Here is a 60948-nt window from a genome sequence, read left to right on the forward strand (position 1 = left end):
GTCAACCATTCGATTCCTCTTTCTCCCAAACATCTCCAAATCTCAATAGGGATGCCATCAGGTCCTACTGCTTTCTTCAACTTCATCTTACTTAATGCCATTTTGACTTCACCCTTTTGAATTCTCCGCAGGCATTCATGATTTATCATATCGTGATGGATACTTATATCTCCAACATCTTGTTGGCGATCTCCATTAAATAAGTCACCAAAATAGGACCTCCATCGTTCCTTGATATCCTTATCTCCAACTAGGACTTTCTGGTCCACATCCTTCACACATTTAACTTTTCCGAGATCTCGCGTCTTCCTATCTCTCATCCGAGCAATTCTATATATGTCTCTTTCCCCTTCTTTCGTATCCAATCTTGTATACAGATCCCGATTCACCTTTACTCTAGCATCTCGTATGACCTTCTTTACTTCCCTTTTAACCTCTTTGTATTTTTCGTAGTTCTCGTCACTCCTACATTTCCCCAATAGTTTATAGGATTCTCTCTTACTCTTTACTGCTTGTCGTACTTCTTCTGTCCACCAAGATGTGTCCTTACCCGGTGGCATGCTACCTTTAGATTCCCCTAGAACTTCCTTCGCTACTTCCCTTATACTATGCTCCATCTTATTCCATATCGAATCTATATCTGAATCCATATTGCAAGTCCAAATATCTTTTTTGGTCATCTCATCCACAAATTCTTGTTGATTCTCCCCTTGCAATTTCCACCACTTAATCTTAGTCTCTACTTGAGGTGTTTGTTTTCTTATACATTTCCTACTTCGAAAATCTAGCACCACTACTCTATGTTGGGTTGTCGTACTCTCACCAGGGATCACCTTACAATCAATATAACTCTTTCTCCAAGCACTCCTTACTAAGAAGAAGTCAATTTGGCTCGCATTACCGCCACTCCGATAAGTCACTAAGTGGGATGTTCTCTTCATAAACCATGTGTTCATGATACTCAAGTCATAGGCTGATGCGAATTCCAAAATATCATTTCCTGCTTCATTCTTATCTCCAAAACCATACCCTCCATGAACACTCTCAAACCCATCTCGCCTAGAACCCACGTGTCCATTGAGATCACCCCCTAGTACCATTTTTTCATCCCTAGGAACCTGTTGCACCACTTCCTCTAAGTCATCCCAAAAAGCTTGTCTTATAGACACATCTAATCCTATTTGTGGCGCATATGCACTAATGACATTTACAACCTCATCCCCTATCACTAGCTTAACACTCATAATTCTATCGCTCTTCCTAGACACCGCTACTACCTCATCAATATACTCCCTATCAATAAGAATACCTACTCCATTTCTACCCTTATCCTTTCCTGAGTACCAAAGCTTATAACCCCAAGGAGCTATCTCTCTAGCCTTAGCTCCAACCCACTTGGTTTCTTGTAGGCATAATATATTTATTCTCCTCCTCTTCATAACATCTACAATTTCAGCTAATCTTCCTGTCAAAGAACCTATGTTCCATGTCCCAAAGCGTAACCTACTACCCTTACCCCTACCCCTACCATTACCGTGGACTAGCTTATTTACCCGCAACCCTTGCATATTTGACACCACCCCCGGGTCCTGGGGTGGCGCGCCGCTTCGGGGCGACGACCTAGCAACCCTTGCACATTTATCACTACACCCGGGTCTAGGAAGTGCAGCGCGTCGCTGAGTAGGGAACGCCCCAACGGTATTTATATTATGATTCATGTCATAAGATGTGACTAAGTTTTACGCTGGCCGCCACAAACCTACCGCTATATACTCTTGACTGTCAATATTAAAAAAAATTACATCAATTTTATACGTTAAAGATAAAATTGCCTTAGGATTTACACTTGCCTATTTTCAGCATCTTATCCCTTTACTTTTTATATACAGTATATAGCGAAGACAAAATAAAATTCCATCATGTAAGACACGTATATATACATAAACATAATACAGCTACGTTGTTTGTCTGAAACCTTTGAAAGCGCCATAAAATCTTATTTTTTTCAAGTCAATCCATCCATTGCGATGCTTACTCCCAAACCCAATTCGGAAGTAACCATGTTACCTGACCATTTACCAAAGTTCTTACCTTTTGAATCCCATTTAAAAAAGACCCACTTGACCAAGACTTGTCTCCTCTCCTCCCCCTTTTCTTCATCTCCCCTCTTTCAATTCCAGATCTGAAAATCAGAAAACCCCCAATCTGAAATACTTCTAAAAAAATCCCATCTTGATTGAATTGATGGGTCTCCAAGAAAATGGGAATCTGGAAGTGGGGGCAGGGAAGAACAAGTATAAGAGAATGGATTCTGATTTCATTGAGGATTTTGATGGTGAAATTGGAAAAGAGAGGAGAAGGAGTACTAGAACTTATGTTCTTGCTTGTGCTGTTTTTGCTTCTTTGAATTCTGTTCTTCTTGGATATGGTAAGAGTTCTGAACTTTTTTTAGTTTTGTGAATATGGGTTGTTTTGATTTTGGGGGTTTTGGTGTTTTAATTAGTAGTAATTGCTTGATTTTGTTGATTGAATGCTAATTAGAGGTTTTGATTCGTGATTATTGATGAATGATGATTGAAAACATGTTTTGGATTGTTGAATTAGGTAGTAATTGAGATGTTTTCAATGGAGAATATGGATTAGTCCTATTTAAATGATGTTTTAGCTAATCTTTAAAGCATGTTATATGGAAATGGACACGAGGATAGTGATAAAAGATAAAGGAAACGGAATCCTGGGGGAAATGTGAAAGTAATGAAATTACAAGGGTTTATTTATAAATTTTTAAAATTATAAGGATGTATGTTTAATTTTTTTATATGGTTTTATAGATGGGAGTCCAAATTTGTTCTTCCCCAATAAGGATAGAGCTAAATTAACGTGAAATAGGCTTCTGTCAATGTTGTCAATACCAGAGTATGAAATTACTCCATTTGCAAAACTTTAGTGTTTACATTGCACTGTTTTATACGTGGAGTCTTAATATGATCTCTCAATAACGGCTAATTTTATACTCAATATGTTATCCCTCAATAAGGGCTAATTTTCATACAAGTTACATGATAGATGGAAAAAGAGATTTTTTTTTTTCATTTTGAAAGCTCGTAGAAGATGATCGGCCTAACACATTTTTAATCCCCTTTACTTTGTCCAGAAAAAGCCAACTGCCCCCTATATTTTTAAAATGTCCTATTTATTGAATTTGTTTAAATCGACCTATTAACCTCCAAAAATACTTGTGGTGGAGTAAGAAGAGATATGAAAAAGTTGAAATGTGTTTACTTTAAGTAAGTTTACAAGGACATATATAGGAGGTTAATAGGTATTTTTGAGAGAGTTAACACGTGACTTTAAGTACAAGGGTAAATAGAACTCTTTCAAAGTACAAGGGGGCATTTGACTTTTTGGGACAAATATAGGGGGCTAAAAATATATTAAGCCAAAATGATCTAAAAAATATTAGAAATTTACTAAACATAATGTAATTAACATTGATCTATTTTTTAACAAGTTACATCTTAGGAAACGAGTTTCCAATTTTCTTAAATTTTGAAACCTGATCGGAACCCTTCCGTAAAAATTTCTAAGAGTTTCGGTTTTCAAAACAGATACAGAAGTGTGAAACGCTTTAAAATCAAAGTTTGGGTGCAATATATATTAGTCAAGTGTATATCTAAGGCTTAATACATCATCTGGCCCTCGATTGACCCTCTGAACTTTCAAAGTATCTCGATAGCCTCCTCAACCTGCTTAAAATGTAGTCAATAAATAACTCGATTGCAAAGAAATAAGTTGCATACGGAAGGTGTATCGCACGCGTCTTGGAATATTATTACATAATTTATAGAATAGATTAAAACATATTAAAAATGAATTTCTTACTTGCTCAAATATAAAACCTGTCATCTCCAATATTAGAACCTCATCCCCCGACCTTGGTACGTTTGAATTTTCCAAGACGTGTACAACACACATTTCACATGCAGCTTGAGAGGACTATCACAACATTTTAAGCAAGTTAACTATTGAGACACTTTAAAAGTTCAGGCCCATCCCGTCATGTGTTTTTAATTCCACACATTAATGAGGTTGTCAGGACTGGAACTCTCGACCTGGTCCAATCATATATCTTACATTAATCTCTGACAATTTCTAACTTTCCTCCATTTATCCACAGATGTAGGTGTAATGAGTGGAGCAATCATATTCATCCAAGAAGACTTAAAAATCACAGAAGTCCAGCAAGAAGTTTTAGTCGGAAGTTTAAGCATCGTTTCACTCTTTGGTAGTCTAGCAGGAGGAAGAACATCAGACATTATAGGCAGAAAATGGACAATGGGTTTCGCAGCCGTAGTTTTCCAAATCGGCGCAGCCGTTATGACCCTTGCTTCCACATTCCAAATACTAATGCTCGGTAGATTCTTAGCCGGAATCGGGATCGGATTCGGCGTCATGGTTGCCCCTTTATACATTGCTGAAATATCCCCAGCTGTTGCTCGTGGCGCTCTCACTTCATTCCCGGAAATCTTCATAAACCTCGGTATTTTACTCGGCTATGTCTCGAACTACGCGTTTTCGGGGCTTTCGGTGCATACAGGGTGGAGAGTAATGCTTGCTGTTGGAATATTGCCTTCAGTGTTCATTGCATTTGCTCTTTGTATAATCCCCGAGTCCCCGCGATGGTTGGTCATGAAAAACCGCGTCGAGGAAGCACGATCGGTGCTGTTGAAGACGAATGACAGTGAGCGGGAGGTCGAGGAGAGGCTCGAAGAGATACAAAAGGCTGCGGGAATTGGTGATAAGGGTGGTGAAGAGAAACCTGTGTGGCTCGAAATGTTAACGCCTACTCGTGTACTTCGGCGGATACTAACCGTTGGTATCGGGATTCAGTGCTTCCAGCAGATTACGGGGATAGATGCGACGGTTTATTACAGCCCGGAGATCTTTCAAGGGGCGGGGATTCAGGACAAAACTAAGCTTCTAGCTGCAACGGTGGCGGTTGGCGTTTCGAAGACCGTGTTCATATTGGTTGCTATATTTTTGATTGACAAACTTGGGAGAAAGCCTTTGCTTTATCTAAGCACAATCGGAATGACTATTTGTTTATTCTGCTTAGGTGCTACACTTTCTTTCGTCGGGACAGGCGACATTGGGATCGCGTTGTCGATACTCTTCGTTTGTGCAAATGTAGCCTTCTTTTCCGTGGGGATCGGGCCGGTCTGCTGGGTTTTAACAGCTGAAATCTTCCCTCTAAGACTACGTGCTCAAGCCGCGGCTATTGGAGCAGTGGGAAACAGGGTTTGCAGCGGGCTAGTTGCGATGTCTTTCCTATCAGTGGCCCGTGCGGTTTCTATGGGCGGAACGTTCTTTATTTTCTCAGCAATTTCAGCACTTTCTGTTGTGTTTGTTTATAAATGTGTCCCGGAAACAAAAGGGAAGTCATTAGAACAGATTGAAATGCTGTTTCAGGATGAACATGAATGGCAAGGAAATGAAGTGGAGTTGAGTGATGTTGAGCATCTTGTGCAGAAAGAGTAACTCATCGTCCCGGATTTTTGCAATTCGTGTAAGTGGATCGTGTTCGTGTAAGTAGCCACAAGTGGATATTCGTGTAAGTGGGTCGTGTCAATCGCTAAGCTAGTGTCAAATGAATCAATCCTAATCCAACCTCAAATTTTTTTTTATGTCATAATCGTGTCAACCAAATTCGAGTACACTTGTTCATAGGTTATGGGTAATTTTACTAGTTCTATTAGGAATGATATAAAAATATGGGATGTTCGAGTTCACGGGTCACTAAATTTTTTGTTACATGTGTTAAGATGACATGTAAAAACACAAGAGAATATAATAATAATTTAAAATATTCGTATCATTTTCGGGTTAGAAAATCAAATTTTAATCCAACAGAAAGATTTATTTAACGTCTCTGTGTAGCGTCAAGACTTCCCCAAATTATCGACTAGTCAATTAATGCGGAAGGGTTTTCTTCGTTATGAGTGTTCTGCCAAGTCTTACTTCAAAGAATATGACCGAATCTAAGCTAATATACTCATTATTCAATTCTGAATATTATCTCGCAATATCTCTTTGTGAATCTAAACTAATATACTCATTAAGGACCCGATATCTGGGTTCTAGAGAATTATCGTCTGATATTTCTCAAGACAAGATGCATGCCTTATAAACAAATGCTTGGTTTAAGTATCTTTTCTAGTCCACCAGGGACTAGAAGATATGCATCTTGTCTTGGGAAAGAGAGATGAGAGTATGAACAGACTTAATCAAATACTCATTATCTATTCTGAATATCATCCCATAAGATTGTCATGTGTATCAGAATGTGACCTTCGTAAGAGTGCACTATTGGCTCATCGGCCCCATAATATTCATAGAATTCCTTCTCTGTGAAGGCATCTTCTCTTTCTTTTCCAAGATAAGATGCCCACTCCTAGTTCCAGATAGATTAGAGTGGATCATTTAAGCAAAGTATTATAAACACACGTTTTGCTTAAGTGATTCATTCTAGTCCATAGGAGACCAGGAGGCAGACATCTTTTTTTTTTTTTTAAGAAAAAGAGGCACGATGTCTCTATAGGATGGAATGCTATAAACACTATTCTTCGACGTATAGTGTGCACTTCTTTGAGGGTCAAAATTTAATACACTAAGGTATTATGTAATCCATAGTCCATCCTAATCCATGAGGGACACTAGGAGCGAACTTTTGTCTTGTAAAAACAAAGTGAGATGTGTACGTCGGAAATGAGCCATATGAAAACTATTCGTTTAGGGTATAGTGCGTGTTCCTAGAGGGTCGAGATTTGATACATAACGAATGATCGCTACTTTACATCACATGCATAACCTCTTGATATTTGTTGACCTTATCTGTGCTATGCTAGTAATTTCGTCCACAATTACTAGTCAGCCTTACTCCAAACTTGCTAAAGCTTAGGTAAAATAATGCGGCAAAAATACATGATGTTGCGCAAAGTTTAAATAAGGAATAAACCTCTTTATTAGAAAGAATGCTTTACAAAGATTAAAAATACAAGTAAAATCTCTACAACACTCGACCTAATGGATGATCGAGATAATTTTGATCCAATGGCCTACACTAATTCCCTGGTACAAATAGATAATCAGCTCTGTAGAGGTGGTTTTGGGCGCTTTTAGAAGGTTCTGGGAAGATCTAGGCCCGTCTGCCAGGCTCTGGGCCCGCTGCACGCGGAACTGAGGTTCCATGAGTAGAGTTTCTCGAAGCTTCTAACATTCTCTCACAGGCTCTGACAGCTTCTAGGTGCGCTACTCGTGCGCTCGGCTGATTCGAGGTTCTTTGTCTCACAAAGAGAGGTTCGCTGAACCTCCTATCCAATCTGGCTCTTGCGCGGGCTCATTGGCATTGGCATTGGCAGACAGACTCACACGAGCCCGAGGGTTTCTTCCACACCAATTCCTCCACCCTTTAGTATTTTCCTCACACTTTCCAAACACTATAGTTTCAACATGACTCCGAGGATTCACATACTAAAAAAAGAACTTAATTGGAATCCTCTAAGTACAATTGTAAAAGGCGAGTGTTCAATGGAACAAAGCAATGTCTTTTACTCCAGGGCTTCAGGTTGGTATAAAACCCAATATAAGGGAACACTCTCTTTGCTCATTTGGCTCCCACCAGGCATGGATCCAATGCCCAACTGCACCGTGCATGAATGCGCCCTAAATTGGCTCATTGTCCACCGGCTTGTTCCACAACGTTTCGGTGAACAGTAAAATGATGTAATTGTCTCTGGACCGTTCTTCTTAGCCCGATGGATATATGACTTGGGCCTTATTCTCGATGAATTTAGGCGGACCATGACATTTAGCAGAAGAAGTTGCGCACTCTTTGCATTTGGAAAAGGCATGTTTGAAATGTAAAAGATTAAAGTGATAGAGAAAAAAAAGCAAGTAGGTGTTGAGTCCATTTCTAAATATAAATTATGGCCCTTCCTATGCTTTCTATAATTATAATAAAATAATGCAAATTTTTGCTCTAACTATTGAAATGAAAAGGCAAAGTTTTTGCAGGATAAGCTCATAAGCTGATATATTTCAATGATTTCTTCAACCTGTCATTGAAAGGAAAATCTCCATTTTAGCCTATGTACTCGGCGAAATTTAGTAATTGAGTCCTTATACTTTTATTTTTGTGCAAAATGAAGCCTCGTATTAAGTTAACGGTTCCATGATGCGTGTTGTGCACTCTTCGGTAAAAACGCAATGAAGAAACACCCATCGTGTGTTATTTGAGTGCTTAACGGGTGTAAATAAATCATTGGACCCAAAAGGTTAAGTTAATAGATAAAATATAAAAATAGTTTTTATTATTATTTCTGATACATGCTAAGACTATACTATTTAGTCTCATCTTACTGTATTGTTGAAATTCTGTTAACAAATGGAGTTGTTAGAATTTGAACATTTTCAAGCCGATAAGATTTAAGAATAGCTTTTACTAATATCTCTGATACACATTTTTGGATTTGAAGCGTTTACAACACATGCTCATCTTACCATGTATTAGAAGTTTCATTAACAAATGAAGTTACTAGGATTTGAAACTTTCGATCACTTGATCTAGAGGTCGGTTCCATTAAGGTTAATTCAGCCGGTTAACCATTTTATCGGTTTTTTTTTAAAACACTAATCATATATTAGTCCACTAAATTCGGTTAACCACTAATCGGTTAACCAATTATTTCGGTCGGTTAACCTTTTATTTCGGTTTCTAACCATTAGTAAAAAAAATCTAATTTTTATTGTGAGTGGAACGACGGGTCAAGAGCGAGTTGAAGAGATTAAGGACGGAGAGGGAGATGTGCGTGCATTATGTACGTGTGAATTATGGATTGGACAATGCATTTTCCCCTTACAACAACTTTTTAACGCATCAAATTACTATGTCTTTTGGACCATAATTCTTATCCTCCATGATTTACCAACTAAACCCTATCCATGTATATTAATTTCACTAATTATCTACTTTGTGACAAATTTGATAGTACGGAGACATTTGGGACGAAATATTCCATTGTTGAGTCCTAGTCACCGGAAATAATTACTGTTTCTTATTAAAAAAAATTCTATTGATCCCTGTACTTATTTTAAGTGGGATAATATATAAATATATTTTTACATGTTTAATTGAATTCGTTCGGTTTCGGTTAACCGCGTTTTTTAGAATATGAAAACCGTGACCGTAACCATTATAACTACTATTTTTAAAATTAAAAACCGTACACTAATCCATCAGTTTCGGTTAACCTTATTTTTTATTGGTTTCGATTTGATTTTTGAGTTTTGCAGATTTTTGTGTGTGCCCTAACTTGATCTAAGAGACTATATTAACATATCAAGAAACCATTACAACCAAAAATTTAAACGATAGATAATTTTCAAACCATATTTATTATTATCATATTTATTATCTCTCACAAAAGCCAAAAGTCATCTATTCACCCAACAAATTTTGATAATACAGGGGCCAAAAATGGGGAAGTTTTTAATTGTTTTTATATTAAAAAAAATTAAAGTATTGTACACAGTGACTGATCTAAAATTCACTAATATGGAACGTTTGTGGTGGTCTCTCGTGAGTTATGTGTGTTAAATTGTTTTTTTTTTCTTTGTGTATTTTTACATAAAAAATTTAAGCCCCATACATAGTTTCCATATATTTTTTAGCGTTTTTCGACAACCAGTGGGTGCTCAAACCCCTTCTACTCCCCCGATATCACTGTACACAATTTTCATAAAATTTTCGACGTTTTCCGACGACATGTGAATACTCAAACTCCTTTAGCTCCCCTGAATCCATCCCTGATTGGAAATTAATGATATACAAAAAAAAATGTTATACAATTATTATCTTGCATCGATAAGGTTAAACAAACCGGGATCATAATAAAATTTCCACCAGAAAAAATTATTTTTCCATGATTGAATCAACTCTCTAATCTATTTTCTTACTTTACAAAAAGCTCTAAAGCTCATTGGTGAAAAATCAAATTATCAAAGTTCAAAAAGATTTCAATAATCAATCTATAATGATAACTTTAAATCAATAACTAAAAAAAATATAAATTATCAAACAAACAAAAACTATTCCAAAACCATATGAACAACTGAATTAACTAAGTTATTCAAAATGCAAGTATCATATTTGATGTTACACTTAAAATACACTATTTTTCTAGCTTCTGCATTTTTAGTCTCATTTTCTTTTCTTTGTGTGTTTGGATTCATTTCTTTCCTCCTTCTCCTTGTGTTTTTCCCAGTGCTTTTCCTTTTCTTTCTGATTTTTACAGTCACTTATACACATATCAGCCATACTTGCTATCAAATTCCTTATGATGATGAACATTTTGATTCTTGAAATGAAAGAGGTGAAGAAGGTAGACATGGCAGGAATTTCAGCTGGTAATTTTCATCTCTTCGTGTTTATGTTTTCAATGTTGTTTGTAATTAGGTGGGTTGTTAATAGGGCAAAGATTCTCTGTTTCCGACGGAGATCTGACACGACGGGGATAGGGAATCCCTAAAAAAGTTTCACATGGGAGGGGGTGGGGAGAGGTTTTTTCTTGATTTGTATAGAGCGAGGGGGACCAGGATTTCCTGAAATATTGGGGGATATGTGAGCAAAAGAATCATCTTTTGTCCCGTCCCGTTTGCAATCATAGTAATTATGGTGTCAAAATGAGTTGTAGTGTCATAATCATATTATTAGGGCAAAGATTCTCCGTATGCCACAGAGATCTGACACAACAAGGACAGGGAATCCCTAGAGAAGTTTCCCACCGAGGGGAATGGGGAGAGATTTATCCTTGATTCGTATAGTGAGGGGGCGAGGATTTCCTAAAATATTTTGAAATATGAATAAGAGAATCATTTTATATCCCGTCCTGTTTGCAGCCCTAGCAATTATATAGTGTCAAAATGGGTTGCAGTGTCATGATCATGTTATTAGGACACTAAATGAGCTGCTCATGAGCGGCTTGGTGTTTGGCTATAAAAGCTCGATTGTGTTCGGCTCGATTTATAAAGTCGAGCTTGAGTACAACAAAACTCGACTCGAAAGCTCGGTTATAGGTTCATGAACAAACTCAGTTATAATATTCACAAACATGCTCTAGAGCAGACGTGGTTCGATTAGTTTTTTAATAATAGTATTTCTAAAGATGGAGAAATGTAAATCAATGTAGTTTTATATAAATTGTAGTTTTGTACTAAAGAAATTTCGAATCAATATAATTAATAAGTTGTTCGTAAGTGAAATTCATGAAGAGAATTAACGAGATGTTAGCAACCAAAACTTGTGAACAAGCTCGCGAGCATCTCACAAACCAGTGGCGGTGGCGGAGCCAGGAATCCGAATTTGAGGGGGCTAATTTTAGTCTTAGGTAGTCCAGCCCTAAGGTTGGGTAACATTTTTTTAGCCTCCAACACCCTAAAACTTTAAAAAATTAAAAATGTTCAACATAAAAAAAAATAGAAATATTTAATTTTTTAGAAGTTCAATGCTAATTTCTCAAAACTAATAACATTTTTATTTTTTTTTAATTTTAGTTATAAGTTATTTGAGTGTTAAAAGTAAGAAATTCTTTTTTTTTTATGAAAAAGAGATACCATAAAAATGATTTCAAATGTGTTATTAAAATAAAGAATCCATAAATTAAAAAAAAATAAAGAGTCTATTAAGAGTAATTAATACTCTACAAAATAAAATGACATTAGTGCCAGAGGTTGGGGGGCTTCGGCCCTCCAAACTCTAGGCTGGCTCCGCCCCTATCACAAACGGGATGTTGAGCTCGACTCGAGCTCATCAATTTTCTGAGGAATTGAGTATGAGTAAGTCAAAGCTCGACTTAACTCGACTCAATTAGATCCATACATGTTATGTGATCTAAATGTTTGACGTGATTATTATGAAACGAAACAAAAATTACAATCATATTGACGGGTTATTTTGTAAATCGTGTTATTGTATAAGAAAGTTTGTAGTTTGCAATTATTTGTTTAGAAAGTGGTACAAATCTGTCCTAAAATGTATCTAGAGAAGATGATCTGTCCGCATGTTTCAATTTGTTGGACTAATGTTAAGGTAAATTATATTTATTGCCCCTAAACTATAACACTATTTTAATATTATGATATTCAAACTTCATTTTTTATAGGGTTAAGGTGCAAAAATACCTTTAACATTTTGAGTCAGGAGTAATTTTACTCCTAACGTATAAAATGATGCAATTTTACCTCTAATGTTAGAAGCCAAGAACAATTTTACCCCTAACGTTGATAAATTGGTTCAATTTGAGAAATGATTCATCAAATTGTCTTCTCGGTCATGAATCTTATCATCTACACTTCACATATGCGCTATTTTATCAGTAACAAATCACAAACATATGTTGGGATGTGAAAAAATAAGAAAAAATATTAAAAATATATTGTCTCTTGTACGAATTAGACAAAAAAAATTAAAAAATTCACCGAATTTATAAATATTAATCTCCAATTTTATTAATAAATTACAAAAAACATTATATCATTTTTTTAGAACAAATTGATATGTAATTGGTGCAAAATAAAGAAAAAAATGACTGTATTTTATAATAGTGTCTGAAATTGATCCAATTTATCAACGTTAGGGGTAAAATTGTTCTTGGCTACAAACATTAGGGGTAAAATTGCACCATTTTAGACATTATGGGTAAAATTGCTCCTGACCCAAAACGTTAGGGATATTTTTTCATAAAAAAAATACAGTCCATGTTTCTTTACAAGTTTTTTTAGATGGAATTTAATATTATAATATAATCTCAAAAAAAAAAAAATATGTCAAGAAATAAAATCGGAGTGAAATTAAATCCTTAACTGAACCTAGCCAATGTTTCTTGTAGGATGTTCATGCAAAACGTTTAATATTGAGGGGTATTTGTTTCAGATTTTCGAAGCAACGTTTAGCGTTTCACTCCAAATGCATGAAATATGATGTTTGGTTAGATTTATACAACAACAACTATTAATTTTTTTTATTGGAAACAATATCGTTTTAGAGATTTTCACGAAAAGTTCTTTTTTAGAGATTTTCGGAACAACTATTTTTATTTGATAAAAATTATTTTTCTTATTTCCACAAAACACATTTCTTCTTTAATGTTATTTCTATCTGTATAATATTATTGCCGAAAAACAAGGTTTTACTTCGTTCAATAAATTTTATTTTTACTTATTATTTCATTATTTAGATTTTTTTTTTATTAATTTGTGCATTACAGTTTTTATTTTATAATTTATCTGTTAATTAATTCAATGTCCATATTAGACGTTTTATATGCTAAGAACATAATATATTCATAATTTTACCAAATACTAGTAATTATCGGCTAATAACAACCCGCTAACAACAACTGCAAATAGCTAACAAGGACTGTAATAAAGCATTTTAGAACTTTTCACGAATAATCTGTTTGGTCAATTATTAGCTAATAATTATTATTTTTACTGTTGTTAGCTGTTTGTTATTGCAGTTAGCTCCAACTCGAATTCTGATTCAACTCAATAGCAAACATTGACAATGGATGATTTATTTTTACAGGTACTAAAGTGGGTTTTTTCCTGCATGGAAAAGTTGAAAACTTTGTACCAGATTTGGAGACAATCTTTAGTGAAGAAGGGAACTATTTTAATGAAAAAGTTGCTTTGTGAAAAAATAAAATTAGCTTATGAGTGAATTTGTCAAATAGATAATAGGTATTTTTCCCTTTGATTTTATTATCCATAATTATTTTACTATTTTTTATTTTTATTTTTCTAGTTGGATTTAATAATGTTCATGTGTTCCCTTCAAACAAGATCTGGGATTGGAGTTTTATGTATGATATAAGCAATTAAATTTTACGATTAATTTATTGTGTACGGAATATGCAGGGACGGAGCCAGAGGGGTGGGGAGGGTCGGCCGACCCTCCGACCCGACCGGAAAGCCCCACATTTAAATTTTTGAAATAATATTTAATTTTTTTATTCGATATAACCCATTCGACATCTAGGTCCTAGCACCGCTATTGGGGATATGTTGCGGGAAAAAGTGATGAGAAAAAACTGATAAGTACGTGATAAAAGTTCTAAAATCCGGTCTTACATAGATATCATTTAAGATTTTTAATTTGTTCGTATTTTGTATTACCAATGCACATGATGAGAGAGATGTTAAATAATCAATGCAAATAATTTTAAATTAGTCATAATCATTAAGAAGAAAAGGATGATATTGTATAAAAAGTAGAGTTTTAGGAGAAAAATAAAGGGTTAGTCTCCAAATAGGGGTTTTTGTGTAAAAAATTACACATATAAATATAGTTAGAAATTTATTCCTCAGTGACAAACATAAGGAGATTTATTAGCTCGTTATTTAGTCCGAATTGGTGAAATGATGGAATCTATAAAAATTATTCAACATGCTCTCGAAGGAATGCCGGGCGAGCCCTATGAGAATTTAGAAACCTGACGTTTTGATAGAGAAAAGGGTTGTTTTTCACCATAGTTAAAAATAATCATTAAAAAATAGTCTATATATATATAATTTATTATATTAAATAAATTAATATTTTTTATGCAAATTTTTATTATTATAAGTATTCATTAAAAAATTTATTTTAAAAATTAGAAATTAGCTTTTTTATTTAATAAATTTGTTGGACAAAATGAATAAAATTATGAAATTAATTAATTTAAATACCAACAAACACGTCTTTTTATAAATAGTCGTGTTCGTTCGTGAATAGTCGTGTCACTTTGTGAACAGTCATGTTCTTTTGTTAAAAGTTGTGTCTGTCCGTGAATAGTCATATTCGTTCGTGAACAGACATGTCGTTTCGAGTTCTATTTATACTCTCTCAAATTTTCTGTTCTGTTTTTCTACTTCGATGGTAACGAATTTATATACAGTAAGAATTCGCTTGCGTAATCTGTTGTATCTTGGGAGACGATTGTCAATAATGATTAAATCTGTCTTAAAGATGTTGCTCCCTTATAACGTGATAAGGTTAGTTCCAAGGGGGGGGGGGGGAGATAGGAACTATTTAAAATTTTGTCCGTTAAGGCTGACTTCTTTTCTTAGGAAAAGGTTTACACAGCGGCGCTAAGTAGTTTTGAGATACAAGCTTAGTCAACTTGTGACTAAGTCTGTTTCTTTCCTTGAGTCAGGAGATAGCACTTAGAGTCTATTCCTGAACTCAGCTTCTTAGTGCACTCAACTCAGCGTGAGTTCGTTACTTAGTTAGTTTTATAGCAAGCAATATATAAAGGAGTTTAAGGGTTAGAAATATGTTACTCAGCAGACATATCCTGGTTCGGCCTCTCCGCCTACGTCCAGTCCCCGGAACGCGTTCCGAGCTTTTTGAATTCTCTACTGAGCTCTTTAAAGGTAGAGCACGAAACCTTTTACAGTAGAAGCTGAGTATACAAGAGTACCTTCCTCTATTCCTCTACTCACTCCTATAACTACCGTTGAGTACTATAACCGAGTACTCAGCTTCTCCTTTCTATTCTTCTATAAATGATAAAGTGTTTGTCCTAAACAACAATTGCTAAGACACTTTAGATGATTGAAATCACTCTAGACTTTTACACAATGATTGGAAATTGGTGTAAGATTTTGCTTTGCTTTTCTCACAGAACTTCAAGTATGAATTTGGTTAGCGTTTCGACTAATTGAAGATCTGCATCGAATGAAGCAATTGAGAGACCTATTTATAGTGACACTTGAGGCACCAGTAATTTCGAATTTCGAAATAACCGTTGGAGGCTAACGGCTTCCTGTCGTTGTCACTCAAGACGTGCTTAGTGTCGTTGGCCAATGAGATTCTTGTATCTTCTGTCTATGGCAGTGCTCAGCAGCTTTTCGTCAGATAAACAGAATATTTCGACATTTACGACAAAGTCTTCCAGATAGCTTCCTGCGCCTTCTGAACTTTACCCAAAGTAGAAATACTTTATCTATAAGTTGGTTCTGTTCTGCCGCTGAACTGACTGCATTGTCGCTCAACTCAGCAGCTTCCTCTTGAAGCTTTTGATAGAAGGCTTCTCGATCCTTCTTCATGCTGAGTCGTCATTTCACTTGATACGACTGCGTTTTATCTTCTTGGGCCGTGAGGTCTTGATCTGTCGACTTGGGCTTGACTTCCACTTATGGGCCTTTAGACTTTTTATCTTAATGTCTTATAAATCAATAAACTCAACATTGAACAAACACATTAGTGTGAATAAATCAAAGCATTTAAATTTAATGTGTTAGAATATTTTTTTATCAATTACTTAAATAATTTTGTCAAATCAAAATCATGTGGAAAGATGTTTCAACAAACTCCCCCATTTTGATGTTGGCAAAAACATTCAGTGAAGAACTCAGTGTTGAGCTCCCCCATGATAGTTGACCTTATATTACTCAAGATACTCCCCCGTAAGGGTTGAGCTACTGACTTAGTTTTACTTTAAACATTTCAAGGTTTAATCAAGTAAGTCTAAGGTCAGTTTTCAGAAATAGGTCAGCTCATGGAACATATTCTTTTTAACTCAGTTTATGCGGAAGATTTAGATATCAGAGAGCGCTGAGTATATCTTTGTTCAATTGTTTTTAAGAAGACATATAAAAGAGGTCAACTTATAGATCAACACAGCATACAATCATAGAGCAGTGTACACAATTAACACAGTTGATTTAATGAAGATGCGTTTGAGTTTATCACAAAACATAAGTAAGCATCACATAAGATTGGTCAATTTTGAAAAGGTAGATGCATGCATAGTTTTGTATTCAGGGCCAGCACAACAAAATACATAAAGGAAAGACTACAAGTTTAACTAAACTAAATCTAGCAATCCTAGTCAAGCTATTTTTTCTTGTAGTTAATTTGGAAATCATGCTCTTTAGCTTTTCCTTTTCCCTTGAATTTCTGCTGGCTTCCTGATGCTTCCCCTGATTGTTGAGTTCTTTGAGCTTGTTCTTTCTCACCCATTTTGCCACCATCGGGAGGAGGAGAAATGAAGGTGTCGTCAATGGCAGCACGAGTTAAGCGGCCAGAGAATGCCTTAAGCCTGCGCGTGCTTTCATTGATGCCATCAAAAACAGGAACACCCTCATCCAAGACAGAACGTGGAATCCTGATAGCCGAGGCACTGAGCATACTCAGGATGTATGCTTGAGACTTTCCAACCCAGGTTATACTGTCAGTTAGAATGGCAAAGGCTTGATGAAACATCTTTAGCAAGGCCGAGTCAAAATACTGACGTTGAGCATTTGAGTGGCGCACATGGTTGAAAGTGACTCGAGAGTACTTCAGAATTTCATTCCTCTTGAGTTGGTTAGTTTCCATCTCTTCCTTACTCAAGTTGAGTAGACGAACAACCTCACTAATTTGCTCAATGGAGCATTGGGAGGAGGAAGAGAGTTGCTCATTTGTTCTGGCTTGCTCAGTGTGAAGCTGGTTGAAAAGTTGATGAACTTCAGCAGAAGTTGCATACATTGTGTTCGCAGTTGACAGATGATGAAGTTGACCCTGTAGAGAGTTCATGTGAGTGACCATTGTCAGCTGGAGTTCAGCCAGCTTTGTTATTGATTCCTGTCTGGGCTGTTGAGACTTAAGTGAAGTTGTGACACTCAGAAGATCCTTAAGACCTTTGATTTCTGTGAGAAGCTGAGTGACAGACGAAAGCTGAGTTGGCTTAACAGGAACTGACCCAGCGGCATCGGTATTTGTTTGATGGAGGTCCTGGAGTAGAGCTTGAGCTGAGTCAATGATTCTTCGACCAGACTCAGAGGCATTCAAATAAGAGTAGGATCCATCATTATTTGGCTCAGTTGCCGGAATACGAGTAGAACCAGATTGTGGAGGTGTTTGGTTCTGCTCAATATTAGAAGTGCCAGCATGATCAGCGGCTGGTCTTGAGTTTAGATTTCTAGTAGGAGCTAACTGGTTGATATCCTGCACTTGTGTTTGTGGAAGAGGATGATCGGCAGAAATATCTACTTGCTCAGAGTCAGACTGAAGCTGACTAGTTTGAGGAGGTTGAGGAATTTCAGCACTGACCTGAGTAGGTATTTCCTTAGCTGGCTCAACATGTTGAGGAGCAGGAACTTCGAGCACTTGCTCGGGATCATCTTGGCTTAGAGAAGCAGTTGAGTCGGCATGTTCCTTAGGATTAGAAACAGAGGCTTGCTTTTCCTGTTGCTCTGGCGGAGACTCAGTGGGATTTGAGAAGAACTTAAATTGCATATCTGATAGGTCAGTGATCGGATCCCGCAGAGGTGAGTCGCCCATAAGGTCAATGACAGAGGATCTATGTGCCTTCTTCTTAAGTCTCCTTAATTTCTTAGTCTTTTGAGGAGAGGGGTCAGCAGGAATGGACTCAATAGAGTCAGTGGGTGAAGTTTCCCTTTGATCAGTGTGATCCTCTGCTGTTGGCTCAGCTTCTTCTTCAGCCTGCTCAGTTTCTTCTTCAGCCTGCTCAGTTTCTTCTTCAGCCTGCTCAGTGCAGGTTGTTTTATGTTGGTCAACATCTGATGACTCATGTTGCTCAACATTTGCTGTCTCCTCAGCATCAAATTGACCACCAAATTCTTCTTGATCTTGGTCAGTGGGATTTTTCTCAAGAACAATGCCCTGACTTCGCACATAATGAGAGTCTTCAGAAATGACGACTCCTAGTGGGGCTACGTTGATAGGACTTAACTCAAAAGAGATTTTTTTCTTCTTCCTAAGTGGTTGCTCATCAGTAGTGTCCTCTTTTTCTCCTTCTTCCTCAGGCTCAGCTTGCCTTTTGAGGTTTTCTGCTGACTTAGGCTTAGCTTGACCTTGTGCAACTTGAGGCTTTGTTCCTTGATAGGGGTCAAAAACCCCTATCTTTGGGTACGGTTTTAGAACGGTTTTTAGTGTTATTTCGTGAATAAGCGAGCAATTCTCGCATTTATATGCTTTTGTATGAGTTAGTTAGAAATTGGAAATGTTTTATTTACTTTTCGTTGTTTAGGCTCGTTTTCTGATCAATTTAGGCAAATATGGCCAAAATGGCATGTATGTTATAATTCCATTATCTTTTATAGCTAATTGATCCGCCAAAAGTCGCACCAAACGGAGCGTTTGCTCAAAATGAGCGATTGGCGGGTCAATTTAGCCTTGGGACTAATGCTATTTGGAGTTTTCGTGCATGCGTAGGGATAAGTTCGAGCGAAAAATACATCTTGGGACATCCAGCGACCGTGCAGAGGCGTGCCGGGCAAAATCGCTCGTCGAACTGGCCTATTTAGGCCAGCTCGCGGCGAGCTGGCCTTCGTAGGCCAGCTCGCTGAGCAGGCCTCTAGGGGCCTGCTCGGGCGAGCTGGCCATGCTAGCTCGCGGCAAGCAAGCCTGCAAGGGCCAGCTCGCCGAGCTGCTCGCCGAGCTGACCTGCGGGAATCAGTCAAAAAACTGATTCCCGGCCCCACGACTTCCCACCTGCAAAAGGAAACAAGTTAGGTCAGAAAGAGGGCCCGAACCGCATCTATAAATAAGAATTTTCAATTGTAAATTAAATATCTTTTATCTTTGTAAAAACCTAAGCTCCCACCTTGAGAAATCCTCTCCACCTCCTCCGTCTCCTTCAACCTCCATTGAAGACAGCTCTGAAGCTCCGTTCACCGAGGATTGCTCAAGTTCCATCCTTAAGTCCTAGGAAGACGCCTGCATTGGTAGACAGGTTCCCTGAAAGGGATTTTTCTTCTTTTACATTCTGTCTAGCCTCTGATCCATGTTATGAATCCTAGGCTCATTGTATCTTCGTGACAATACTTTTCATCTTTGATATATATTATAGTTTTGTTTATCCAATTGCTTTATTGCTTTAATCTTTGTCTTACGCTTTGTCTAATTGGTTTAACTCATTCGATAATCCCAAAATTAAGTTGGCATATATTGCGAGCTGAATCTGACCTAGTCAGTGCCTATAAGATTGACGACCCTATAGAAGATTAAGCCCAAATTGCTGAGCCTTAGAGCTAGTTTCGGCCTTACAAGGGAATCACGAACTAGGGACCTCAGGAGGATAGGTAGGGTTAATCGCCTCAGACACAAGTGACTTAGATTAGGTTTCAATTCCGTTGTTTAAACAATCTATTTTCATTATCATCGTATCCCCTCATGTTCCTTCGGGTAATTACATTGGTAAAAGATCACCTAGGAGTAGTTTAACTTAATTAGGGGTAGAGTAACTTAATTAGGCATAGAACAACTTAGCTAGAATTGGAATAACTTAGCTAGGAGTAGTATAATTCAACTAGGAGTAGATTAACCTAAACAAAACCAAACTCAAAACCCCCAAAGCCTAGATAACACCTGAGACCAAGTAGCTCGATACTTGCAGAAATAAATCTTGTGGACGATACCTGGACTTTTCCAGAATTTTATTACTTGATAACGATGGGTACACTTATCCCTTAGTGAGCATTCTGTAACGGGAGGCCCATCATTCCTCTGGACACAAACCGAACCTTCTTCGGTGGAGAAGCAGTGTCTTTTGAAGAGGTCTGAACAGCTTTTCTCTTCCTGTCCTGTTTGTCAGCTTGACCTTGCTTTCCCTTCGTCCCTTTTCTGGTCTGCATCCCCTCGGTTTCCGGAACAGCGGCCCCTTTTCCTTTCTTGGGCACAATTGGTTGATCGTAGAATAGACCAAACAATGCAGCTACAGTGATTTCTGTTCCCCAAGTGTGGATTTCCTCAACCAAGCTCACCCGGTGATCTTTGAGGATTCTGGTGATAATGGAGCCTAGCCTAAGGGTTCCAGTACTTCTTTGAAATCCACCGATTATAAAGACAGGCATGTTGATCGGCTTATAGGTCAGCATGTGCCAGATGAAGCACTGCTCAAAGTTTGTCGCTGAGTTGGTGGAGTTGACCTTAGGGAAGAGGAAATTGGTCAGTATGTAGTGGGCCATCTTTTGATGTTGACCCATGGAGGTACTCGAAATTTCCCCTACATGACCAGGAGGTTTACAGAACTCAGTGGAGTACTCAATCTTATCTTGGTCACCTGATTTTCTGAGTTGAGCTCCTTCATTTTTCAGTTTGAGCAGTGAGGCAAGGTAAGCAGGGTTGATGAAGATATCCTTCCCTCGAACCTTGGTGACCATGTAGTCCCGGTTATCATCAGCGGCTCTTAGGTTAGCGTAGAATTCCTTCACTAACTTAGGATAGGTAGCTTCTCGAACTGAGAACAGCTCGGTCTAGCCGTTCTTTGTGATCCACTCACAGAAGGGTTGCTCAGCTTCAACAAATCCCTTTGAAAACCATCAAGAGTGGTCAACTTTATATCCCCTCACACTCTCGTAAACCAGAGAGTAGGTGCGTTCCACGGGTTTCTTTGCCTTATCCTGCTTTTGCTTCCCTTTCGAGGAGGTGGCTTGGTCAGCCTTGGTTTTCTTCCTCGGTGTAGTGACCTTTGAGTGGTCATACTGACTAGTTTCTTGAGACTTGGTGGGAGTCTCACTATGTTCCTACTGAGCAGGAGATTGAGGGTTTTCATCGGAGCAGTTATCGTCGTTGTAACAGCCTCCGGAGAGATTCTGAGAATCCGACATGATTTTCAGAGAAGTTTGAGAAGTTTTGGGAATTTTGGAGAGAAGAGGATTTGAATACCAGAAATTTCTAAGCGTAAAGAGGTAAGAGTGGGAAATCGTCCACTATTTATAGAGATGTCGATTTGATCTGAAGCGTTGAGGTGGCCGTTTGACCTCGAGATACTCAATCGACAAAGATTCTGGCATTTATGACACATTCGGCGCATGTATATTCTAATTATTGCACTTACATCATCCTAGGTGGCTATTTAATTCGCGTGTTTTGCATTAAATTTTGCAACGGATCTTTACTCAGTGTTAAGGATTCCAAACGTTTAATGTTCTGAGTAGTTGGTTCAACGCAAGGGAATTATTTGTGTGCATAGTAACTCAGCTTGAGATAATCACTCAGCGTGTACATCTACTCAGTATGTAATAGACATAGATTTAGCATAAATCACTCAGCATGGTAGTCAACTCAGCATGCATATATCACATATTATACTTAGAATTTATTGAAGAGGATTAAACATACCAATGGCTTCTCTAAGTATGTTGAATTGCTCACGAGCCAGTGGCTTTGTGAAGATATCAGCAAGCTGCTCATCCGTTGGGACATATGTCAGCTTGATCTCTCTCTTGAGTACATGATCTCTGATGAAGTGATGTCTTATGCTGACGTGCTTCATCCTGCTGTGCTGGATTGGGTTCTTTGATAGGTCAATGACACTCTTGTTGTCATATTTGACTTCAATTGTTTTAGTCTGAATGCCATAATCTTCTAGTTGTTGCTTAATCCATAGGACTTGAGCAACACAGCTTCCAGCAGTAATGTACTCAGCTTCAGTGGTTGACAGGGCTACTGACGCCTGCTTCTTACTGAACCAGGACACAAGACAGCTTCCAAGGAAGTGACATCCTCCTGAGGTGCTTTTTTGTTCAAGTTTGTCTCGTCCATAGTCAGCGTCAGTGTATCCAATAAGTGTGAAATCATGAGTATTGGGATACCATAAACCTGCATTCACTAAGCCTTGCAAGTATCTAAGGATTCTTTTTACAGCTATGTAATGAGATTCCTTAGGGTTAGATTGATATCTAGCATAATAACATACTAAGAACTGAATGTCCAGCCTGCTAGCAGTTAAGTAGAGTAGAGAGCCAATTATACCTCGGTACAATCTGCTGTCTACTGACTTACCATTTTCATCAGCGCAGAGGACAGTGTCAGTGCCCATAGGGGTAGATATTGACTTGCAGTTCTCAAGTTCATACTTCTTCAATATCTCCTTAGCATACTTAGTTTGACTGATGAATATGCCATTTTTCCCTTGTTTGATTTGAAGTCCAAGGAAGAAGTTGAGTTCTCCCATCATTGACATTTCAAACTCAGTCTGCATCTGCTTACTAAATTCCTTGCACATGGACTCATTAGTGGCACCAAAAATAATGTCATCAACATATATCTGAGCCAGTAGGGTATCTTTACCCTTCCTCTTAATGAATAAGGTTGTATCAGATTGACCTCTGACATAATTTCTAGTCAGCAGGAAACTGGTCAGCCTCTCATACCAAGCACGTGGTGCTTGCTTGAGACCATACAGAGCCTTTTTGAGTTTATAAACGTGGTTTGGGAACTTGGGATCCTCAAACCCTGGAGGCTGATTAACATAGACTTCCTCGTTTATAACTCCATTAAGGAATGCACTCTTAACATCCATTTGAAATAATTTAAAGTTCATATAACTTGCATACGCACATAAAATTCTTATAGCCTCTAGCCTTGCCACTAGGGCGAAGGTCTCACCGTAGTCAATACCTTATTGCTGACTGTAGCCCTGAGCTACAAGTCTTGCTTTGTTCCTGACCATGTTCCCTTGTTCATCCAGCTTGTTGCGGAAGACCCATCTTGTTCCTATGGTCTTCTGGCTTCTTGGTTTTGGCACTAAGTCCCATACTTCATTTCTTCTAAACTGATCAAGTTCTTCTTGCATTGCATTCATCCAGAACTCATCGTACTCAGCTTCAGCGAAGTTCTTTGGTTCCTGAACTAAGACGAATGCTACGTTGCTGAGGTATCTCCTGAGTTGATTTCTTGTCATCAGGGTGTTTTCAGCAGCATCAAGAATGGCACTTTCTGAGTGTCCTCTTGGTATTCTGATCTCTTTTGGAAGAGTGATGTCTTGAGCTGGTTGTGTTTCAACAATCTCTGCAGGTATAGATTGGTCAGTGAAAACAATTTGAGTTTCGCTTTTACCTTTGGTCAGCCCTTGAGGTAGTGACTCAGCGGCTGTTTCTTGGTCCGCGGGAGCTGAGTATGGATCATCCGCAGTCAGCTGCTTATCTTTTCCTGCAGGGTTAGTTTCATCGAACTCAAAGTGTACTGACTCTTCTAGGACCTGAGTTCATTTATTGAAAACTCTATATGCTTTACTGTTTGTTGAGTAGCCCAAAAAGATAGCTTCGTCAGCTTTTGAGTCAAACTTAGCTAGGCTGTCTTTGGTATTTAGAATAAAACATTTACAGCCGAAGGCACGAAAGTATCCAATGTTGGGCTTTCGTCCTTTCCAAAGTTCGTAGGGGGTCTTCTTTAATATGGGTCTAACTAGAGCCCTATTAAGTATGTAGCACGTTGTGTTGACAGCTTCTCCCCAAAAGTACTTTGGAAGCCTATTGTAGACACCGAGTCGGAGGACCTGTGACGAAAACCTGAAAACAAGACGGTTGAAGCGATTGATTCCGGAAGTTTCAAAAAAAAAATAAATAAATAAAATAAGTTACGGTGGGTCGCTGTTGTTGATCGGATGGCTTGCGAATGCTTAGCGACATGGTGCGAGTGCTTAGCGGCAGCCGGCGCACATTCGACGACAGTCGGACGCCCGCTCGACGACGCAAAGCGCGCGCTCGACGTCCGTCGGACGCACGCATCCAACCACGAATAGCACGCGCTCGACGTCCGAGCAATGCACGAGCTTGGCAGCGCGCACTCGTTGGCCACAGGGCATATGCGCCCGGCGGTGCGGAACACACGTTCGACGGTCGTGACGCGCGGACGCCCGACGGTGCGGAACGCGAGCTCGACGGCTACGGGGCGTGCACGCCCGACGGCGCGAGACGTACCTCGACGGCCGTTGGGCAAGCGCCCAACCGCGTCGGGCGGACGTCCAACGGCAGTTGGGCGCGCGCGCCTAACCTCGCGTTGGGCGCTCGCCCAACGTAAGGTTGGGCGGCCGCCCAACCTGCCTTGGGCGGCCGCCCAACCCCCTTGGGCGACGCTCGATTTTACTCGGGCGTCGCCCATTTCTCCGGGAATCTGTTTCCCTATAAAAGGGCACGGGTCCCCATGCATTTGGAAGGAGGGATTTTTGGAGCCTTTCTCACTCTAGACATTTTTAGAGGGAGAAAGTGATTTTTTTGAGAAAAATATTTTTTTTCTCAAAAATTCCGAATTTCCCAAAGTTAAATTTTTACTAAAAAAATACAAAAAAACGGAAAATCACGACTCGTGGAATCAATCGGCTTCGACTGTCAGATACCGAATTTAAGGTATTATCCGAGGACTAGACTCTTTTATTTTATTTTATTTATTTCCTTCTTCTATTTATTTTTTATGTTATAGTTTTTATTTATTTAGTTATTCATTTATTTTGTCACGTTTTATTTAATTAGCGTATTTATTTAATTCTTGTCTCGTGTTGAGTAAAATTTGGTTTTGTTTTAAAATAAAAAACCTCGTTTTGATATCCCAATATGAACCGTGATCCGATAAAAAGGTAGTTCGGGTATAAAAAACGTTGTAATTATAAGTTTTTAATTTAAAAGGAATTTCCAAATAATGTTTTAAAATAAAAACGTCGTTTTAGGAATTTCCGTTATTGACTATGATCCATTTTTGGTAGTTCGGAAATCCAAAATGATTGAATTAGACTTAATTTAAAGCCTTTGAATAAATCTAGAAACAATTGGAGTGCTGCTGTAATTTTCCGTTTTTGTCACTAATTGCTGTTTACCGACGGATTTTCCGTCGGTAAATCTGCCAGAATGTAAAAATGCTGTTTTGGTCCCTGTTTCTAACTTTTAAGTTTTTAATCCTTTATACATATATGTATAGTTATGTAATATGTATTTTTAAAATTTTTTTTTAGCCATTTGGTATATATGTTTATCTAAGATGTTTGTATATCACTTTTTATTTTATTTTTTAAACATAAGTATATGTATTTATATATTCTCTTTTTCATTCATTTGGGTTATATTAGATTTTATTTTAAATGTTATTTACTTGGGCATTTTGGGAGATAATTAATAGATATTAGTGGATAAATATATAGTATTTTTGACATTTGAAATTATATTAGTTATGTATACATATAGTTTTGGGGATGTTTGGGCTATATTAATTATTATTAAATAAAACTATTTTGGGGATAAATGTTATTTGCTTATTTATGAATTTTGTTTACCATTTCACATGTTTAAAAATACAAATGTATTATATTTAGTATTTTCATATATGTATTATATGGTCTCTTTTCATTAACTTTTATTTTCATGTTCCCTTTTTTGATTTAAATGTATATATATATGCTTATATTATTTTCTTTATTTTTTTAGACCATTTATGGGTCCATGTTTCAAACGGGCTTTATTTGGGAGTGAATTATGGGTTTAAATATGTTTATTATTGTAATTATGACAAGTAGAGAATCCATTAAGGAAAAATGGGAAAATAAATCACAAAAAAGAGTTCTTCAACTTAATTATTTAAACTAATGAATTTTTAGAGGTTCCTAATGTAAATAAATAGTGTTTTCTTGACATTTTAAATCGTTTCTTAAAATACCACGTTTTAAAACCTTAGTCCGTTCCAACGACGGATTAAATGAACCTTGTAATTAAAATCGTTTTCATTGTAAATAATGAAGTTTTGAATCGTTTTCTTAAAGGATTTGTATAAAAATAAAATTGACTTGTATGTTTAACCACGTTTTCTTATTAAAGGTTTTTATCTCAACATTTTCAAGCGCTCGAGTCGTTCCAACGGCGAGTCGGGTGAACTTCATCAAACGGGGTTTTAAAACGCACCTAAATCGTTCCAACGGCGATTAAGGTGCGAACCATGTAAATAAATTCGTTTTGGGGAAATAAGTTAGCGTAGAATTAACTCGCAACACGACATGTAAATCACGTTGTGACTAAACCACTTCTTTCTTCCCCCCTCTCTTTGTATGTATATTAAATTGATGTAAATGGGTGATTCTTTACTAATGTGGCTTTTCAATAATATATGCTCAAAACGGTTTCCAAAATGAGAAAGAAAAGGTTTCAAATGAATTTTAAACTTAAAGAAGTGTACGATTAGTCCGTTATCGCCTAACATGCTGAGTAGGAGGCCGGTGGTTCATAATCGGGCGATGTCGGGGTGCCTAGTAGCCTTTCTCCAGAAAGGAGCTAGCCTTCTCGGCTCGTACCTAAGTTTCCCGAACCCACACCGGTCTCCCGCAAGGGATCAGTGTTCATTTTCCCATTCGTGGGTGGCGACTCTTCCATATCTCCGAGCTCCGGTCCTGCCGAGCAGCTTGATTCCATGATGGGTTGCTTTCGGCGCCAATCACCGCTTACGTCGCCATGAGGTTGTCCACCCCCCGGTCCGCCCGGGAGATTAGGCCGCGGCACCTCGTCTAACACCTATGCTCACTCAACATTGTCCTGGCTATTTCAACCAAGGTTCTGTTTTTCCTTTCAACAACCCCATTCTGTTGAGGCGTTCTAGGAGCAGAAAAATTATGGTCAATGTCGTTGGCTTCACAGAATTCAACAAACTGTTGGTTTTTGAATTCTCCACCATTATCACTTTGGATGTGAGCTAACTTAAGGTCTTTATCATTTTCAAGTTTTCTTACTAAAGTTGAAAACGTCTCAAAGGTTTCATCATTGATACTCAGCAAGATGATCCAAGTGTACCGAGAAAAGTCATCTACAATGACCAAGGAAAATCTTCTACCACCCAAGCTCAGCGGCTGGACTGGACCGAAGAGATCCAAGTGTAGCAACTCTAATGGACGCTTAGTTGAGACAATGTTTTTACTATGAAAAGAATTTTTTGGTTTGTTTTCCAGCTTGACAAGCGTTGCATAATTGATCTTTTTTGAACTTAAGTTCTAGCAGTCCCTCAACTAATTGCTTTCTTGCTAATTTGGCCAGGAGGTCCATGCTTACATGACCAAGTCTCTTGTGCCATAGCCAGGAATTTTCTTCCTTTGACACTAAGAATACAGTTTTTGAAAATTTCTTTTCTAGATTCAGCATAAAGACATTATCAATACGAGGGGCAGTTAAAATCAACTCATTTGTTTTACCCTCGAATATTTTACATCCAGTGTCATCAAATATAACTTTTCTCCCATTATCACATAGCTGAGCTACGCTGAGTAAGTTATATTTGAGTCCGCTGACTAGGGAGACTGACTCAATAGTAGGATTCCCACCAACGGTTCCTGATCCTACTATCTTACCCTTTTTGTTGTCTCCGAAACTTACGCTTCCACCTCATTTACGCACAAATGTGATGAACTGAGTTTCATCACCAGTCATATGCCTCGAGCATGCGCTGTCAATGTACCACATATTTGACTTCTCAGCACACCTCAGGCTTACCTGCAATATAGCTAGTTATCTTTAGGTACCCAAGTCTTTTTGGGTCCTTGTTTGTTAGGCTCAGCAGGTAAAGCATCATATTTAATCTTATGACGACACACTTGGACAGTGTGTCCATCTTTCCCACAGAAGTCACAGCTGACCTTCCGTTTAGGATATCTCACTGACTGGTCAGCACCCTAGTGCTGAGCATGCCAGCACACCTTTGTGGTGTGTCCTTTCTTCCCACAGAAGTCACACTGGACATTCCGCTGAGGATTCCATCTCTGCTGACTAGTACTTCGGTACTGAGTGTTCAGAGGAATGTTTCTTTTATTCGGAACCTTGAGTTGATTCTGAATGGATGTGACATCCTTTCTCAGTTTCTTAGAATCTGATTGGACCTCAGAGACAAACTTTTGCATAATTTCTACGTTGCTATGCAAAGTTGAGTTGTCTTGGAGAAGATATCGAAGGTCACTCAGGGTGTAGAGGTCACTCAGGGCATTTATCATTTCATTTATGAGCAGGGGTAGTGATATTACCTCAGTTGAGTGTGCCTCATCGTCAGATGCAACGGAGGGATCAGCATGCTCAGAAACACAAGGCTCAGCAAGCTCATCTGCCATGAAGTAGATCTTTGCTGACTCAGTGGCATCGTCTCCTGATGATGATGACTCACCACTATCACTCCAGGTTGCCACCATTGCCTTCTTGCCGTTCTTCCTTTCCTTCCTCAAGGTAGGACAACTTGATTTGATATGGCCAGTTTGATGACATTCAAAGGATGTAATGGGCTTTGAGTTGTCCTTCTTGTACTTGTTGTCGCTGGACTCAGCTTTGTACTTGTCAAACTTCTTGTAAGGCTTCTTGGAATATTTATCATTCTTTCTGAACAACCTTTTCATCTTTCTAGTGAACATTGCCATTTCTTCATCGTCTGTTGAGCTCCCATCAATGGAGTCAGCTTTCATGACAAGAGACTTTTGCTTCTTGTCTTCAGACTTCTCCTGCACCTCAAAGTTCTTCATTGAGATCTCATGGGTCAGCAGCGAGCCAATGAGTTCATCATACTTGTAGGTGATTAAGTCTTGAGCTTCCTCAACCGCAGTTTTCTTGGCTTGCCAGCTTTTAGGAAGACTCCTCAGTATCTTCTTGACTTGCTCTTCCTCGGTAAAGATCTTGCCAAGTCTCTTGAGCTCGTTGATTATGTTTGTGAATCTTGAGTTCATGTCAGAGATTCCTTCATCATCATTCATTTCAAAAAGCTCGTACAACATCATGTGCTGGTTCACCTTGGACTCCTTGACTTTGTTGGTTCCTTCGTAGGTGACCTCCAGTTTCTTCCAGATCTCCTGCGCTGACTCACAACCTGAAATCTTGTTGTAATCTGCAGCATCTAACGCACAGTGAAGCATGTTTATAGCCGAAGCATGATTTTGTAGCTTCTTGAGATCATCCTCTGTCCACTTAGTCTCAACTTTAACAACCGTTTGGCCGTCAATAGTTTCAACAGGAACAAATGGGCCTTGGACTATAGAAAGCCATGCACTCATATTTGTTGCCTGAATGAAATTTTTCATTCTGTTCTTCCAAAAGGTATAGTTAGACCCGAAGAACAGAGGAGGCCGAGTAATGGACAGTCCCTCAGGAAGAATCTGAGTTGTCTGATTTCCTGGGAGGAAACGAGTGCTGTTCTCAGCCATTGTGGGGATCAGCTCAAGATAGTTATATCTTGCTCAGTGAGCTTTTAAGCTCTGATACCACTTGTTGGTCCCTTATAACGTGACAAGGTTAGTTCTAAGGGGGGGGGATAGGAACTATTTAGAATTTTGTCCGTTAAGGCTGACTTCTTTTCTTAGGAATAGGTTTATACAGTGGCGCTAAGTAGTTTTGAGACACAAGCTTAGTCAACTTGTGACCAAGTCTGTTTCTTTCCTTGAGTCAGGAGATAACACTTAGAGTCTATTCCTGAACTCAGCTTCTTAGTGCACTCAACTCAGCGTGAGTTCGTTACTTAGTCAGTTTTATAGCAAGCAATATATAAAGGAGTTTAAGGGTTAGAAATATGTTACTCAGCAGACATATCCTGGTTCGGCCTCTCCGCCTACGTCCAGTCCCCGGAACACGTTCCGAGCTTTTTGAATTCTCTACTGAGCTCTTTAAAGGTAGAGCACGAAACCTTTTACAATAGAAGCTGAGTATACAAGAGTACCTTCCTCTATTCCTCTACTCACTCCTATAACTACCGTTGAGTACTATAACCGAGTACTCAACTTCTCCTTTCTATTCTTCTATAAATGATAAAGTGTTTGTCCTAAACAACAATTGCTAAGACACTTTAGATGATTGAAATCACTCTAGACTTTTACACAATGATTGGAAATTGGTGTAAGATTTTGCTTTGCTTTTCTCACAGAACTTCAAGTATGAATTTGGTCAGCGTTTCGACTAATTGAAGATCTGCATCGAATGAAGCAATTGAGAGGCCTATTTATAGTGACACTTGAGGCACCGGTAATTTCGAATTTCGAAATAACCATTGGAGGCTAACGGCTTCATGTCGTTGTCACTCAGGACGTGCTCAGTGTCATTGGCCAATGAGATTCTTGCATCTTCTGTCTATGGCAGTGCTCAGCAGCTTTTCGTCAGATAAACAGAATGTTTCGACATTTACGGCAAAGTCTTCCAGACAGCTTCCTGCGCCTTCTGAACTTTACCCAAAGTAGAAATACTTTGTCTATAAGTTGGTTCTGTTCTGCCGCTGACCTGACTGCATTGTCGCTCAACTCAGCAGCTTCCTCTTGAAGCTTTTGATAGAAGGCTTCTCGATCCTTCTTCATGCTGAGTCGTCGTTTCACTTGATACGACTGCGTTTTATCTTCTTGGACCGTGAGGTCTTGATCTGTTGACTTGGGCTTGACTTCCATTTATGGCTCTTTAGACTTTTTATCTTAATGTCTTATAAATCAATAAACTCAACATTGAACAAACACATTAGTGTGAATAAATCAAAGCATTTAAATTTAATGTGTTAGAATATTTTTTATCAATTACTTAAATAATTTTGTAAAATCAAAATCATGTGGAAAAGTGTTTCAACAAAAGAGACTATTAATACAGAGATATTACAGTCTATGTCAAATAGTACAATTTCTGATTTTAGGACAAGTTGAAAACATAATTAATGATTTTTGTTTAACTTAAAGACCTAATCGATGATTTTGATAGTTTAAGATGGAAATTAACTTTAAAAGTTTAGTTTTAAGTTCAAATTATTGTTATTTCTAGTCATTTATTAAAAAATAAAAACTAATATCCAATTTTCAAAATAATTTTTTAATGGATATTTATAATAAAATATTCTCATAAATATTATTTTTTAAGATACATAGATATTATTTAATATAATAATTATTTATAAAAAATAAAAAATATTACTTTTTATATACCTGAAAACAATATTGTTTTAAATAAAAATAAATTTATTCTTTTTATATAAGAGTTGGCAGTGGCTTCCATGGAGCCACTGCCAACGTTGCAGCCTTGCAGGAATCCATAAAGCATTCCTGCAACCATTCATCCCATTACGACGACTTTACCGCCGTAATAGGATAAATCAATCAAAGTAATTTTTCCATTACGGTGCATTCAGCACCGTAATGGTATTATTCTTAACCATGGGTTAAAAATAGCCTTTGAATTCTAACTATCCCTATATAAATTTTTTTTTTATTAACACCTTTTAGGTGTTTAATCCAATATTAAGTGTAAATTAATTATTTTAATAGTTTCATTAATATTTTATTGGTTTTGGTGAAAAACCTTAAATAATATCTATTTGAGACCAAAGGGGTAAAAAATATATACTTAAAATAAAAAATATATATATATACATATACCTATTTTGTCCTAAAAAATAATTAATATCAGTTTTTTAATTAGTTGTGAAAGCTACTTTCTCCAAAATCTACAAATTGTAGATTTTCTTTAAAACAGCTTTTCCAAATTTCTCAATTTAGAAAAGAAAAAAATTTTGAATTTTCCAAATGCTGCTTTTAGTTAGAAAAGCTAGGAATGCTACTTTTAAGGTATGAGAAAGCAATGTCAAATACGCACTAAATGTTTGAAACAATTATGTATGTTTGGAAATACATGCATTTGTTGATAACTAATATTTGGTAAACTATTATAAGTTATTGTTGATGAGATATAAAAAAATCTCGACGTAATTCGGCTACGAGATTATGTTCTTTTAATCCCAACCCTCCAATATAAACGACACGGTAGGATTTAAAATTTAACATATATTAACTTTGGGTAAAATCCCTATGATTTTACATATTACACTAGTCAGTTTTTGAAAATAATTATATAGTTTCTGTTTTTTTTCATCGGTTCTTTAGCCTTTTTTTTAACCAAACACAGGACAATTTGTATTAGTCAAACGAACTCGGCTTCAACAACTTCCTTTCAATGTTTAGCTCAACCTAAAGGAGAGTTCGGCGATATTGTGGATTGGTTTCTTTTATTTTTTCAAAATGCTAAGGATGAGGAAAATATCGAAACAGTTTGCGTGTTGTACACCATATGGAAGCAATAGAATAATATGCTCTATTAATGGAATCAACTCTAGACGGTTTTGTTTCATCTTGTGAAAATCGAGTTTGAGCCTGGCACCAAGTTGGCTAGAATGGAATCAACTTTAGAAATACTGACAACACAGACTTTGGTGGTTTGATTCAGGATTGTAAAAGTATTCTCTTTGATAATTCAGACTTTTCAATCTCTTTATTCCTCGTAGAGCAAAGGGACTTGCTCACTTAGGCTCAGTTTGTTTGGGAGAAAATATTCTGCAATAAAATATTTTTCCAAATTTTCAGTGTTTGTTTGGGCAGGAAAATAAGTGGTAAGTCAATGGAAAAATAAGGAAAAAAATAAGGGAAAATGTTTTACCCTTTTCAAAACGGTAAAACATTTTTTCCAAAATATACGCGTTTACAGAAAATGGAAAAAACGTTAAAAAATATAAAAATATGAAACACGAAAAACATGAATAATGTGAAAACGTTACAAAACACGAGAATATTAAACAAACCCCGCAAAAAACATGAAAAGGTGAACAAACGTGAAAACCACAAAAACGCAAAAAAAAAAGCAAACACTTGAAAAAGCACAAAATATGAACAACGCGAAAAAGTGATAAAACACGAAATATACAAAAACATGAAAAATACAAAAAACATGAAAACGTGAAAAAATACGAAAAACACGAAAGCGTGAAAAATGCTAAAACACAAAACATGACAATACATGAAAAACGCGATAAACATGAAAAGACGAAAACTGCAAACAAAACACGAAAACGTGAAAAATACGAAAAACATGAAAAAACGTGAATAACACGAAAAAGTAACAAAATGCGAAAAATAAAAAACGCGAAAAAAAGAAAAAGGGAAAAACCGAAAAACTAAACATGAAAACACGAAAAACCGAAATTCATCCATGGTCTTTAAGAATTAGAAATGAAACAATAATGTAACGACCCGGTCCGGAGTGGGTGGCGCCGGGGTAAGAAGGCCTGAGCAAGGAGCGGCCCTAAGGGATGGCGATGGGGGCAGGAATGAACTGAATCCCACATCGGAAATGGAAAGGGAGTGATTGGGGCTTATTAGTAAGATGTGAATCCAATACATGTAGACGCGTTTTAAAGCCGTGAGGCCCAATGTGCTGGAATTGGGCCAGAGCGGACAATATCTACATGGTATTGGACCAGGGTGTTACAAATAATGTCATAGAAATTCATTTTAACATGAAAACCATTTAACGTTGTATTTAATTTATCACTGAAATTCATCCATGGTCTTTAAGAATTAGAAATGAAACAATAATGTCATAGAAATTCATTTTAACATCAAAACCATTCAACGTTGTATTTAATTTATCACTGAAATTCATCCATGGTCTTTAAGAATTAGAAATGAAACAATAATGTCATAGAAATTCATTTTAACATCAAAACCATTCAACGTTGTATTTAATTTATCACTGAAATTCATCCATGATCTTTAAGAATTAGAAATGAAACAATAATGTCATAGAAATTCATTTTAACATCAAAACCATTCAACGTTGTATTTAATTTATCATATAGTCATCTTCATCAGATGACGATAAACGTGGACGACGCGCTAAATTGTTTTTCTATATGGATTAAATTTGTTAAAATTTTTGTCATGTCACTAAAAAGCCCAACCTAACATATTTATGTAAAAGAATTCAATTCGGAGCCATTCCTTCTTTAACCCGAGTCAGATCGGTTAAACGGGTTGAGTTTGGTGAAATGTTGTTCTTTTAAAAAAATTAATCACATAGAAAATCCGTCTAACGTGTCGTCTACGTGTTCGTGTTCATGTCAGATGTTTGTATTACAAAAATCTATGACTACCTTTTAATTTAGGGTAATTAATTTATTAGTCCTTATATTTTGACAAAACACACTGTTTAGTCCTTGTATTTTCAAAAACACATAATAAAATCCTTAATCTTTTTTTCGATGAACTGTTTAGTCCCTAACGTTTTTCTCAGTGAACTGTTTAGTCCTTGCCGTTAGACTCTCATGAAGATTTTGTTAGTCAATTTGGATTTGCGTTCTTCTTTTCCTTTATTTTCATTTCCTTTAAACTCTAATGCATCTAAAATCAATTTTGATTGTTCTTCTTTTTGATTTTCTCCTTAATCGTTCAAATTCGTAAGCATTGAGTCTGTTCTTTTTCTTGTTCTCCATACAAATAACTTCTTCTAAATTGGATTTCCTCTTCTAAAGTTTGAAGGTAAATAGTAAAGTGTAATTTAGTCATTTCCGAAGTCATAAACGGTAAAAAAATCTAACAAACAGACGGAAGGACTAAACAGTTCAATGAGAAAAAGGTTAGGGACCTTACCATGTGTTTTTGAAAATACAGGGACTAAACAGTATGTTTTGAAAAAATATAGGGACTAATAAATTAATTACCCTTTAATTTAAAGGGTAAGTAAAATCATCCAAAATTTACCATACCCATCTTCTTACTTAAAAGAAAAATATATTATTTTATCAAAAAAAAAAAAAAAAAAAATATATATATATATATTATATTATGAGTTTTGCATAAAATGGATAAAGTTCAAAACAAGCCGTGCCGCCTCTTTCATTTACCAGAAAACGCCCTTTTCCATTCCTTCTAAAACGACGCCGGCTTTAACAACCGGCAGAACCTGGTTACAAAACCTCCAAAATCGCCGCTCAGTTGAACTTTTGGCCGGTAGTGGTGATTGAACCCAGAAACCCTTTTCTCCATTTCACTGAAAAGATATGGTTTTCATCAAATCTCCGAACAACACAACAGTCGCCGTCAATCTCAACCCTAACACCACTACTCTCTCCGCCTTCAAACACCATATCGAATCCCAATTTCTAATACCAATCTCTCTTCAACGCTTTCTTCTTCCTTCTTTCAATCCTAAACCCTTAAACACCGATAATGATACCATTTCCGATTCCCTTCTCCTTTCTCACCTTGGAATCACTCACTATTCTACTCTTACTCTATTTATCCCCTTCCTCGGCGGAACTCAACCGCCTGCTCCTCCTAAACCTCGACTTGAATTCTTGAATTCGAAACCTCCAGCTAATTATGTCGCCGGTCTCGGTCGTGGTGCTACCGGGTTCACTACCCGTTCCGATATTGGTCCGGCTCGTGCTGCTCCGGATCTTCCCGATCGATCTGCTACCACTATTGGAGGAGCTTCCGGTTCTGCCCCGGGAATGGGCCGTGGTAGGGGTAAAGGGGGCGACGATGACGATGATGATGATGGGGAAGATAAGGGTTATGATGAGAATCAGAAATTCGATGAGTTTGAAGGAAATGATGTGGGATTGTTCGCTTCTGCTGAATATGATGAGGATGATAAGGAAGCTGATGCTGTTTGGGAGGAAATTGATAAGAGAATGGATTCAAGAAGGAAGGATCGAAGAGAGGCGAGGTTGAAGCAAGAAATTGAGAAGTACCGGGCTTCAAATCCGAAAATCACTGAGCAATTTGCTGATTTGAAGAGGAAATTGTATACAATGTCTGCTCAAGATTGGGAGAGCATACCAGACATTGGGGATTACTCGCTGAGAAACAAGAAGAAGAGGTTTGAGAGCTTTGTGCCTGTACCCGATACACTGCTTGAAAAAGCAAGGCAAGAACAGGAACATGTTACTGCTTTAGACCCTAAGAGCCGTTCTGCTGGTGGGACTGAGACACCATGGTCACAAACTCCGGTTACTGACCTTACTGCTGTAGGTGAAGGAAGAGGTACAGTGTTGTCTTTGAAGTTAGATAGATTATCTGATTCGGTTTCAGGTTTAACTGTTGTTGATCCAAAAGGGTATTTAACTGATTTGAAGAGCATGAAGATTACTAGTGATGCAGAGATTTCAGATATTAAAAAAGCTAGGCTTTTGTTGAAGAGTGTTACTCAGACCAATCCAAAACATCCACCTGGTTGGATTGCGGCTGCGAGATTGGAAGAGGTGGCTGGGAAGCTTCAGGCAGCGAGACAGTTGATACAGAAGGGGTGTGAAGAGTGTCCTAAAAGTGAGGATGTTTGGTTAGAAGCATGTAGGCTTGCAAGTCCTGATGATGCCAAGGCGGTTATAGCTAAGGGAGTGAAGAGCATATCTAATTCTGTTAAATTATGGTTGCAGGCAGCAAAATTGGAACAGGATGATGCCAATAAAAGTAGGGTTTTGAGGAGGGGTTTAGAGCATATTCCTGATTCAGTTAGGTTATGGAAAGCTGTTGTCGAGTTGTCGAATGAACAAGAGGCTAGAATATTGCTCCATAGAGCAGTAGAATGTTGTCCTTTGCATGTCGAATTGTGGTTGGCATTGGCTAGATTGGAGACTTATGATAATGCAAAGAAGGTGTTGAATAGTGCTAGGATGAAGTTGTCGAAGGAACCGGCTATATGGATAACTGCAGCAAAGTTGGAGGAAGCAAATGGGAATACATCAATGGTGGTGAAGATCATTGAGAGGGGTATCCGGGCGTTGGAGAGGGAAGGCTTGGTGATTGATAGGGAGGCTTGGATGAAGGAGGCTGAGGCAGCAGAAAGGGCGGGTTCCGTGGTGACTTGTCAAGCGATTATTAAGAACACAATTGGGATTGCAGTGGAGGAAGAGGACAGGAAGAGAACTTGGGTGGCGGATGCGGAGGAGTGTAAGAAGAGAGGGTCTATTGAGACTGCTAGAGCTATTTATGCTCATGCTCTAACCGTCTTCTTGACGAAAAAGAGTATTTGGCTCAAGGCTGCACAGCTTGAAAAGAGTCACGGAACTAGGGAGTCTCTTGATGCTTTGTTGCGGAAGGCAGTTACGTATACTCCACAAGCTGAAGTTCTGTGGCTTATGGGTGCTAAAGAAAAGTGGCTTGCTGGTGATGTTCCTGCTGCTAGGGCTATTCTTCAAGAGGCTTACGCTGCAATACCAAACTCTGAGGAGATTTGGCTTGCAGCGTTTAAGCTCGAGTTCGAGAATCATGAACCCGAAAGAGCTAGAATGCTGCTTGCTAAGGCAAGAGAAAGAGGTGGTACAGAAAGAGTGTGGATGAAGTCTGCAATTGTGGAGAGAGAGTTGGGCAATACAGAGGAGGAGAGGAGGCTGCTCGATGAAGGGTTGAAACGATTCCCTTCGTTCTTCAAATTGTGGTTGATGCTCGGGCAGCTTGAAGAGCGGCTTGCTCACTTGGGAAAGGCGAAAGAGGTATATGAATCGGGTTTGAAGCATTGCTCGAGTTGCATACAGCTTTGGCTTTCTCTAGCTAATCTAGAAGAGAAAGTGACTGGGTTGAGTAAAGCCCGTGCAGTCCTCACAATGGCAAGGAAGAAGAACCCGCAAAACCCTGAATTATGGCTTGCTGCTGTCCGTTTAGAATCAACACACGGGAATAAAAGGGAAGCTGATATACTGATGGCGAAAGCATTACAGGAGTGTCCAAACAGTGGCATATTGTGGGCAGCATCAATTGAGATGGTTCCCCGTCCACAACGCAGAAGCAAGAGCATGGATGCCATTAAGAAATGTGATCATGATCCTCATGTCATTGCTGCTGTTGCCAAGTTGTTTTGGCACGACCGGAAGGTTGATAAAGCTCGATCCTGGCTGAACCGAGCAGTCACACTTGCTCCTGATATCGGAGATTTCTGGGCTTTATATTACAAGTTTGAAATTCAGCACGGGACCGAAGAGAACCAGAAGGATGTCTTAAAGAGGTGTATAGCTGCTGAGCCGAAGCACGGTGAAAGATGGCAAGTAATAGCAAAAGCTGTGGAGAATGCTCACCAGCAAAGTGAAGCCATCCTGAAGAAAGTTGTGGTTGCACTTGGAAAGGAAGAGAATGCTGAAACCAACAAAACATTGGTTGCTGCTTAAGGTTCTAATTTCAAGACTTATGTTGCTTCATAGATGACATTAAATAGATTTTTGATGATGTTGAAGTTCGTCCTTGTTGTTGTGACTTCTTAACCATTTGTTGAAGTTTTAAGGAGTAGGCTAAAATCGTTTTGAATTGTTAGATTTCCTATACGTGAGGCAGTCCTCCTTTAGTCATTCTGTTCACATCGTAACAGAGCTTTGTATTCATAGATTACTTTAAATAGATTATCAATGATGTTAAAGTTTTGAGCTTTTTGTTCTTGTAACTTCTTATCCATTTGTTGAAGTTTTAAGGAGTAGGCTAAAACTGTTTTGAATTATTAGATTTCCTATACGTGAGGCAATCCTCGTTTAGGCATTCTGTTTACATTGTAACAGAGCTTTGTATTCATAGATTACTTTAAATAGATTTTCGATGATGTTAAAATTTTGAGCTCTTTGTTGTTGTGACTTCTTATCCATTTGTTGTAGTTTTAAGGAGTAGGCTAAAATCGTGAGGCGATCCTCGTTTAGGCATTCTGTTTACATCGTAACCGAGCTTTGTATTCACGGATTAAGTCAAATAGATTTTCAATGATGTTAAAGTTTTGAGCTTTTGTTGTTGTGACTTCTTATCCATTTGTTGGAGTTTCAAGGAGTAGGCTAAAAAAATCATTTTGAATTGTTCGATTTCCTACATTGCTGAATTACATAGATAGCTCCTTGTATACGTAACGCAATCCTCCTCTTTTAAGATATCTTTTTGGGTGACTTAGACATTTTGTTTACATTGTATCAGAGCTTTGTCTTCAATGTTAATTGCTCTTGCCTTCGATTACTTACTGGTTCATTCTTTTTTGGGATCGGTCAAGTTTGTTCCTTTCTGCTTCATTAAGTCACTTGATAAATTGAAGAACTCATTTACGAGATGTTTAGTAGTTAGATATCTGCAATGGTTTGCACTATAGTGATTTGAATTGTTTGCCTTGTAGAACAGAATCTACCTGCTGGTTGTATATTCAATTTGATGATGATAATTTTAGCCCCTGATAGCATAGGGTCGGCTTTAGTGTTTTTTACTTTCTGGTTGACAGCCGATTAGATCGCTTGGAGATGCATCTGCTTCCTCCGAGAAGAACTGTGTGAGGAGAATTCAATTTAATAAGGTAAGGATTTCAAAATTACTTCACAAGGTTAGTTTCTTGTTAAATACAGATTATTAATGTTCATTATGTGTGTAACTGATCCCAAAAAAAAAAAAAAATCATGCATTACTTGCCATGTGAAAATTACAATCTCTAATGCTTGTCGCGTCCTTGAATCCCAGTTCTCGTCTGTGTCCATCGTTAGAAAGTGAGAAGAATGTTTTACCCTTTCGAAAAGAGTAAAACATTTACCTAAACCTTTTGGAAGCCTACTTCATTTCTCCCTACGCTTTTGAAAACAACAACCGTCCACCACTTCTTCCCGTTATCCGGTGTTGTAGCCAGACATTATAGAAAAAGAGCTAAGATCTGCTGCTATTTCCTAATTTCCATGCCATCCCTTTGTGGTACATGATATTTGCCGATGGATAGAGTTAAAAAAAAATTCCAGCAAATAAACGGAACCTTAGTTGTCCATGGAAATCAACTTAAATAATCTTGTTGTTTAGAGTTTAGAATATATGAATACTATGCTTGTTTTTATTCTGTTCTCTCTGGTATGTGTAAAATAGAAATGCTGGTTTACTGAATGGGACAGAGGAAGCCTTAAATTTTTTTATGCAGATGCTTGACATTAAAGGCGCAGGCGCATACGGCACACTAAAGAAAAACATATATAAAATCATAAATAACAATAATTAACATTTCTAAAATGCAACTAATAGTCTCAAATAACAACAATCTTAATCATAAAATGCATGAAATAAATTCAAAATTAACTACCAACTCTTCCATAATCGCAATTGAAAATTCTAAATCTAAAGAGTAAACTTCAACCAAATCCTAAGTTAATTAATTAATAGTCTAATAAGTTAACTACTAAAAGGGATTACGATGGCTGGTGGTGGTGGCCGGTTCTCTCCTTCAAAATCGCAGGTTGGTCTTCAAAATGGAGCAGCATTTTTTGTATTGTCTTGTGATATTTCTGTCATCCAAATCTTTTTTCCTTTAATGTTCATTTCTTTCTATTCTAATAACAATTTAATTTCAGCCATAGACAAATATAGATAAGAAAGGGGTGAGATTGAAACATCCTATTTTTTAACTTGGAAGTTGGAACCCTTAAAACACTATGTTGATTCTAAATTTGCACCTAGGCGTGCCTCCAGGCAAGCGCCCACCTTTTCGCGTCTTGGGCGCCATGGATGGAGGCTAGCGCCGGGTGCCATGTCCTGAGGCCAGTGCCTTCCGTGTAGATAACTATGTTACTATGATGCTTAAAATACAATAAACATCCATTTGGGGGAAAAATGAAGAAACAAAGATAAGTAACTTTTCTTGCTATGGTTTGCTGCTGTCTCTTATCCTTCGATATTATATGTAATTCTGTATTCGTTTCGTTTTGTATGCAGAAATTGAGATAACAAGAAGCTAGGGGTGACTTTGTAGCTTTGAATAGGGGCATCAAATTGGGTTGCTGTGTCATAATCGCGTCAAATTGGGTTGTCATGTTATAATTGTGTTTTGTGATCTATATATTCCACGTGGTTATAAATGATATCACAAATGAAAATCGTACACATTGCTCTGTAAATCATGCTGTCGTGTCAAAATTGACAGTTATCTGTAGATGCGTAATTGATAGAGTGACTAAATGAAAGAGGTCTTAGGCAAAGAACGAGCTCCAAAATCATAGCAGAATCAGGTCTGCTAATAAAGGTAATAAATTTGAGATTGTGTGAACTTATTTCTCTGCATTGTATGTTCAACTTGATTAATAACTGTGAAGGAGTCGTGTAGTAATGGAACTGAAGACATATACCGTTAGAAAGACGCGGATGTCTAGTTTCCATAGAATTTTACGGTTTGTCAATATCAGATCGGTAAAGAGGTATATAGCCATTGAACTGAAGCATGGTGAAAGATTGGAAGCAATAGCAAAGGCTGTGGACTATGTTGCACAGAAACTCCTCTTCAGTAGCATTTCCGGATGCCTTTCGTGTTTACTTCCGTTTCAGTTTTGTTTGTGTGTGAAACTCCTTTGAACTTACGGTGTCGAGACCATGAATTTGTGGTTGCACTTGGAAAGGAAGAGAATGCTGCTGAAATCTGAATAAACATCAGTTGCTTGTTAAGTTGTTACTTTCTACTACTTTAAATAGAACCTTTTGAGCTCTCTGCTGTGTAACTTCTTAACCATCTGTTGAAGTTTTGATACGATAACATGATCGTTTTTCGTGTTTTTATATCATATAACGGTGACATTGCAAATCATAGAGTTCTAGCCAAAAACTGCAAATTATTACGAGGGCCTTATAGCTTTAGTGTCTTAATGATGTGAATTCAAGGAACGAGTGCCTGAAAGCTCGAAATTGGATTTGATCCTAAAGAAAGCTAATGAATCAATTGTGGATAGAAGAGAATCCTTGCGAATCAAAGTTGCAAAGATCCAAATCTAATTTCTGGACAGAAGAGAATTTTTACAAAACAAAGTTGTAAAGATCCAATTTCAGTCTTCAGCGATCTAAAGAAAAGAAATCGTGTCATAAATCGTGTCAATGCAATTGAGTTTATATTATTTCCACGTCATGTTCACAAATTATATGTAATTTTAGTGTTAATATTTATATATGTAATTTTACTACGTGTATTAATGTTTATAAATATTTATGTCAAGCTTGGATTAGCAGATCAGTAATACATTAATAATCATTCAAAAGTTTGATCAAGAAGTTATTTAACAAATCTTTGACCAACTAATATTATTTTGAGTTCTTGAATTTTATTATTTCAATTACGTTCCAAGTCATTCATATCTTGTTACCTCTATTAAAGTGATATATAAAACGTAAAATGATATAATAATTTTGAATATTCATATCGTTTTTAAATTAGTAAGCAATTCTAACACAACATAAAAATAATCCATTTCTTGTTTAATAAAACGCTGACCAGTAAATTCGTGTTGATTTCATACCGTGTTGTCGGGTTGTATACACAGTTTTTATACTGTTATCGAGTCGTATACACAGTTCCAACTAAAGAAAGTGCAGAATTTTCATATGCAAACCATTTTCATTTTAGATATTAATAGATTTATCTCATGACATTCAAATTAACTCAGCATTTACAAAAGGCACGAAAGATTCAAAAGTTTCCTACTCTAGAACAGATGTTCATACTGTTCTTTCGATGATTCGGTTTATGCAAACATCTTCTGGTACTTCTCTACGCCAACCCGACAAGCTTCTCACTTACCTCCCACAGCTTCCTCGCCTTCTCCGCGTCGCTAGCTTCCTTCGAAAGCTGGTTTTCGAAGGAAGACGAATACTGATTCCAGCTCCAATACACACCCGATTTCCCAAGCGTCGGCTCGCTCACAACCTGAGTCACAAAACCATTGTTTAGTAACGTAGAACACGATCACATAATCGATAATGTGGTTTGAGGACGAACCTGTGCTAGTCGTTTTCCTGCATCCGTTTCGGAAACATAGCCTTTCGTGATGTATTTTTGGAATGGTGGGAATAGAAGCCGGAACAAGGGAATGTGCTCCCTGAACAATCCTGTTTCCGCAATGCAACCCGGGTAGAGAGAAGAAAAGGCGATTCCCGTCTCCTCGTGGTATCGCCGGTGAAGTTCTTGCATTGTGAGCATGTTGCAAACTTTGCTGTCTTTGTAGGCTTTTGCACCATCAAACTCTCCTCCATCTATCATCGGTGAGGTGTTTACGCCGTTCAACCCGCCCGTAAGACCTCTCAGATCTCCAAGATTCGCCTTCGGGGGCACATTCCCGGCCAACGTGTTCGTGTTTCCTGCAAAACATAACAGAATCATCAAGTTTTTCCTTCTAACATTTTGCAAATACTACTCCATCCATTCCCTAATATTTGTCTTTCTAGAGATTTTTTTTGTTCCATAATACATTACGTTTTGATTCAATCCGTGCACATTAATTGACCTTTACCAAATATACCCCTATTGAAGTTGCCTTTTTATTTTGGAAATAGATAAAAATTAATTAATGGATGCAATTAATACAAAGATAACAAAGTCTTTCTAGTTAAAATTAATTACATTTCTTAATGGCTTAATACATCATTTGCCCCCTGAACTTGTCTAAAAAGCTTAATTGACCCCTGAACTTTCAAAGTGTCGCGATAGCCCCCTGAACTTGCGTAAAATATAATCAATTGATCATGGGGCCAATTAACCTTTTTGGACAAGTTCAGGGGGCAAATGATGTATTAAGCTTTTCTTAATTCTTGTGTCTTAACCTTAAAAGACAAATATTATGGAACAGAGGGAGTACTAATTAGTAGTAATCTATGTGGCACGGAAACAGAATAAAACATAGGCGGGAAATAGAAACCGATATGAAACACGGAAACACTATTAAAGAGGAGTTTCTCTATGTTGCATGGAAACGGAAATGGACACCAGGAAAAATGCTATTTCTAAAATACTATAGCTAGGAATCGGAAAAGAAACTGAAATGGAAACAGACTAAAACATAGTCTTCAAAACATAGGTAGGAAATGGAAACATATGAGGAGTTTCTCTATGTTGCACGGAAACAGAAATGGACACCAGGAAACGCTATTTCTAAAAAACCATAGCTAGGAAACGGAAATAGATACGAAACACAGAAACGCTACTAAAGAAGAGTTTCCGTGCAACATAGGAGTTTCTGTCTACCTGTAATGGAGCCAACAATGATGAGTCTCTTGGACGGAGAATCCGACTTCTTCAAATCGTCGAGCAACAACCGAGTAAGCAGGAAGTGACCGAGATGGTTAGTTCCGACGCTGAGTTCGAACCCGTCCGCAGTAAACGTCGGCTCCTTAGCAGTAGGCAAGTAGATAGCAGCATTGCAGACAAGTACATCAAGTGGTAGACCGGAACGTCGAAAGGTATCAACGAACTGGCGGACACTGTCGAGGGAAGCAAGATCAAGGTGCATAACGGTGTAGTTTTCTTTCGCAATGCCAGCGGATTTAGCCGCCTTTTCGGCTTTTAGGAAGTTCCGACATGCCATAACAATGTTCCATTTTCCTGTCTCTGCTAAAGCTTTGGCTGTTGCAAGACCTAAACCTGATGAAGCTCCTGTGATTATTACATTTCCTTTTCTTAATGTTTTCTTTGATTCTGATACTGATTCTTTGATTGATGGTGTTGTAGTAGCTGTTTGAGCTCTAATGGTGCCGAAAGATAGACCTCGTCTCGTATGTTCCTGTATACGAGCAAAGCAGTTAATTTCTGACACGACAACACGATTTAGGGAGACATATGTTGCTGTATATGAGTAAAATTGTTAAACATGACAACACGATTTACAGAGATATATATTCCTTTCTGCTTTGAGATACTAAGCCAAGGTCAGACAAGTTGTTAATTTCTGACACGACAATACGATTACAGAGAGTTAATTTCTCAAATGACAATATGATTTAAAGAGAGATATGTTTATTTATACGAGCAGAGCTTTTAATTTCTGACATGACAACACGATTTACTGAGACATATGTTCCTGTATAAGAGCAAAGCTGTTAATATCTGACATGACAACACCATTTACAGAGACATATGTTTCTTTACACGAGCATAGTTGTTAATTTCTGACATGACAACACGATTTACAGAGACATGTGTTCCTGTATACGAGCAAAGCTATTAGTTTTTGACTAGACAACACGATTACAGAGACATATGGTCCTGTATATGAGCAAAACTATTAATTTCTGACACGACAACACGATTTACAGATACATATGTTTCTGTATACAAACAAAACTGTTAATTTCTGACATGACAACACAATTTACAGAGATATATGTTCCTTTATATGAGCAAAGCTATTAATTTCTAACACGACAACACGATTTACAAAGATATATGTTCCTATATACGAGCAAAGCTATTAATTTCTGACACGACAATGTGATTTATAGAGACAATCTGGTTAACATGATTATTGTATTTGGAAACGGGAGCTCTAGTGACCCAAATAAAAAAATGGCTTAATACATTTATTGCTACCTGTGCTACGGGTTTCCTTTATGACCCCGGCATGCCTAATAGATTGAAGGGGAAATTCTACCGGACGGCAATTAGACCAGCATTGTTATATGGTATGGAGTGTTGGGCAGTGAAACACTGCCAGATCCATAAGATGTCGGTGGCGGAGATGCGTATGTTGAGATGGATGTGTGGTCATACGAGAAAGGATCGGGTGAGTAACGAAATAATTAGGATAAAAGTAGGGGTCACATCTATTGAGAATAAAATGAGAGAAAACCGACTAAGGTGGTTTGGCCATGTGAGACGTAGAGCGCTTGATGCGCCGGTTAGAAGAACCGAAGAGTGACAAAGGGATGTAGTGGTGAGGGGTAGGGGAAGACCTAAGCAAACTTGGAGGAGGGTGATCGAGAGTGATATGAGTTTACTGGGAATTGAGGAAAATATGGTAGTGGATAGGACGGAGTGGAGGGAGCGAATTTGTGTTACTCTCGACTTGATTTCACGGTTTTATATGATGGTTCATGTTAGCCGACCCCGAATCATTTCGGGACTAAGGCTTTGTTGTCGTTGTTGTTTGTTGTTGTGCTTGGTTTAACTAGCCCTGAATTCTTGTCTAATTGCATTCAATAACCCTGTATTCTTGTCTAATTACATTCAATAACTCAAAAACTTCAATTGTCTAGTAAACTTTCAAAACTTCCTAATTGACATTTTCTTTTTGGCACATGACATGACGGAGTATGTCTCCCATTTTCTAAGTCCAACAAATACTATTGAGAAACATGAAATTATTATATGAAATTGGATAAGAATAAGGATGATGTGTAACTTTTATAAATTCAGGGCACAATTGAAGTTAGGAACAAATAAACAAGACTGACCTTCTTGCTCCTTGTGAAGGAATCAACCTTAAGTTGGTTTGGAAGTGAAACTGAAGCTCCAAAGAAACCTGTCTCCTTGTGCTTTCCCTGCAGGAAGCAGACAACAAATCATACAAAATCAGTAAGGGATAAGGTAACAAAATAGCTTCAAGGTTGTTCGAGAAGTGATAATCTAGTCCCAACGTACAAAATAGCATAATTTTAGTTCCAACGTTTATGAAACGGTGCAATTATAACCAGTGGCAAATACAGGAAGGATTGGTCCACTGAGAATGCCAATTTTACACTTGCATGCTTTAAAAAAAAAATTTTTTTTTTTTTGTTAAATCGAACTCGTTCCTTTTTTTTTCCGTATATATATACATGTTATTATTTGAATGGTCTAGAACCAACTTTTACGTACCACTATAAAACTTCTCAAAAATTAAGTTAGATTTGCACTACAAAAGTAAAATTGAGTCGTTTCAAACAAACTTAGCGAAATTTATGTGCTATCACATATTAATGAAGTTAGATTTTCTAATGGCTTAATACATCATTTGCCCTTTGAACTTGTCCAAAAAGCTTGATTGTCCTCCTGAACTTTCAAAGTATCCCGATAGCCCCCTCAACTTGTATAAAATATTCAGTTAGCTCTCTGAATTTGCATAAAATATAATCAATTGATCACTCGGTCGTAAAAAAGTAATTTAAATGCAGGAGATGTATTCCACGCATCTTAGAATGTTATTACATAATTAAAAAATAGATTAAAAATGAAGTTATTATTTGCTCAACTATACAATTTTTCTTCTCTAATATTAGAACTACATACCCCGATTTTGGTTGTTTTACTTTTTTTTAAGACTCGTGTAATATATTTTCCGCATGTAACTTACTTTATTGCAACCGAGTGATCAATTGATTACATTTTGAGGGGCTAACTAAACATTTTATGGAAGTTGAGGGGCTATCGAGGCACTTTGAAAGTTCAGGAGCCCAATCAAACGTTTTGGACAAGTTCAGGAGGCAAATGATGTATTAAGCCTTTTCTAATTAAATACAATCTCAATTAGAGCATCTCCAACAGTCTCTTAAATTGGCTCTTAAGTTAAAATTTAAGGAGGGAGAATAAAAAATCAGCTCCAACAGCAGGCTCCTCAAATCACTAAGAGACTCCACATCCTCTCTATTAATAGAGAGCCTCTCTCCACATTTTAGTGTCTCCTAACTTCATATTTTATTAATTTATTATTAATAAATCTCTCTCCTCACACTATTGGTAATATAATAATAAATAATAATTTTAATAATAAAATAATAAATAAAGAGTGAATATAAGGAGCATTGTTGGAGATGATATGTCTTAGTCACTTTTAAATTAAGAGTCAATTATTTATATTATTTAGGCCTAATACACAAATAACCCCCTAAACTTGTCCAAATGTTGCAACTGCCCCCTGAACTTTCAATTGTAACAACTTACCCCTCAAACTTGTCTAATTGTAAAACATAACCCCTCAAACTTGTCCGATTGTAAAACATAACCCCAAATTGCTGAAATGGACTGCAATTGAAGAAACACGTGAAATACAAAAGATGCAATGCTCGTAGAAGGTGACAATCAGATCTTTGGTGTGATACGAATCCGGAGAAACATTTTTACGGTTGCTTCAAGTACGGGGTAAAAAAATTTACCAATTTGGGGTTATGTTTTACAATTGGACAAGTTTAAGGGTAAATTATTACAATTGAAAGTTAGAGGAGGCAGCTGCAACATTTGGATAAATTCAGGGGATTGTTTGTGTATTAGGCCTATTATTTATAGAGAATTCACTGAGAGTCTCTTGGAGATTCTTAGTTAATTAACCACCCCAACCTTGATTTATTGGAAAATAGGGGACTGAAACCATTCATACTAGGAATAGTTCCAATGAACCCGGGCCGAAACCATCCATGATAGAAGTGGTTTCGGTGGCCGAGGCCTGGCCTCCTCCAGGTCCGCCTCTGTCACTGTCCCTGCACTGATTATAGGGCTAGATAACAGAACTTAAAGCTAAATTGGTGCCATTTCACAAAAATTGAGCATCAAATTCCATTATCCAAAACTTTAATCACACTATTTCACAAATGTTAAGTCTAAAATAGTATCGTTTTGGCGAAATTGATACTTTTGGTACCTCGTCCCCATAATTAGTAATTAAGAAGTAGAAGAACAAGCACATTTCAAGATTTCAAGATTGAAGCAAGAGAAAGTAGATTTGGTAAACAGTAAGTGACTGACCTCTTTGTAGACGGAGATAGAAGAAGGAAGTAAAGAGGCTGCTTTGAACGCCATTTTTGAAAGCCTGATTCTGTCTCAGCTTTTGTTGAAGACGAGAGCTTAAGTGAAGAATTGCAGAAGAAAGTTTAAGAAATTATCTTCTTTAATGGGGGAGATAAGAGAAAAGTTATCGGCTGCTGACAGGATATGCCACGTGGATTTCTATTATCCAATCATCTCTTAACCTTCAGATTTTCTTTGATATATTTAGGACACCAAGCATATTGAGGGTAGGGGTGAGTATGGTCCGGTTCGGTCTAAAAATCGAACCAAACCGAATTGGACCGAACCAAATTATCTTTATTTTTTAAGATTAAATCAAATCAAATTATAATTCGGTTTGGTCTGAATCGAACCGAATTATTTCGGTCCGATCCGGTTTGGTTCATGTTTGGACCAAACAAAGCATTAGAGACCTACAACTACTTGTGTCTTGACTAACTAAACAATTATATAAAGATAATAATCATATAATTAGTTTTTCTTTTGTATATATAATTAGTTGAGAGAAAAAAAAAACATATTTAATTGTTTTTTCTTTTCTATATATAATTAGTTAATTAATTTAAAACCTTAAAACTAAAAGTAGTACATATTGTATTTTGGTTTGGTTTTGTTCGGTTTTGGACCGGACCAAACCAAACCGGATCGAAAATCAAACTAGCTTAAAAATTAGGACCGAACCAAACCAAATTATAATTCGATCGGGTTTGGTCCGGTTTTTTCAGTCTTTGGGTTTTCGGTTCGGTTCTGCTCACCCCTAATTGAGGGCCATGCTCTTTTACATTTTTTCTTTTATTTCTAAATTTCAATGTTGTTGAATTGTATCCTGAACTATGCAGGATGACGGAGTGGAATAAGTATCCGTTTGTTTTCAACTTTTTGAACTGCTTTTTGTCTTTTAAATCTAAATAAAAGTTAAAAAACGTTTGGCTGCTTTTTATAGAAAAAAAAAATCAACTAATATCTACTATCTATCAGTAACAGCAACCCTAAGTAAACAAGGAGAAAGAAATAAAATAATTATGAATTTCGTTGTCTGTTGTTTTAGTTGCAGAACGAAAATAATCAAATAAGACAATATATTAGAGTTGTGGATTTTTTTAACAACACATACATGTGTTTGTATTAATAAATTAAGTGGATTGTTAAATACCGTCCTCATTTTACTTATCACTGCCTCCATTTGGATTTTTTTCCCTTCTCATAATTTTGATAAAAAACTGAAAATTCTCTCTTCAAAATCCCAAACCCGAACAACAATAATTGAAATTATGAAAATAATTGATGCGTGACAATTCAAGAACCCAAAAATGGATGATTACGAGTCAGAAACATTAAAATTTACGTTTCTATCAAAGAAATCATGAAAATAATACATATTTTTGTGTCAATTTTGTATTTTTCGTCACAAAAAAATTAACGATTTTTTATAAAAAAAAAAATTATGCCTAGACGGATGAATCTAACGCCTGGCCTATGGGCAGGCGGGAGATTCATCGCCTAGGCATAAACCATGCGGATTCTCTAAAAAATAAATTTCAGTTTTGAATTTTTTTATGAAAAGACGGTAAAATAGAGATAACCGAAATAAAACTAATAAAAAATGCATAAATAATATATTTTTAAAATAATTAAAATTAAATACTAAAACCAAATAATATGATAAAAAAGATTTGGTTAAAATTATTTTTTAGGATAAAAAAGTAAAAATAAATAAGTATAAGGATTAACAGTCAAATTAATCTAAGAGATAAAAAAAAGTATAAACAATGAGTATAAGGATGAAAGCAAAAATCAAAAAGTAAAATTTGTTTAAAAATATTTTTTAAGGAAAAAAATTAAAAATATACAAATACAATGATCAAAAGTGAAGTTAATCCAAACATAAAAATAAATAAATATATGAATCAAAACAAAAATTAAAAACTAAAATTATAAGGATTGTAGAGGCTCAAGCTAGTAAATAAGTGGAAATGAAATAGAAATTTTTAGAGGGTTGAGTAATGAGATTAGATAAGTAGAAGTAAACCTAAAACTAAAAAAAAAAAGTAAACAGAATGATTGAATTAATAGAACAAATATCAATAAAAGGAATGAAACATATTATTTTCTTTATCATTTTTTGAAACCTCTCAAATAAATACCTCCTAAAATGTTGAAAAATATCTCTAACATTGATAATTAAGATAAATTTTACTACTAACGTTTAAAATTGTGCAATTTTACTTATAATATTAGCAATCAATACCAATTTAATTATAATGTTCACAAGTTGAGTCAATTTTAGATACCATCACAAAACACAAATATTTTATTCATGTATTCTGCATAAGTTGCGTATTAGTTTTTTTTTTTTTTACATTTTTGTAATTTTATAATAAAATTAAAGATTAATATGTTTAAATTCGAGAAAATGTTTTTTATCCAACTCGTATAGAACATAGTATAATTTTTTAATTTTTTGTCATATATATATATATATAGAGTGAGGCTATAGAGAGGGACTCCCTTACTTTCTATTCTAAGGGAGTAATAGGTTTCCACTAGTTACCAAACACAAAGTTAATTAAGTAAATTTAATTAAGGGTAATTAATTTATTAGTCCCTATATTTTAACAAAACACACTGTTTAGTCCTTGTATTTTTAAAAACACACAGTAAGGTCCTTAATCTTTTTCTCTGTGAACTATTTAGTCCTTCCGTCTGTTTGTTAGATTTTTTACCGTTTATGAATTCAGAAATGACTAAACTACCTTTTACTATTTATCAGTCAAAAGCAATTCACACATCTATGTCTTTCTCTCACAACTCGTGCTCACAAAAAAATGGAGAAATGATTGAATCCCTAACACATAATCGAATCACTCATGCTCACTCTTCCTGTTTGAATTGAAGGTAGAAATCGACTCAAATCTCTCTCGTGTACTCTTCCTGTTCGAGTGGAAATCCCCTTACTCTCAATGGTGAGTTTAATTTCCTCCATATTCTCAACTCATGTTAGGGACTAAGCAGTTCACCGAGAAAAACGTTAGGGACTAAACAGTTTATCGAGAAAAAGGTTAGAGACTTTACCGTGTGTTTTTGAAAATATAGGGACTAAACAGTGTGTTTTATCAAAATATAGGGACTAATAAATTAATTACCCTTTAATTAACTAAAATCTTAACCAATTCACGTTTCCTCCCTCTTCATTCACCCTTCTTTATCTAACATTAAATCCGAACTCCGGCCAGCCAGGGTGAGTTTCCGTCAAAACAAATCTCCTTTGTTTCAGCAATAATGTTAAAAATCCTAATAATTTTTCAGCAATCGTCCTAACTCCATTTCTCACCAAGACTTATCAGCTAGTTGATGATCCTGCAGTCGATGACATGATTTCATGGAACGAGGATGGATCGACTTTCATCGTTTGGAAACCTGCTGAATTCGCCAGAGATTTGCTTCCTAAATACTTCAAACACAACAACTTCTCTAGCTCCGTTCATCAGCTCAACACCTAGGTGAGCCTCTTTTTCCACATCATTTATTTCCTTCCTTTATAGTTATGCTGTTTGGAAGTTGTTGAATCATTCATGTTTTCTGATTCGATTTGCAGGGATTTAGGAAAGTAGTGCCGGATCGGTGGGAATTTTCCAATGATTCTTCAAGAGAGGCGAAAAAGGACTCCTGCACAATATTTAGCATCGGAAAATCTCTCCAGCCGTGGGAACCGCGACAGGAGCTGCTCCGGCAATTACCGTTGCTGCAGTCCCGTTGGCAGCGCTGCCGATTTCTCCAGCCAATTCAGGCGATGAGCAGGTTATTTCATCGAGTTCATCACCGGCGGAGGCGATGATTGGCACTTCGATTATGCGTACAACAAGCTGTACTAAGACGTCAGAAGTTTTAGAGGAAAACGAGAAACTGAGGAAGGAAAACGCACAGCTGAGCTGAAAGGCTTGTGTAACAACATAGCGACATTGATGCGCGGTTATGTTTCTATTTGTCCGGAAGGTCATAGTAATACGGTGGACGGGAAACTCACCATGACTGGCAGGAGTTTGGATTTAATAAAGCAAAGAGAGGGAGATAGAGAACTTGAATAGTTTAAAGATGAATGAAGAGGGAGGAAACGTGAATTGGTTAAGATTTTAGTTAATTAAATTTACTTAATTAACTTTGTGTTTAGTAACTAGTGGAAGCCTATTACTCCCTTAAAATTAAGGGAGTCCCTCTCTATAGCCTCACTCTATATATATATATATGTTTTTTTGGTTGACAAAGAAGGAGCATATATATATATGTTTGTGATACGTAGGCAATGGAGATGACAAGATTGATGACTGGAATACATTTTGATGAATTACTTCTCAAATTGAACAAATTTGTCAATGTTAGGAATAAAATTGCACAATTTTAGAAGTTAAGGGTAAAAGTGCTCTTTGTTGCCAATAATGTGGTAAAATTGCACAATTTTATACAATAAAATTACTCTTGACCGCAACTTTAAAAATATTTTTTTTTTGACCTTATCGCTAATATGTTTGGTTTTGGCTCCTGATTTACTATTTAGTAATATTGTCCCCAAATCTGTTTAAAAAAATTTATTTTTGTTCCCTAATCTATTATTTGGTAATATTTTAACCCACGACTACCCAACAGGGGTGAGCATGGTCCGGTTCGGTCCAAAAACCGAACCAAACCGAATTGGACCGAACCAAATTATCTCTATTTTTTAAAACCAAACCAAATCAAATTATAATTCGGTTTGGTCTGGACCGAACCAAATTATTTCGGTCCGGTCCGATTTAGTTCATGTTTGGACCAAACAAAGCACTAGAGACGTATAACTAACTGTACCTTCACTAACTAAACAATTATATAAAGAAAATAATCATATAATTAATTTTTCTTTTGTATATATAATTAGTTGAGAGAGAAAAAACATGTTTAATTGTTTTATCTTTTCTATATATAATTAGTTAATTAATTTAAAACCTTAAAATTAAGAGTAGTACATATTGTATGTCGGTTTGGTTTTGTTCGGTTTTGGACCGGATCAAACCGAACCAAACCGAAAACCAAACTAGCTTAAAAATTAAGACCGAACCAAACCAAACTATAATTTGGTCTGGTTTGGTTCGGTTTTTTCGGTCCGGTTTTTTCGGTCTTTAGGTTTTCGATTCGGTTCTGTTCACCCCTACCCAACATAGGAGTAAATGTAATTATATAATAGATTAGTGGGCAAAAGCTAACAGTTTGGCTAAGTAAAAAGCATATGTTATTCCCGTTTTCAAAAAAAAACGAAAGCATATGTTATTAAATAATAGGTTAAAGGTTCAAAATCAAAATGCATTTTGAATAAATAAGGAAGCAAATAGCTCTTCAATCCTTTTATAACGAGAATAAAGTTTAAATTATTCTGTAATATACTTTTTTTTAAATGTCGATATATTCTTACGTTGAAATAATAAAATTTTATTCTTAATATTTTAATGTTAAGTAATTTTAAACTTAAACAATGTTAGAGTTTTGGCCATTTGGAATCAAGATAGTATTCACATACACTCTGATAACCACGACATTAAATGTAAAAATATATTTTATTTATTATACATAAAGAATGGTAATAATATTAAGAATTACGTTTTGATAATATAAATTAGTTATAATTTCCTAAATTGATATTTAGGAAAAAAAGCCCCCTCTTTTTTTTCCTACCACCATCTTTAGTCCTTCTTCCATAAATTAAGTTTCAATCTCACAATTTAAGGCCCAAAGAAAAACTCAAAATTTGGGCTATGAACCATTACATGTGCAGACTAAATGGCCCTTAAATAAATCCATAAAGGGTCAAATACATGAATATCATAATTAAGTACAAAATTACAACTAAGTCATATCATCAAACTTAATTCTTAATATGTCATTATTCTCTATATATTATGATTTTATATCATAGTTTAAAAATTCTAGACTCCAATTCATAAATCATAAACCCTATACAATATATTCTAGATTTCTAATTTATAAATTCCAATCCTCAAAATATATTAAAAGTACTTATTTTACTAGTTTGACATAATCCAAAATTATGATTTGACATAATTGTAAATAGTTCTTAAAAGATGAATTTCCGTGTAATTTTCCCATAAATTAAATATGTTTGTATATAGTGGATTAACTGGATCATTAATAAAAGAATTATAAATCTATTAATTAATCAATTAAAATTGAGTATTATATATCCTTTTAATTATTATTTCCGTAAATTAATTTAGGGCTAATACACAAATAACCCTTTAAACTTGTTCAAAAGTTGTTACAATTGAAAGTTCGGGGGAGGGGGGGCAGTTGCAACAGTTGGACAAGTTCAGGAGTTATTTATGTATTAGGCCATTAATTTATAATTAGATCGATTAACCATTAGTAATTTTAATAGATTTTTTTCCTATTAACAATCAAGATCTAATGTTTTTCAAGGATTTAAGATGTAATTATGATCTAATGTTTTTCAAAGATTAAGAGGGCTGTTTTAGCTTTTCAGAGTAGTGTTTAATGTTTCACTCTAAACTATAGAAAATATAGTATTTGGTTAGATTTATACAACAAAATATTAGCTTTTGATGCTTTTCACAAAAAAAACCATTGTATTTATTTAATGTTTACAAGATCATCATTCTTATTGGCACAAAAACATGTTTTTTCCGTTAACGTTATTTATATCTCTATAATATTATTACCGGAAGAATAAAAGTTTACTTTATTTAATAAATTTTTATTTAGTTATTTAGCTTATTTTTATAAATTTATATATTATAATTTTTATTGTATAATTTATTTCTTGATTAATTTAAAACATTTCATATTAGATATTTTACGTACTAATAATAACCATTTAACACAATTTTACCAAACATTAATAATTAATCAGCTAATAACAAACATTTAACAAGATTAGTAACAACAACTATCAGCTAACAGATCCTAGCAATCATGGCAGGCCACAAAATCTCTTAGTATTCGTTTGGTTCTATTTTTTGGAGTCACTTTTTATCTTTCAATTTTAAGCAGGAGATACATTTGGTAAGAATTGTTGATGAGGGCATCTTGTCCGCAAACATGAACCCGGATACTATTAACGAGGCACGAGAGGAACCACCGGAGGAAAGCAAGGGCAACGACTTTCAACCAAGCACACGGGCGTGTCTAAAAGCGCACGGAGCGTGGAGACCTCTATTTCCGAAGGAAGGCTGAGCGACTCAGCCACGCGGGGCGTCCCAACTAGTACGCGGGGCGCGGGTAGCAGTTTCGAGCGAAAATCATCTCAGGAGGTCAAGTACGCGGGGCGTACGCCTAGGACGCCACGCGTAGATCCCAACCAACAGGGCCACCAAGTTCAGGAGCTCAACTACGTGGGGCGTAGTCCCGAAGACGCCGCGTGTAAGGACCATCAACGAGCGTCCCCAAGTTCAGAGACTCAAACACGCGGGGCGTAATTCCAGGCACGTGGGGCATACTCTGCTGGAAGGATACTTCTCCTCCAACTTCTTACCAATAGGGGACCATTACTATTGGCGCTTATTTATTGTTTTACCACCAACCCTTTATTACTAAACTGTCATGGACTCTTTCCTTTCCTATTCTACCCTTATACACATGTTTTGCCCAAAACCCTATTCATGGGCTTTTAGTCTTTTCTCTTCTTATTTAGGAGAGTATTTAAACTCTCTTTTTGGTAATGTTTAGCAACTTTTTTTGAATTAAAACTAAAGAGCCTCCATTCGAGCTTGGATTTTCAATCCTTGGGTTTACTCAACCTTCTAGTTTGAGCTAGAGAAGATTGCACTCTTTGTTGGTTTACGATTAAAACCTCCAGTCGATTTCAATCTACATCAGTTGGTATCAGAGCCGAGTCGTTTTCCTTCCCGGAGACTTCTTCTCGGAAATGGTTCAACCACGTATCACAAACAAAGCCACCGGATCCATGGAACAAAGAGTTGAGGCGTTAGAAGGCAACGTGAAGCATCTAACGGAGTCTCTAAGAACGTTTGAGGAAAGGTATGACACGAGTACCCGAGAGATTCTTCTTGCCCTTGAAGAACTAAATATCGACACCGCAACACTCAAGCTCTTCTAACCGGCACCGGCGGCAAGAAGAGCACACCCGACTTCAACTTGAGCGACAACCCACTCCACCTCCTAGAAGGAATCATGCACCACAACTACCAATGGGCCTTAGGGTTCAAGAGGTAAGACGAAACAATCTCGTAGTCATTGGAAATGTGGATAGTGATAGTGATGGGGATTTATTTGATGACTATGATATGCCTATGATTGCTAGAAATATGGGGATTAGGATGAATGATGATGTTTTGAATGATAGGCCTAGGAATGACATGCATGTGAATGATGTTGTTGGTCCCACGTATGTGCGTGCCAGGAATATAGATATTGTGCATGATAGTGTTGTAGGTGGTTATGAGAGGGAGAATGTTGGTTTCAATGATCAGTATGGGGGTCCGGGTAATGAAAGAGGCGGATATGGGAGAGAGCCGAATTTGAGAAGGGCATATGGAGGTAATCTTGAACGAGATGATGCTTTTAAGTTAAAAGTGCATTTCCCGTCGTTCGGGGGAGAACAAGACATAGAGGGTTTCCTTGATTGGTTGTTAGAAGTGGAACAGTTCTTTAACTATCCGGGAATACCGGAGGATTGGAAAGTCCGTTTAGTAGCTTACCGGTTGAAAAAAGGAGCTTCGGTTTGGTGGGATAATATGAAGGAAGGGAGAAGAAGTGGAGGGAGGGAGCCGATTAGATCTTGTCTTAGAATGAAATCGATGTTGCGGGAGAGGTTTCTACCATCCGACTACGAACAATACATTTACAGTTCCTATCGGAATTGCTCACAAGGTGCAAGGAGTGTGCACGAGTACACCTCGGAGTTCTTGCGGCTTTCGGCAAGGGCTAACTTGTCGGAAACCGAAAGCCAAAAGACCTCAAGGTATTTTGAAGGATTGAGGTACAGCATCCAAGACCAGATGGGGACGCAAATGGTGATTCGGGTGCAGGACGCCCGTAATTTAGCATTAAAGGCCGAATCACAGTTGAGTTTGAGGGGACGTGAAGGCTATAGGAGAGCCGGGACTGAAGGTACTTATGGAGGGAGAGGAGCTCCTAAGGGGATTGATAAGGGTAAGGGTATTGCAAGTTCAAGCGATCCTAAGGCGTCAAGTGCGGGAAAGGCACCTAGTGGAGATGTGAGGCCTTTTAAGGCGACACAACCCCCTAGGTGCAACAACCCCTATGCGAGACCGGCTCCATTCAAATGTTTCCGATGCAATGAGCCGGGTCACCATTCTAATGAGTGTCCCAAGAGGAGAAGTGCCAACATGGTTGAGCGGTATGAAGATGATGATGAGTACGATGATGAGGGAGATGTTTGTTGTGACCCGATTGATGATGATTACGAGGGAGATTATGATGGTGGGCAAGCCGTACACGTGGTGAGGAGACTCTTGATCTCGAGTAGAGTGGAAACGGACCAACGGCATCAATTGTTCCGAACCCGATGTCTAGTTCAAGGGGTGAAGTGCAGTGTGATTATTGACAGTGGTAGCCAAGAAAACATCATTAGTGACACAACGGCTAAGAGGTTTGGGTTGGTCATTGAAGCACATCCGAGCCCGTATAGTGTGGGTTGGATCAAGGATGTAGGAAAGCTGAAAGTCACTCAAAGGTGTAGGGTACCTATTGAGATAGGAGAATACCGGGATGAAGTCTATTGTGACGTTGTGGAGATGGATGCTTGCCACCTATTGTTGGGACGTCCGTGGCAATTTGATAGGGATGCTACCCATGCCGGAAGAAAGAACACCTATCGGTTTGTGAAGGATGGGATTCATTATGTGCTCACACCTCTTGTAGGCGAATCCAAGACTAAGAAGAAATCTACTTTGATCGTTTGCCCAACTCACAAGGCGTTTATCAACAAGTGTGAGGAAAGTCAAACGGTCTATGTAGTGATGGTGAAATCTAACACACCGTCGGAGAGGGTAGGTAGCGAAGGGGAAGAAGTTCCGGAAAAAGTCGGGAATTTGCTTAATGAGTTCCGTGATGTGTTTCCGGAGGAGTTACCATATGGGCTACCACCCCTACGGGACATCCAACACCATATCGATCTTGTGCCGAGAGCTAGCTTTCCTAGTCTACCTCATTATCGGATGAGTCCCAAGGAGAGTGAAGTGATCAAGGAGAAGGTGGAAGAGTTGATAAGAATGGGCTATGTTAGGGAGAGCATGAGTCCATGTGCGGTGCCGGCTTTGTTGACACCCAAGAAAGATGGGTCGTGGAGAATGTGTGTGGATAGCCGAGCCATCAACAAGATCACTATTCGGTACAAGTTTCCGATTCCCCGACTTGATGACATGCTTGATCAATTGGGTGGGTCCAAGGTCTTTTCCAAGATCGATTTGAGGAGTGGGTACCACCAAATCCGGATCAAGGCGGGAGATGAATGGAAGACGACGTTTAAGACGCGTGATGGATTGTGTGAGTGGCTAGTGATGCCATTCGGGATGACCAATGCACCGAGCACTTTCATGAGGTTGATGAACCAAGTATTGCGTCCGATGATTGGGAAGTTTATGGTGGTCTACTTTGATGATATTCTCATCCATAGTAAGATGTTGGAAGAGCATGTGGAGCACTTGAGGACCGTACTAGCTTTGCTCCGGGAGAACCAACTCTTTGCCCACACTAAGAAGTGTGACTTTGTGATGGAGAGCTTGGTGTTTCTCGGGTATGTGGTCAGTGGGAGTGGTATCCGGGTTGATGAAGAGAAAGTTAGAGCTATTCGGGAGCGGCCGACTCCGAAGACCATTGGGGATATTAGAAGCTTTCATGGGTTGGCTACTTTCTATAGATGGTTCATCCGGAATTTCAGCGCTATTGTGGCTCCTATGACCGAGTGTTTGAAGAAGGGTAGAGGCTTCAATTGGAGAGATGAACAAGAGAGCAGTTTCACCTTGATAAAGGAAAAGCTAAGCACCGCTCCGGTTCTAGCGTATCTAGATTTTGATAAGCTCTTCGAAGTTGAGTGTGATGCGAGTGGAGTAGGAGTTGGGGGAGTATTAATGCAAGAGAAGAGGCCCATAGCTTATTTCAGTGAGAAGTTGTGTGACTCGAGACAGAAGTGCGCCACCTATGACAAGGAGTTTTATGCGGTAGTGTGGGCTCTCAAGACGTGGGAGCACTATCTCATCGAGAAGGAGTTTATGTTGTATATCGACCACCAAGCCCTCAAATACTTGGGAAGTCAAAAGCAACTCCGGAGCTCCATGCATGCTAGATGGTCCGCTTTCGTGGATAAGTTCCCTTATAAACTTCTTCACAAAGCGGGTCAACAAAACAAAGTGGCAGATGCCTTGAGCCGAAGGATAGCTCTCTTGAAAACAGTAGCCTTGGAGTTAGTGGATTTTGAGCACATCAAGGGAGAGTATGAGGAGGATCCAGACTTTAGGCTTGAATGGGAGAAGTGTAGGAGAGGTACCGAAGAGAGTGGGTATCAGTTAGTGGATGAGTTTCTCATGAGGGGTAGCCAATTGTGCCTTCCAAGTACGTCCATACGAGAAAGAGTGATCCGAGAGTTACACGGAGGGGTGTTGGGGGGACACTTCGGAAGGGACAAAACCTTTGAAGCGGTTAGCTCCCGTTACTTTTGGCCTAGAGTAAGGAGGGACGTGGCATACATCGTGGAGCGATGTGAGGCGTGCCAAACATCTAAGGGGCATGCTACTAATGCCAGACTACGCATGCATCTCCCGATCCCGAAGACTATTTGGGAAGACCTCTCCATGGACTTTGTGTTGGGGCTGCCGAGGACTCAACGGGGTATGGATTCCATCTTTG

General features: G+C 37.4%; 3 protein-coding genes, 1 long non-coding RNA gene and 1 pseudogene across 5 annotated transcripts; 4 read left to right on the plus strand and 1 right to left on the minus strand.

Annotated features, from left to right (window-relative positions):
* Positions 1 to 2019: 2019 nt before the first annotated feature.
* On the plus strand, positions 2020 to 5875 carry LOC136230154 (probable polyol transporter 4). The gene is made up of 2 exons (XM_066019110.1): positions 2020 to 2428; positions 4178 to 5875. Exons 1-2 carry the CDS (start codon positions 2245 to 2247, stop codon positions 5536 to 5538), a joined length of 1545 nt encoding a protein of 514 aa, XP_065875182.1. The 5' UTR covers positions 2020 to 2244; the 3' UTR covers positions 5539 to 5875.
* Positions 5876 to 10104: 4229 nt separating this feature from the next.
* LOC136228618 (uncharacterized) lies at positions 10105 to 13951 on the plus strand. Its single transcript, XR_010688767.1, has 2 exons — positions 10105 to 10464; positions 13643 to 13951. It is a non-coding gene; the product is annotated as an uncharacterized lncRNA (long non-coding RNA).
* Positions 13952 to 35436: 21485 nt separating this feature from the next.
* LOC136228678 (protein STABILIZED1) lies at positions 35437 to 42054 on the plus strand. Of its 2 annotated transcripts, XR_010688807.1 has the most exons (3): positions 35437 to 38726; positions 39802 to 39873; positions 41265 to 42054. XR_010688807.1 is itself a non-coding variant. In XM_066017126.1 (2 exons), exon 1 carries the CDS (start codon positions 35621 to 35623, stop codon positions 38723 to 38725), a length of 3105 nt encoding a protein of 1034 aa, XP_065873198.1. In that variant the 5' UTR covers positions 35437 to 35620; the 3' UTR covers position 38726; positions 39705 to 39723. The 2 variants fall into 2 exon arrangements, 1 of the variants encoding a protein (XP_065873198.1); XM_066017126.1 differs by lacking the exons at positions 39802 to 39873; positions 41265 to 42054 and adding an exon at positions 39705 to 39723.
* Positions 42055 to 42915: 861 nt separating this feature from the next.
* LOC136230425 (protochlorophyllide reductase) lies at positions 42916 to 49173 on the minus strand. Its single transcript, XM_066019488.1, has 5 exons — positions 49018 to 49173; positions 46755 to 46841; positions 44551 to 45085; positions 43309 to 43667; positions 42916 to 43236 (listed from the first exon to the last, which is right to left on the minus strand). Exons 1-5 carry the CDS (start codon positions 49069 to 49071, stop codon positions 43081 to 43083), a joined length of 1191 nt encoding a protein of 396 aa, XP_065875560.1. The 5' UTR covers positions 49072 to 49173; the 3' UTR covers positions 42916 to 43080.
* A 1655-nt stretch (positions 49174 to 50828) lies between these two features.
* Positions 50829 to 53034, plus strand: LOC136229929 (heat stress transcription factor B-2b-like; annotated as a pseudogene).
* Positions 53035 to 60948: the final 7914 nt, after the last annotated feature.

The sequence above is a fragment of the Euphorbia lathyris genome, chromosome 5 (genome assembly GCF_963576675.1).
Source record: "Euphorbia lathyris chromosome 5, ddEupLath1.1, whole genome shotgun sequence".
NCBI lineage: Eukaryota > Viridiplantae > Streptophyta > Magnoliopsida > Malpighiales > Euphorbiaceae > Euphorbia > Euphorbia lathyris.

What these genes read in the sequence shown, in the direction of transcription:
- LOC136230154 (XM_066019110.1), top strand. Translation starts at nt 2,245, where the DNA reads ATGGGTCTCCAAGAAAATGGGAATCTGGAAGTGGGGGCAGGGAAGAAC. An exon ending in TTCTGTTCTTCTTGGATATG is followed by an intron (nt 2,429 to 4,177) that starts GTAAGAGTTCTG and finishes ATTTATCCACAG; the next exon opens with ATGTAGGTGTAATGAGTGGA.
- LOC136228678 (XM_066017126.1), top strand. Translation starts at nt 35,621, where the DNA reads ATGGTTTTCATCAAATCTCCGAACAACACAACAGTCGCCGTCAATCTC.
- LOC136230425 (XM_066019488.1), bottom strand. Translation starts at nt 49,071, where the DNA reads ATGGCGTTCAAAGCAGCCTCTTTACTTCCTTCTTCTATCTCCGTCTAC. An exon ending in CCTTCACAAGGAGCAAGAAG is followed by an intron (nt 45,086 to 46,754) that starts GTCAGTCTTGTT and finishes GCTCGTATACAG; the next exon opens with GAACATACGAGACGAGGTCT. An exon ending in CATTGTTGGCTCCATTACAG is followed by an intron (nt 43,668 to 44,550) that starts GTAGACAGAAAC and finishes TATGTTTTGCAG; the next exon opens with GAAACACGAACACGTTGGCC.